This window comes from Ovis canadensis, chromosome X (genome assembly GCF_042477335.2).
Source record: "Ovis canadensis isolate MfBH-ARS-UI-01 breed Bighorn chromosome X, ARS-UI_OviCan_v2, whole genome shotgun sequence".
NCBI lineage: Eukaryota > Metazoa > Chordata > Mammalia > Artiodactyla > Bovidae > Ovis > Ovis canadensis.
In genome coordinates, this window is record NC_091727.1 from 72,298,008 (window position 1) to 72,370,096 (window position 72,089).

The window sequence follows — 72,089 nt, forward strand, 5'->3', positions numbered from 1 at the left end:
CTTTTAAAGGTGTTACTCTGCTTTATGACCTTACTTGAAAGGATGTGTTGTATATCTTGGGACAAACACTGACTCCTAACTCAAAAACTCAAGTTTTGAGGAAAGCGGTTACTTATGGAGATGAATGGCTTGGTGATGAATCAGTTGAGAAGAGAGAGGATGAGATAGCCACCCTACCCACTGGGAATCAGGCAGTCCCGACCATAGAACCAGACTGGGACTATAACACTGCTAAAGGAAGATGGGGTCAGAGTCATTTTGTCAGATGTATTCTTGAAGGACTCAGGCAAGCACGTGCTAAGACTTTAAACTATGCTAAATTGGCAGACATAGAACAGGAGGAGAAGGAAGCTCCTGGTAAATTCCTAGATAGACTGAGACAAGCCCTTCACAGATGCACTGAGATTGATCCCGAAAGTGAAGAGGGAAGAGTGATCTTAAAAGATAGATTTCTCACTCAGTCAGCTCTAGATATCCACCATAAGCTATTAAAACAGGCATATGGACCAAATCAGTTTTTAGATAATCTGTTGCAACTGGCTCAAACGGTCTATTATGGTAGGGAATATGAGGAAAAGAAAGAAAGGCAGGAAAAGACAAAGGAACACCCTTGTAATGGTTGTCAGAACCATTCTTAAACAGCCTGAGAAAAATGCCCAGAGGGAACGAGGTGAAAAGGGATGAGTTTGCTATTACTGTGGAAAGGAGGGGCACCTCAAGCAGGATTGCCCTCAGGCATCTAAGCTGCCCCCGGATCCATGTCTGGTCTACAGTGGACCACACTGGAGGAGAGAGTGCCCTCAGAAGTGTAGGTTTCAGGGGTTGGACCCTCAAGACAATCAGGACTGAAGGTGCCTGGGGGTCCCTACACAAGCTCCCATCTTAATTACACCTGAGGGACCCCGGTAACTGTGGCAGGCCAATCTGTCGATTTCCTTTTAGACACTGGGGAGACTTTCCTTGTGCTTACTGAAGCCCCTGGCCCACTTTCTTCCTGATCCACTTCCATAGTGGGACTGTCTGGACGAGTCAAAAGGTATTATTTCAGTTGTTCTTTAAGTTGTAACTGGGACACTGATATTCTCACATGAGTTTTTGATCATGCCAGAGTCTCCCTCACCCCTTTTGGGGAGGGATATACTGAGCAAGGTCCATGCCTCTGTTCTCATGAATATGGAGCCCTCCCTTTTTCTCCCTTTAATTGAACAAAATGTAAATCCTAGAGTGTGGGCTGATGGAAAATCTGTGGGTCGAGCACAAAATGCTATTCCTGTAGTTGTCAAGATTAAAAACCTGCACTTATTTCCACATAAGAAGCAGTATCCACTGAAACCTGAGGTTAAGGATGAGTTAAAACCCATAATTGAGAATTTAAAGGAGCAGGGGCTATTAATTCCATGTAACAGTAAATGCAACAGTCCAATTTTGGATATAAAGAAATCAAATGGTAAATGGAGACTTAACCGCTATATATTGTACTAAAGAAGTAGCTGTTATGCACTGTAAAGGGCACAGCAGGGATGGGAGTAAAGTAGCCAAAGGTAATCAGCTGGCTGACTGTAAAGCCAGGAAAGCAGCACTTAATGAAACCCCTTCACTGCAGACACCTTTGATCTGGACAGGTCCTGTGGAACAGGAAAAACCACAATATACTGAGGAAAGATATGAGAAAAGAGCAGTAAAGACTACTGATAAAGGATGGTTACAGTCCACAGATGGATGATTAATAATTCTTGAAAATGCCCAATGGAAAGTTTTCCTAAAGCCTTAGAATTAACTAATTATGTAGTTCAGCTCTCAGCTTTTCAACAGGCTTTAATGGAACTCCAGGAGCTGACTCCTGACCAAGCCTCTGAGTCAAGCAAGCCTCTATTTGAGCCAGGAACAGAAGTTCTGGTAAAAACGTTGGGATCTGGGAGCCAATCCCTGAAGCTCCTGTGGGAAGGCCCTTACCAGGTTATTCTTTCTTCTCCCACATCTGTCAAAGTGCCAGGAATTGATTCGTGTGTGCATCACACTTAAGTTAAGAGGTGGCACCGTCACCAGAACTAAGTGATGTCATTTTATGTTTTTACTTTATATGCTCTGACTTTGTTCTTTCCAGATGAGCCTGATAATCTATGTGAGCCTACTTCTGCTGACTTCAAAAGTCCTGAGTCTGCCATTTGAACATCAATACAATGCCTTCCTGTCCTGCACTCATGCCTATGCCACATTCCACAATTGGTCTGCAGAGCACTCCCCTCCTCATCAGTTGAAGACTTCCCATGGTGGGTTTCTCTACATCAAGGAAAGGACTCTTTTCAACTCTGTGATGACATCTAACAATCCTCAGATGGACTGATGTAACTATGGACACAATGTAACTTTTAATTTTGATTTTAACTTGGTTTGGTGAGTATTTTGCCTTACATCTGTAACTGTATAATGAGGTTTGTTTCTAGCCATCTGAAAGCTTTTAAGTTACAAATGGTTGTCCAAGCTCCTACGAGTGCCACAGCCTCATCCAACTATTACTTACCAGGGCCTCTGGATCAGAGATCCTCAATATGAGGGTTAGGAGGATATGTTGCCTCACCAATTTAGGGACAATGCCCCTTATCAGCTCAGAAGCAGTTATGGAATGAAAATGACTCCCCTTTTCCTTGACAACATAATTCTCCTAAAAGAAAAGGGGGGAATGAGAGAGTCAATTCCTAGGCAGTTTAATAAGAAGTCTGGGGGTCCCCAAGGAAAAAGGAGTCTGGAATTCTCAAGGAGGAGGAAAGGACAATTTTTCCCCTCTATATTCCTTAAGGTTATATAACAATAATGTATCCTGCTTGAGGACCGTTTCTAGAGAAAAAAACAAAAACAAAAACAAAAACAACCTTCTGGCTAATCCTGTTACCTTAAAATGTAAATTATGGAATTGGGTCTAGTAAGGTCTTTACAACCTCCAGACATTTTTTTTTTTGATTCACTGTAATAACTAATTAAAAGGCATATAACTCCATTGCTAACACTAGCAAGGGGGTCCTTTTCTGCCCCTTTCTGATGTCTATGTCATAAGCTTTCTTTATCCTTTTTATACTTTAATAAAACTTTATTATGCAAAAACTCTGAGTGACCAAGCCTCATCTCGGGCCCCAGATTGAATTCTTCTCCTCTAGAGGCCAAGAATCCTAGTGTCCTTCGTAGTTCAGGAACAACCTTTCAATGTCAGCATGTTCTACTTATATTTGTGTTTTAGTACTTTGAATTTCACTTATTTATGCAAGGTTTTATTTTCTTGAAAAGCAGGCTTATTGAAGTGTATTTGATATAATTTTTAAAACTGTACATGTTTAATATATGCAACTTGATGAGTTTGGATATAAGCATACACCTGTTAAACCATCTTCACAATCAATGCAATAAGATATATTTATTACATTCAGAAGTTTACTTGTGTCCAGTGTGTGTGTGTGTGTGTGTGTGTGTGTGTGTGTGTTTATAGTGAGAATACTTAACATGAGGTCAACACTTTTAATGAAATGTTATGTGCATACACAATATTATTGACTGTATCACTAAATTATACAGCAGATCCCTAGAACAAATTCATCTTACATAAGTGAAGCTTGATCAGGTACCTCATGTTGCTTCCCTAGTGGCTTAGATGGTAAAGAATCTGCCTGCAATGCAGGAGACTCGGGTTCAATCCCTGGGTTGGGAAGATCCCTTGGAGAAGGGAATGGCAACCCACTCTGGTATTCTTGCCTGGAAAATTTCATGGAGAGAGGAGCCTGACCATCTACAGTTCATGGGTTCACAAAGAATCAGACATGACTGAGAAACTCACACACAAACACACCCCTCATGTTAGTGAAGTCATGCTGTATTTATTCTATGACTGACATTTATTTTTGCATAAAACCATCCAGATTCATCCACATTGTTGCAAATGGCAGAATTTCATGTTTTTGGGTTTACTAAAATGTTATTGAACATTTTTTGTAGATTATACTTTATTTACAGTTATTATAAAATGTCAGCTATTTCCCCTGTGCAGTACAATACTTCTTTTTATCTTATATATTTTACATTTAGTAGACTATGCCTCTTAACCCCTTTCACCTGTCTTGCCCATCCCCTCACTGCTCTCCCTATGCGTAGCCACTAGTTTCTTCTCTGCATCTGTGAGTCTGTTTCTTTTTGTTGTATTCATTTTTTAAATTCCTCATACAAGTAACAGTAAATACTATTTGTCTTTCTTTCATTGACTAATTCACTAAGCATAATACACTATAGATCCATCCATTTTGTCACAAATGACAAAATTTCACCTGTCTTATGGCTATTAAATATTACATCATGTGCATATACACACACACTACAGCTTCTATATCATCTGTTGATGGACATTTAGGTTGAATTCATCTCTTGGTTGTAATGGCAAAAAGTGAAAAGAAATTAAAGAGCCTCTCAATGAAGGTAAAAGAAGAGAGCAAAAAAGCTGGCTTAAAACTCAACATTCAAAAAACTAAGTTCATGCTATCCAGTCCCATCACTTCATGGTAAATAGATGGGGAAAATAAGGAAACAGTGACAGGCTTTATTTTCTTGGGCTACAAAATCAATGTGGGTGGTGACTGCAGCCATGAAATTAAAACATGTTTTCTCCTTGGAAGAAAAGCTCTGACAAGTCTGGACAGTGTGTTAAAAAGTAGAGATGTCACTTTGCCGACAAAGGTCTATCTTAGTCAAAGCCATGGGTTTTCCAGTAGCCATGTATGGATGTGAGAGTTGGACCATAAAGAAGGCTGAATGCCTAAAAAATGATGCCTTTGAGCTATGGTTCTAGAGAAGACTCTTGAGATTTCCTTGGACAACAAGAAGATAAATAGTCAATCCTAAAGAAAATTAACACTAAGCAGTCATTGAAAAGACTAAGGCTGAAGGGGAAGCTCCAAATTTTTGGCCACCTGATGCAAAGAGCCGACTCATTGGAAAAGACTTTGAAGCTGGGAAACATTAAGGGTGGGAGGATAAGCGGATGACAGAGGATGAGATGATTAGATGGTGTCATTGACTCAATGGATATGAGTTTAAGCAAATTCCAAGAGATAGTGAAGGACAGGGAATCCTGGCGTACTGCAGTCCATGGGGGTCCCCCCCCATGGGGACATGACTAAGTGACTGAACAACAAAATATATATGTATGAATGCATGTGTGCTCAGTCGTGTCCAACTCTTTATGACCCTGTGGACTGTAGCCCACTAGGCTCCTCTATCCATTGGATTTTCCAGGTAGGAGTGGGTTGCAATTTCCTCCTCCAAAGCAATTTCCCAACCCAGAGATCGAACCCGTGTCTCCTGTGCTTCCTGCATTAGCAGGTGGGTTTTTTTTTTTTTTTTAGCCACCCAGGAAACAGTGGTATGAAGCTAAAAATCAATTGTTGTTTTTCAGTCACTCAGTCGTGTCCAACTCTTTCCAAACCCATGGACTGCATCATTCTAAGTTTCCCTGTCCTTCACCTTCTCCTAGAGTTTGCTGAAACTCATGTTCGTTGAGTCGATGATGCCATCCATCCATTCTATCCTGTGTCAACCCCCTTCTCCTCCTGCCCTCAATCTTTCCCAGCATCAGTATCTTTTCCAATGAGTCAGCTCTTCCCATTAGGTGGCCAAAATAATGGAGCTTCAGCTTCAGCATCAGTCCTTCCAATGAATATTCAGGATTTATTTCCTTTAGGATTGACTGGTTTGATCTCCTTGCTGTTCAAGGAAATCTCAACAGTCTTCTCCAGCACAACAGTTTGAAGGCACTTTTTGTGGTTCAATTCTCACATCCATACATGACTACTGGAAAACCCATAGCTTTGACTAGACAGACATTTGTAGGCAAATGATGTCTCTGCTTTTCAATATGTCGTCTAAGTTTGTTATAGATTTTCTTCCAAGGAGCAAGCGTCTTTTCATTTCAAGGCTACAGTCGACATCCACAGTGATTTTGGAGCCCCCTTCCAAAAAAAACCTGTCACTGGTTCCATTTTTCCCTATCAATCTGCCATGGTGGAATGGGATCAGATGGCATGATCTTCATTGTTTTGAATGTTGAGTTTTAAGCCAGCTTTTTCACTCTCCTCTTTCACCTTCATCAAGAGGCTCTTTTAGTTCTTCTTTGCTTTCTGCCATTAGGGTGGTGTCGCCTGTATATCTGAGGTCATTGATATTTCTCTGGGGAATCTTGATTCCAGCTTCTGCTTCATGATTCTTGATTCCATCCTGGCAGTTCACATTATGTCCTCTACATATAGGTTAAATAAGCAGGTTGACAATATACAACCTTGACATATTCCTTTCATAATGTGGAACCAGTTTGTTGTTCCATATCCAGTTCTGACTGTTGCTTCTTGGCCTGCATACAGGTTTCTCAGGAGGCAAGTAAGGTGGTCTGATATTCCCATCTCTTTAAGAATTTTTCACAGTTTGTGTGTTCCAGAGAGTCAAAGGCTTTAGCATAGTCAATGAAGCAGAAATATTTTTTTTTTCTGGAACTTCCTTGCATTTTCTATGATCCCACAGATGTTGGCAATTTGATCTCTAGTTCCTCTGTCCTTTCTAAATCCACCTTTTACAACTGGAAGTTCTTGGTTCACGTTCTGATGAAGCTTAGCTTGAACAATTTTGAGCATTACCTTGCTAGCATTTGTGGTTAGAAAAGACGTAATTTCTAATGTTTTAAATTTGTTGAGACTGCCTTCTGTTCTGTTAATATCATGTGATCTATTATGGAGAATGTCTCATGTTCACTTGAAAAAAACAGTGTATTCTGACTGGTATTAAATAGAATCTCCTGTAGATATCTGTTAAGTCTAACTGGTCCAATGTATCATTTAAGGCCATTGTTTCCTTACTGATGTTCTGTCTGGACGACGCATCCATTAATTTAAGTGGGATACTAAAGTTCCCTACTATTAGTATATTTTTGTCAATTTCTCTTTTTGTGTCTGTTAATATCTGCTTTATTTACTTAATATTTCCTTATTTTTCTATACATATGGGTACCTCCATAGGACTATAAGAAGCTTTTTCAGTAGAATCTTTGCAGGCCAGAAGGGAATGGCATGATTTATTCAAATTATGAAAGAAAAAAAATTCAAACAATAATACTTTGTCTACCAAAGTTATTGTTTAAAAATTGAATGAAAGATAAAGAGTTTTCTAGACAAACAAAAGCTAAAGGAGTTTACCAACACTAATTGGCCTTAAAAAAATGTTAAAGGGACTTATTTAAGCTGAAAATTAAAGGTGTGACTAGTAATAAGAAAATATTTGAAAGAATAAATCTCACTGAAAAAGTAATTAATATAATAGAGGTATTGGATTAATCATACATAAAGGATATGTAAAGGATCTGGAGAAGATGGTGGAGGAGTAAGATAGGGAGATCACCTTTCTTCCCACATATACATCAAAAATAATTCTGCATGTGGAATAACTCCTGCAGAACACTTGCTGAATGCAGACAGAAAACTCCAGTTTTCCAAAAACACAAGTCAATCTGCTCAGAATGAGGTAGGCCAAAAGAAAAAGATAAAAAAGAGACAGAGATTTCAAGATGGGGGCCTGTGCCCTGGGGAGGGAGTCCTGAAGGAGGAAAACTTTCCACATTTTGGCAATCACTTCACAGTCAGGGATGGGGATAGGGGAGTAGGGAACTGCAGAAACTCAGAGGGGAACTCAGCAACAGGTGCCAGGAAGGGAAAACAGAGAGAATTCATGACAGAGATCTTTAAGGAAAAGCACTTCCCAGCCAAAAAGCGGTTAACGTTGCCCACAACAAGAGGGGCCTGGGTGCTGAAGTTCATGTTGTGGGGGTCATACCCCAGGGAGAGGTCCAGTGTTGGTTGCCATGAAAATATGCTGAGGGAGCTAGAACATAGCTGAGGGAATCCAGAGAAAAGGCTGGGCTTGTCAGAGAGGCAAGAGATTGTTGGCACAGTTCAGTTCAGTTCAGTTGCTCGGTCGTGTCCTACTCTTTGCAACCCCATGAATCACAGCACACCAGGCCTCCCTGTCCATCACCAACTCCCAGAGTTCACTCAGATTCATATCCATCGAGTCAGTGAGGCCATCTAGCCATCTCATCCTCTGTTGTCCCCTTCTCCTCCTGCCCCCAATTCCTCCCAGCATCAGGGTCTCTTCCAATGAGTCAACTTCGCATAAGGGGGCCAAAGAACTGGAGTTTCAGCTTTAGCATCATTCCTTCCAAAGAAATCTCAGGGCTGATCTCCTTCAGAATGCATTGGTTGGATTTCCTTGCAGTCCAAGGGACTCTCAAGAATCTTCTCCAACAACACAGTTCAAAAGCATCAATTCTTCGGTGCTCAGCCTTCTTCACAGTCCAACTCTCACATCCATACATGACCACAGGAAAAACCATAGCCTTGACTAGATGGACCTCAGTCGGCAAAGTAATGTCTCTGCTTTTGAATATGCTATCTAGGTTGGTCATAACTTTCCTTCCAAGGAGTAAGCGTCTTTTAATTTCATGGCTGCTCTCACTATCTGCAGTGATTTTGGAGCCCAAAAAAATAGTCTGATGCTGTTTCCACTGTTTCCCCATCTATTTCCCATGAAGTGATGGGACCGGATGCCATGATCTTTGTTTTCTGAATGTTGAGCTTTAAGCCAAATTTTTCACTCTCCAGTTTCACTTTCATCAAGAGGCTTTTTATCTACTCTTCACTTTCTGCCATAAGGGTGATGTCATCTGCATATCTGAGGTTATTGATATTTCTCCCAGCAATCTTGATTCCAGCTTGTGTTTCTTCCAGTCCAGTATTTCTCATGATGTACTCTGCATATAAGTTAAATAAGCAGGGTGACAATATACAGCCTTGATGTACTCCTATTCCTATTTGGAACCAGTCTGTAGTTCCATGTCCAGTTCTAACTGTTGCTTCCTGACCTGCATACAGATTTCTCAATAAGCAGGTCAGGTGGTCTGGTATTCCCATCTCTCTCAGAATTTTCCACAGTTTATTGTGATCCACACAGTCAAAGGCTTTGGCATAGTCAATAAAGCAGAAATAGATGTTTTTCTGGAACTCTCTTGCTTTTTCCATGATGCAGCAGATGTTGGCAATTTGGTCTCTGGTTCCTCTGCCTTTTCTAAAACCAGCTTGAACATCTGGAAGTTCACGGTTCACATATTGCTGAAGCCTGGCTTGGAGAATTTTGAGCATTACTTTACTAGTGTGTGAGATGTGTGCAATTGTGTGGTAGTTTGAGCATTCTTTGGCATTGCCTTTCTTTGGGATTGAAATGGAAACTGACCTTTTCCAGTCCTGTGGCCACTGCGGAGTTTTCCAAATTTGCTGCCATATTGAGTACAGTACTTTCACAACATCAGCTTTCAGTATTTGAAATAGCTCAACTGGAATGCCACACCTCCACTAGCTTTGTTCGTAGTGATGCTTTCTAAGGCCCACTTGACTTCACATTCCAGGATGTCTGGCTCTAGATGAGTGTTCACACAATCGTGATTATCTGGGTCATGTAGATATTTTTGTTCAGTTCTTCTGTGTATTCTTGCCACCTCTTCTTAATATCTTCTGCTTCTGTTAGGTCCATACCATTTCTGTCCTTTATCAGGCACATCTTTGCATGAAATGTTCCCATGGTATCTCTAATTTTCTTGAAGAGATCTCTAGTCTTTACCATTCTGTTCTTGTCCTCTATTTCTTTGCATTGATCGCTGAAGAAGCCTTTCTTACCTCTTCTTGCTCTTCTTTGGAACTCTGCATTCAGATGCTTATATCTTTCCTATTCTCCTTTGCTAGTCATTTCTCTTCTTTTCACAGTTATTTGTAAGGCCTCCCCAGACAGTCATTTTGCTTTTTTGCATTCCTTTTCCTTGGGGATGTTCTTGATCCCTGCCTCCTGTACAATGTCACGAACATCTTTCCATAGTTTATCAGGCACTCTATCTATCAAATCTAGGCCCTTAAATCTATTTCTCACTTCCACTGTATAATCATAAGGGATTTGATTTAGGTCATACCTGAATGATCTAGGGGTTTTCCCTGCTTTCTTCAATTTAAGTCTGAATTTGGTAATAAGGAATTCATGATCTGAGCCACAGTCAGCTCCTGGTCTTGTTTTTGTTGACTTTATAGAGCTTCTCCATCTTTGGCTGCAAAGAATAGAATCAATCTGATTTTGGTGTTGACCATCTGCTGATGTCCATATGTAGAGTCTTCTCTTGTGTTGTTAGAAGAGGGTGTTTGCTATGACCAGTGCATTTTCTTGGCAAAACTCTGTTAGTCTTTCCCCTGCTTCATTCCACATTCCAAGGCCAAATTTGCCTGTTACTGCAGATGTTTCTTGACCTTCTACTTTTTCATTCCAGTCCCTTATAATGAAAAGGACATCTTTTTTGGGTGTTAGTTCTAAAAGTTCTTATAGGTCTTCATAGAACCGTTCAACTTCAGTTTCTTCAGCATTACTGGTTGGGGCATAGACTTGGATAACTGTGATATTGAATGGTTTGCCTTGAAAACGAACAGAGATCATTCTGTCATTTTTGAGATTGCATCCAAGTACTGCATTTCAGACTCTTTTGTTGCCCATGATGGCTACTCCATTTCTTCTGAGGGATTCCTGCCTGCAGTAGTAGATATAATGGTCATCTGAGTTAAATTCACCCATTCCAGTCCATTTTATTTGGTGATTCCTAGAATGTTGATGTTCACCCTTGCCATCTCTTGTTTGACCACTTCCAGTTTGCCTTGATTCATGGACCTGACATTCCAGGTTCTTATGCAATATTGCTTTTTACAGTATCGGACCTTGCTTCTATCACCAGTCACATCCACAACTGGGTATTGTTTTTGCTTTGGCTCCATCCCTTCATTCTTTCTGGAGTTATTTCTCCACTGATCTCCAGTAGCGTGTTGGGCACCTACTGACCTGGGGAGTTCCTCTTTCAGTATCCTATCATTTTGCCTTTTCATACTGTTCATGGGGTTCTCAAGGCAAGAATACTGAAGTGGTTTGCCATTCGCTTCTCCAGTGGACCACATTCTGTCAGACCTCTCCATCATGACCCACCCATCTTAGGTTGCCCCATGGGCAGGGACCCTTTAATTCCTCACAGATCTCAGGAATTCCTCTAATTTCTTGCAGATATCAGGAACCTGCCTTCATAAAGTCCATAAGTTGTAAGAACAACAGTTATGAATTTACCATAGAGAACATACAGTTGTTCAGAAAAGCTGGCAGGAAAGCCAGAGGTGAAACTAGATGCAACTTCAGTTTACAGTCCCAGAGTGAGGAACTCAAACCGAGTGGCTACTACCAAAGCCAGGGAGAATGCCTGCAACAGTGGACAAAATAGTACTGCTGTGGTTCCAGCCCTGGAAGTAGCAGCAACCATCAAGCCATGAGCAGGCACAAGCTATAGTCCACACATTCCTGGGAGCCAAAGCAGCTTGGCTCTTTCTGTGGACCCATGACCTGGGAGCAATTTCTCTGGGAGATCTCATGACCTGCCTCAGACTATAATAACATCAATCAGGTCTCTGCCACCACAGGCATTCCCTGGTACATTACAATTGTGGCTGCCATACCCCACCCTCTCCCCAGCCCAACTGAGCTAGTGAGCTTTAATAAACCTCAGCCTTCATCACCTTTTGTCTGGGCAGGGAACAGACACCGGAGCGTGGCCTACAAGCAGAGGCAGTCCCAAAACTAAAGCAGACCACCATGGGCTGCGTGACAAAGCAAGAGGTATGGAATTAGCACTTGAAGCCACAGGTTCAGCAGATTAAATCCCCACAATTAACTCGAGAGTGTGGACTATGGAGGTAAATGTCGACTTTGCAAGCAAGTACAAGCTGGCTAAGGGCAGATCTGAGTCTGAGAAGAACCCATAGTGCCCTCAGCATGTCCAGACACCTTCCTAGAATTATTGGAGAACTTCATGAGTAGGCAGATTGGCTGGTGCACACTACATGAAGAGGTCAATGGAGGAGTAAGAAGGACATTCTTCTGCAAAACAGTTGAGCCTCCCGGTCACGCCCAACTCTCTGTGACGCTGGGCCTCCCTGTCCGTCACCAACTCCCAGAATTCACCCAAAGCCATGTTCGTCGAGTCAGTGATGCCATCCAACCATTTCATACTCTGTCATCCCCATCTGCTCCTGCCATCAATCTTTCCCAGCATCAGGGTCTTTTCTAATGAGTCAGCTCTTAGCATCAGGTGGCCAAAGTATTGGAGTTTCAGCTTCAACATGAGTCCTTCCAATGAACACCCAAGACTGATCTCCATTAGGATGGACTGGTTGGATAACCTTGCAGGCCAAGGGACTCTCAAGAGTCTTCTCCAACACTACACTTCAAAAGTATCAATTCTCTGGCACTCAGCTTTCTTCCCAGTCCAACTCTCACATCCATATATGACCATTGGAAAAACTATAGCCTGACTAGACGGACCTTTGTTGGCAAAGTAATGTCTCTGCTTTTGAATATGCTATCTGGGTTGGTCATACCTTTCCTTCCAAGGAGTAAGCATCTTTTAATTTAATGGCTGCAATCACCATCTGCAGTGATTTTGGAGCCCAGAAAAATAAAGTAGGCCACTGTTTCTACTGTTTCCCCATTTATTTTCCATGAAGTGATGGGACCAGATGCAGCGATCTTAATTTTCTGAATGTTGAACCTTCAACCAACATTTTTACTCTCGTCTTTGACTTGCATCAAAAAGCTTTTTAGTTTCTCTTCACTTTCTGCCATAAGGGTGGTGTCATCTGCATATCTGAGGTTATTGATATTTCTCCTGGCAATCTTGATTCCAGCTTGTGCTTCTTCCAGCCAAGCACTTCTCATGATGTACTCTGCATAGAAGTTAAATAAGCAGGGTGACAATATATAGCCTTGATGTACCCCTTTTCCTATTTGGAACCAGTCTGTTATTCCATGTCCAGTTCTAACCGTTGCTTCCTGACCTGCATATAGGTTTCTCAAAAGGCAGGTCAGGTGATCTGGTATTCCCATCTCTTTCAGAATTTTCCAGTTTATTTTGGTCCACGTGTTGCTGAGAGCTACCGCACGTCCGAAGTCAGGGACAGCGGCCCAGAGTGCCAGGCTGCTATGGCGCAGGAACGGCTGGGAGGAGCCACCCCACGTCCGAGGTCAGGGCAGTGGCTTGGAGGAGCTACCGAGCATCCGAGGCCAGTGGCAGCCAGGAGGAAACACCCCGTGTCCGAGGTCAGGGGCGGCCGGGACAAGCCACCTCGCGCAGGAGGCCAGGGGCAGTGACCCTGGGGAGCCACGCCGAGCTTGAGGCCAGGGGAGGCAGCTGGGAGGAGCCAGCCATGCCTGAGGCCAGGGCCAGCGGCTGGGAGGAGCAACCCAAAGAGCAGTGGCTGAGCAGACACAGGAGGGCCTAGAGGAGATATCCCAAGTTGAAGGTCAGGAACGGTGGCGGTAAGGAGATACCCCTCATCCAAGGTAAGGAGCAGTGGCTGCACTTTGCTGGAGCAGCCATGAAGATATACCCCACGCCCAAGGTAAGAGAAATGCAAGTAAGATGGTAAGTGTTGCAAGAGGGCATCAGAGGGCAGATACACTGAAACCATACTCACAGAAGACTAGTCAATCTAATCACACTAGGACCACAGCCCTGTCTAACTCAATGAAACCAAGACATGCCTGCGGGGCAACCCAAGATGGGTGGGTCATGGTGGAGAGGTCTGACAGAATGTGGTCCACTGGAGAAGGGAATGGCAAGCCACTTCAGTATTCTTGCCTTGAGAACCCCATGAACAGCATGAAAAGGCAAAATGATAGGATACTGAAAGAGGAACTCCCCAGGTCATTAGGTGCCCACTATGCTACTGGAGATCAGTGGAGAAATAACTGCAGAAAGAATGAAAGGTTGGAGCCAAAGCAAAAACAATACCCAATTGTGGATGTGACTGGTGATAGAAGCAAGATCCGATGCTGTAAAGAGCAATATTGCATAAGAACCTGGAATGTCAGGTCCATGAATCAAGGCAAATTGGAAGTGGTCAAACAAGAGATGGCAAGGGTGAACATCAACATTCTAGGAATCACCAAATAAAATGGACTGGAATGGGTGAATTTAACTCAGATGACCATTATATCTACTACTGCAGGCAGGAATCCCTCAGAAGAAATGGAGTAGCCATTATGGTCAACAAAAGAGTCCAAAATGCAGTACTTGGATGCAATCTCAAAAACGACAGAATTATCTCTGTTCGTCTCCAAGGCAAACCATTCAATATCACAGTTATCCAAGTCTATGCCCCAACCAGTAATGCTGAAGAAACTGAAGTTGAATGGTTTTATGAAGACCAGAACCCCGGGAGATGGTGATGGACAGGGAGGCCTGGCATGCTGTGATTCATGGGGTCGCAAAAAGTCAGACATGACTGAGCAACTGAAATGAACTGAACAAGACCTTTTAGAACTAATACCCCCAAAAGATGTCCTTTTCATTATAGGGGACTGGAATGCAAAAGTAGGAAGTCAGGAAACACCTGGACTAACAGGCAAATTTGGCCTTGGAATGCAGAATGAAGCAGGGCAAAGACTAATAGAGTTTTGCAAGAAAATGCACTAGTCATAGCAAACACCCTCTTCCAACAACACAAGAGAAGACTCTACACATGAACATCACCAGATGATCAACACCAAAATCAGATTGATTCTATTCTAAACAGTGGAAAATTCTGAAAGAGACAGGAATACCAGACCACTTCACCTGCCTCTTGAGAAATCTGTATGCAGGTCAGGAAGCAACAGTTAGAACTGGATATGGAACAACAGACTGCTTCCAAATAGGAAAGGGATTACGTCAAGGCTGTATATTGTCACCCTGCTTATTTAACTTATATGCAGAGTACATCATGAGAAACACTGGGCTGGAAGAAGCACAAGCTGGAATCAAGATTGCTGGGAGAAATATCAATAACCTTAGATATGCAGATGACACCACCCTTATGGCAGAAAGTGAAGTGGAGCTAAAAATCCTCTTGATGAAAGTGAAAGAGGAGAGGGAAAAAGTTGGCTTAAAGCTCAACATTCAGAAAACGAAGATCATGGCATCCGGTCCCATCACTTCATGGGAAATAGATGAGGAAACAGTGGAAACAGTGTCAGACTTTATGTTTTTGGGCTCCAAAATCACTGCAGATGGTGATAGCAGCCATGAAATTAAAAGACGCTTACTCTTTGGAAGAAAAGTTATGACCAACCTAGATAGCATATTCAAAAGCAGAGACATTACTTTGCCGACTAAGGTCCATCTAGTCAACGCTATGGTTTTTCCTGTGGTCATGTATGGATGTGAGAGTTAGACTGTGAAGAAGACTGAGCACTGAAGAATTGATGCTTTTGAACTGTGGTGTTGGAGAAGACTCTTAAGAGTCCCTTGGACTGCAAGAAGATCGAACCAGTTCATTCTGAAGGAGATGAACCCTGGGATTTCTTTGGAAGGAATGATGCTAAAGCTGAAACTCCAGTCCTTTGGCCACCTCACGAGAAGAGTTGACTCATTGGAAAAGACTCTGATGCTGGGAGGGATTGGGGCAGGAGGAGAAGGGGACGACAGAGGATGAGACGGCTGGATGGCATCACGGACTCGATGGTCGTGAGTCTGGGTGAACTCTGTGTGATTAACAGGTAGGCCAGGCATGCTGCAATTCATGGGGTCACAAAGGGTCAGACTCGACTGAGCGAATAAACTGAACTGAACACAGTGAAAGGCTTTGGCATAGTCAATAAAGCAGAAATAGATCTTTTTCTGGAACTCTCTCTTTTATTTTTTTTTTCCCATGATCCAGTGGATGTTGGCAATTTGCCCTCTGGTTTCTCTGCCTTTTCTAAAACCAGCTTGAACATCTGGAATTTCACTTTTCACTTATTGCAGAAGCCTAGGTTGGATAATTTTGAGCATTACTTCACTAGCGTGTCGGATGAGTGCAATTGTGCGGTAGTTTGAGCACTCTTTGGAATTACCTTTCTTTGGGATTGGAATGAAAACTGACCTTTTCCCATCCTGTGGCTCCTGCTGAGTTTTCCAAATTTGCTGGCATATTGAGTGCAGCACTTTCACAGCGTCATGTTTCAGGGTTTGAAATAGCTCAACTGGAATTCCATCACCTCCACTAGCTTTGTTCACAGTGATGCTTCCTAAGGCCCACTTGACTTCACATTCCAGGATATCTGGCTCTAGGTGAGTGATCACACCATCTTACAACCACTCTAATATAACTTTTTTTTAATATCTTCTTTTTCATACTATTCCAATATTTTTTATTATTCCTTTAATTTTTACCTTACATTTTTCTTTCTTAAAAAATCTACACCAGTGGCGGATCCATGTTTATGTATGGAAAAACCAATAAAATACTGTGAAGTAATTAGCCCTCAATTCAAATAAATTTTTAAAAATCTAATTTTTAAATAAACTTATTTTAGTTTATGTTTTTCCCATTTTTACCATACTATTCAGTTATATTGTATTTTATCCATATTTCTTATTTTGTATTTTTGCTAATCTAGTGTTTAGTGTTTTTACTTACGAGTTTATTGGCTTGATTTCTCTCTTCTCTTTTTATTCTTGTTTATGCCCCTTTTTCTTTTTGTAAGTTTGTGAATTGCTTTGGGTGTTCTTTGCTGATGAATGTTGCTTTCACTATTAATCTTGGCATTTGTCTTATCACCTACCTCTTGAGTCTCTCTCCCCTTTCAATTATTCCAACAATTATTGGATAAAACATCCTATAAGTATTAATTAGGTCCAACTGGTCCAATGTATCATTTAAGGCTTGTGTTTCTTTATTAATTTTCTATCTGGATGATACTGACTATAAGGTTATTTGTAGGCTGTAATTAAATATACATTAAATCTTTACTAAATAAATACTAACAAAATGATGTAGTTCTTTTTATGATATGCCATGGATCGTAAAATATTTCTTTCACTTTTTAAAAATGCTTTTTTTTTTCTTTTTTCTCTTTGTAACTTAAAAATATCTTCGGTCTCACATATTCTTTCATCTGTTTGGTCTGTTCTATTCTTGATGCTTTCCCTTGCATTTTTTTTCTTATTTCAATCATTGGATTCTTTAAAGTCAAAATTTTCTGTTTGTGTATTTCTCTATTTATTTAAATATATATATTTATTTATTGTAGTTGGAGGCTAATTACTTTACAATATTGTATTGGTTTTGCCATACATCAACAAGAATCTGCCACGGTTGTACATGTGTTCCCCATCCTGAACCCCCCTCCCACCTCCCACCCCATATCATCCCTCTGGGTAGTCCCAGTACACCAGCCCCAAGCATCCTCTATCATGTATCAAAACTGGGCGGGTGATTCATTTCATATATGATATTAAACATGTTTCAATTCCATTCTCCCAAATCATCCTATCCTCGCCCTCTCCCACAGAGTCCAAAAGACTTTTCTATACATCTGTGTCTCTTTTGCTGTCTCACATACAGGGTTATTGCTACCATCTTTCTAAATTCCATATATATATATATATATATATATATATATATATATATATATATATGTTAGTATACTGTATTGGTGTTTTTCTTTCTGGCTTACTTCACTCTGTATAATTGGCTCCAGTTTCATCCACATAATTAGAACTGATTCAAATGTATTCTTTTTAATGGCTGTGTATTGTGTATGTCTACGACAGCTTTCTTATCCATTCATCTGCTGATGGACATCTAGGTTGTTTCAAAGCCTTGGCTATTATAAACAGTGCTGCAATGAACATTGGGGTATATGTGTCTCTTTCAATTCTGGTTTCCTCAGTGTGTATGCCCAGCAGTGGGATTGCTGGATCGTATGGCAGTTTTATTCCCAGCTTTTAAGGACTCTCTACACTGTTCTTCATAGTGGCTATACTAGTTTGCATTCCCACCAACAGTGTAAGAGGGTTCCCTTTTCTCTACATCCTCTCCAGCATTTATTGCTTGTAGACTTTTGGATCACAGCCATTCTGACTGGCGTGAAATGGCACCTCTTTGTGGTTTTGATTGGCATTTCTCTGATAATGAGTGATGTTGAGCATCTTTTCATGTGTTTGTTAGCCATCTGTATGTCTTCTTTGGAGAAATGACTAGTTATTTGGTCCATTTTTTGATTGGGTCGTTTATTTTTCTGGAATTGAACTGCAGGAGTTGCTTGTATATATTTGGATTAATTCTTTGTCAGTTGCTTCATTTGCTATTATTTTCTCCCAATCTGAAGGCTGTCTTTTCACCTTGCTTACAGTTTCCTTTGTTGTGCAGAAGCTTTTAAGTTTAATTAGGTCCCATTTGTTTATTTTTGCTTTTATTTCCAATATTCTGGGAGGTGGGTCATAGAGGATCCTGCTGTGATTTATGTCCGAGAGTGTTTTGCCTATGTTCTCCTCTAGGAGTTTTATACTTTCTGATCTTACATTTAGATTGTTAATCCATTTTGAGTTTATTTTTGTGTATGATGTTAGAAAGTGCTCTAGTTTCATTCTTTTACAAGTGGTTGACCAGTTTTCCAGCACTACTTGTTAAAGAGATTTTCTTTTCTCCATTGTATATTATGCCTCCTTTGTCAAAGATAAGGTGTCCATTGGTGGATTTATCTCTGGGCTTTCTATTTTGTTCCATTGATCTATATTTCTGTCTTTGTGCCAGTACCATGCCATCTTGAAGACTGTGGCTTTGTAGTAGAGCCTGAAATCAGGCAGGTTGATTCTTCCAGTTACATTTTTCTTTCTCAAGATTGCTTTGGCTATTCGAGGTTTTTTTGGATTTCCCTAAAAATTGTGAAATTATTTGTTCTAGCTCTGGGAAAAAATGCCATCGGTAGTTTGATAAGGATTGCATTGAATATATAGATTGCTTTGGGTAGTGTTCTCATTTTCACTATATTGATTCTTCTCATCCATGAACCCAGTATATTTCTCCATCTATTAGTGTCCTTTTTGGTTTCATTCACCTGTGTTTTTTAGTTTTCTATATACACGTTTTCTGTTTCTTTAGGTACTGGAGTGGGTTGCCATTTCCTTCTCCAGGGGATCTTCCCGACCCAGGGATCGAGCCCAGGTCTCCCGCATTGCAGGCAGATGCTTTAACCTCTAAGCCACCAGGGAAGCCAGATATGTTCCAAAGTATTTTATTCTTTTCGTTGCAATGGTGAATGAAATTGTTTCTTTAATTTCTCTTTCTATTTTCTCATTATTTGTGTATAGGAATGCAAGGAATTTATGTGTGTTGATTTTATATCCTGCCACTTTACTATATTGATTAGCTCTAGTAATTTCCTGTGGAGTTTTTAGGGTTTTCTATGTAGAGGATCATGTCATCTGCAAACAGTGAGAGTTTTACTTCTTCTTTTCCAATTTGGATTCCTTTCACTTCTTTTTCTCCTCTGATTGCTGTGGCCAAAACTTCCAAAACTGTGTTGAATAGTAGTGGTGAAAGTTGACATCCTTCTCTTGTTCTTGACTTTAGGAGAAATGCTTTCAATTTTTCACCATTAGGGATAATGTTTTCTGTGGTTTTGTCATATATAGCTTTTATTATGTTGAGGTATGTTCCTTCTATTCTTGCTTTCTGGAGAGTTTTTTTTTTTTATCATAAATGGATGTTGAATTTCGTCAAAGGCATTCTCTGTATCTACTGACATAATCATATGGCTTTTACTTTTCAATTTGTTAATGTGGTGTATTACATTGATTGATTTCCAGATATTGAAGAATCCTTGCATCCCTGGGATAAAGCCCACTTGATCATGGTGTATGATCTTTTTAATGTGTTGTAGGATTCTGATTGCTAGAATTTTGTTAAGGATTTTTACATCTATGTTCATCAGTGATAATGGCCTGTAGTTTTCTTTTCTTTCTTTCTTTCTTTCTATCTTTTTTTTGTGGCATCTTTGTCAGGTTTTGGTATTAGGGTGATGGTGGCCTCATAGAATGAGTTTGGAAGTTTACCTTCCTCTGAAATTTTCTGGAAGAGTTTGAGTAGGATAGGTGTTAGCTCCTCTCTAAGTTTTGGTAGAATTCAGCTGTGAAGCTGTCTAGACCTGGGCTTTTGTTTGCTGGAAGATTTCTGATTACAGTTTCAATTTCCATGCTTGTGATGGGTCTGTTAAGATTTTCCATTTCTTCCTGGTTCAGTTTTGGCAAGTCGTACTTTTCTAAGAATTTGTCCATTTCTTCCACATTGTCCATTTAATTGGCATATAATTGCTGATAGTAGTCTCTTGTGACCCTTTGTATTTCTGTGTTGTCTGTTGTGATCTCTCCAATTTCATTTCTAATTTTATTGATTTGATTTTTTTTTCTTTTTTTTTTCTTTTTTTTATTTTTTTAATTTTTAGTTTTTTATTTTTTAAATTTTAAAATCTTTAATTCTTACATGCATTCCCAAACATGAACCCCCCTCCCACCTCCCTCCCCATAACATCTTTCTGGGTCATCCCCATGCACCAGCCCCAAGCATGCTGCATCCTGCGTCAGACATAGACTGGCGATTCAATTCACATGATAGTATACATGTTAGAATGTCATTCTCCCAAATCATCCCACCCTCTCCCTCTCCCTCTGAGTCCAAAAGTCCGTTATACACATCTGTGTCTCTTTCCCTGTCTTGCATACAGGGTCGTCATTGCCATCTTCCTAAATTCCATATATATGTGTTAGTATACTGTATTGGTGTTTTTCTTTCTGGCTTACTTCACTCTGTATAATCGGCTCCAGTTTCATCCATCTCATCAGAACTGATTAGGCAAAACACTCTCAGACATAAATCACAGCAGGATCCTCTATGATCCACCTCCCAGAATGCTGGAAATAAAAGCAAAAATAAACAAATGGGATCTAATTAAAATTAAAAGCTTCTGCACAACAAAGGAAAATATAAGCAAGGTGAAAAGACAGCCATCTGAATGGGAGAAAATAATAGCAAATGAAGCAACTGACAAACAACTAATCTCAAAAATATACAAGCAACTTATGCAGCTCAACTCCAGAAAAATAAACGACCCAATCAAAAAATGGGCCAAAGAACTAAATAGACATTTCTCCAAAGAAGACATACGGATGGCTAACAAACACATGAAAAGATGCTCAACATCACTCATTATCAGAGAAATGCAAATCAAAACCACAATGAGGTACCACTTCACACCAGTCAGAATGGCTGCGATCCAAAAATCTGCAAGCAATAAATGCTGGAGAGGGTGTGGAGAAAAGGGAACCCTCCTACACTGTTGGTGGGAATGCAAACTAGTACAGCCACTATGGAGAACAGTGTGGAGATTCCTTAAAAAATTGCAAATAGAACTACCTTATGACCCAGCAATCCCACTTCTGGGCATACACACCGAGGAAACCAGAATTGAAAGAGACACATGTACCCCAATGTTCATCGCAGCACTGTTTATAATAGCCAGGACATGGAAACAACCTAGATGTCCATCAGCAGATGAATGGATAAGAAAGCTGTGGTACATATACACAATGGAGTATTGATTTGATTTTTCTCCCTTTGTTTCTTGATGAGTCTGGCTAATGGTTTGTCAATTTTATTTATCCTTTCAAAGAACCAGCTTTTGGCTTTGTTCAATTTTGATATGGTCTCTTTTGTTTCTTTTGCATTTATTTCTCCCCTAAATTTAAGATTTCCTCCCTCTACTAACCCTGGGGTTCTTCCTTTCTTCCTTTTCTAGTTGCTTTAGGTGTGGCGTTAGGTTATTTATTTGACTTTTTTCTTGTTTCTTGAGGTATGCCTATAATGCTATGAACCTTCTCCTTAGAACTATTTTTCCAGTGTCCCACAGGTTTTGTGTTGTTTTGTTTTCATTTTCATTCGTTTCAATGCATATTTTGATTTCTTCTGTTATTTGTTGGTTATTCAGCAGCATGTTGTTCAGCCTCCATATGTTGGAATTTTTAATAGTTTTTTTTTTTTTTTCCTGTAATTGATATCTAATCTTACTGCATTGTGGTCAGAAAAGATGCTTGGAATGATTTCATTTTTTTTTTGAATTTACCAAGGCTAGATTTATGGCCCAGGATGTCATCTATTCTGGAGAAGGTTCCATGTGCACTTGAGAAAAGGTGAAATTTATTGTTTTAGGGTGAAATATCTTATAGATATCAATTAGGTTTAACTTGTCTATTTAAAGTTTGTGTTTCCTTGTTAATTTTTTGTTTATTTGACCTATCCATAGGTGTTAGTGGGGTATTAAAGTCTTCCACTATTATTGTGTTATTGTTAATTTCCCCTTTCAGACATGTTAGCATTTGTCTTACATATTGTGGTGCTCCTATGTTGGGTGCATATATATTTATAATTGTTATATCTTCTTCTTGGATTGATTCTTTGATCATATGTGATGTCCTTCTTTGTCTCTTTTCACAACCTTTATTTTAAAGTCTATTTTATCTGATATGAGTTTTGCAACCCCTGCTTTCTTTTGGTCTCTATTTGCATGGAATATTTTTTTCCAGCCCTTCACTTTCAGTCTGTATGTGTCCCTTGTTTTGAGGTGGGTCTCTTGTAGACAACATACATAGTGGTCTTGTTTTTTGTATCCATTCAGCCAGTCTTTGTCTTTTGGTTGGGGCATTCAACCCATTTACGTTTAAGATAATTATTAATAAGTATGTTCCCATTGCCATTCATTTTATTCTTTTGGGTTCGAGTTTATACACCCTTTTTGTGTTTCTTGTCTAGAGAAGATCCTTTAGTATTTATTGGAGAGCTGGTTTGGTGGTACTGAATTCTTTCAGCTTTTGCTTGTCTGTAAAGCTTTTGATTTCTCCTTCATATTTGATTGAGATCCTTGCTCGGTACAGTAATCTGGGCTATAGGTTATTTCCTTTCATCACTTTACGTATGCCTGCCATTCCCTCCTGGCCAGAAGAGTTTCTATTGAAAGACCAGCTGTTATCCTTATGGGAATCCCCTTGTGTGTTATTTGTTGTTTTTTCCCTTGCTGCTTTTAATATTTGTTATTTATGTTTGATCTTTGTTAATTTCATTTATATGTGCCTTGGGGTGTTTTACCTTGGGTTTATCCTGTTTGGGACTCTCTGTTTTTTTTGGACTTGGATGATTATTTCCTTCCTCATTTTAGGGAATTTTTCAACTATTATCTCCTCAAATATTTTTTCATGGTCTTTCTTTTGGTCTTCTTCTTCTGGGACTCTTATGATTCAAATGTTCGGTTGTTTAATATTGTCCCAGTGGCCTCTGAGATTGTCCTCATTTCTTTTAATTCTTTTTTTTTTCCTCTCTGATTCATTTATTTCTACCATTCTATATTCTACCTCACTAATCCTATTTTCTGCCTCCATTATTCTATTTGTTACCTCCAGAGTATTTTTTATCTCATTTATTGCATTGTTCATTATACATTGACTCTTTTTTATTTCTTCTAGGTCCTTGTTAACCCTTTCTTGCATCTTCTCAATCCTTGTCTCCAGGCTGTTTTTCTGTAATTCCATTTTGTTTTCAAGATATTTGATCATTTTCACTATCATTATTTGGAATTCTTTATCAGGTAGATTCCCTATCTCTTCCTCTTTAGATTGGTTTGGTGGGCATTTATCCTGTTCCTTTACCTGTTGGATATTCCTCTGTGTCTTCATCTTGTGTATATTGCTGCATTTGGGGTGGCCTTTCTGTATTCTGGCAGTTTGTGGAGTTCTCTTTATTGTGGAATTTCCTCATTGAGGGTGGGGTTATATCAGTGGCTTGTCAAGGTTTCTTGGTTAGGGAAGCTTGTGTCGGTGTTCTGATGGATGGAGCTGGATTTCTTCTCTCTGGAGTGCAATGAACTGTCCAGTAATGAATTATGAGATGTCAGTTGTTTTGGGGTAACTTTGGGCATCCTGTATATCGAAGCTCAGGGCTGTGTTCCTGTGTGGCTGGATAATTTGCCTGGTATGTCTTGCTCTGGAACTTGTTGGCCCTTGGGTGGTGCTTTGTTTCTGTGTAGGTATGGATGTGAGAGTTGGACTGTTGAGAAGGCTGAGCACCAAAGAATTGATGCTTTTGAACTGTGGTGTTGGAGAAGACTCTTGAGAATCCCTTGGACTGCAAGGAGATCCAACCAGTCCATTCTGAAGGAGATCAGCCCTGGGATTTCTTTGGAAGGAATGATGCTGAAGCTGAAACTCCAGTACTTTGGCCACCTCACGAGAAGAGTTGACTCATTGGAAAAGACTCTGATGCTGGGAGGGATTGGGGGCAGGAGAAGAAGGGGATGACAGAGGATGAGATTGCTGGATAGCATCCCTGACTCGATGGACGTGAGTCTGAGTGAACTCCGGGAGTTGGTGATGGACAGGGAGGCCTGGCGTGCTGCGATTCATGGGGTTACAGAGAGTCGGACACGGCTGAGTGACTGAACTGAACTGAACTGATGGAGGCATTAGATGAGTTCCTATCGATTAATGTTCCCTGGGGTCAGGATTTCTCTGTTGTTCTCAGGATTTGGACTTAAGCCTCCTGTTTCTGGTTTTCAATCTTATTCTTACAGTAGCCTCAAGACTTCTCCATCTATACAGTACAATTGATAAAACATCTAGGTTAAAGATGAAAAGTTTCTCCACAGTGAGGGACACCCAGAGAGGTTCACAGTGTTACATGGAGAAGAGAAGAGGCAGGAGGGAGATAGAGGTGACCAGGATGAGATGAGGTGGAGTCAAAAGAGGAGAGAGAAAACTAGCCAGTAATCACTTCCTTATGTGCGCTCCACAGTCTGGACTGCTCAGAGATGTTCACTGAGTTATACAGAGAAGGGTAGAGGGAGGAAGGAGACAGAGGTGGCCAGGAAGATAAAGGGGGGAATCAAAAGGAGAGAGACAGATTCAGCCAGTAATCAGTTCCCTAAGTGATCTCCACCGTCCAGAACACACAAAGAGATTCACATAGTTGGGTTGAGAAGAGAAGGGGGAGGGAGGAGATAGAGGCCTGGAGGAGAAAAAGGAGAGTTGAAAGGAGGAGAGAGCAGTCAAGCCAATAATCTCACTCCCTAGTAAAAATGGGTACTGAAGATTGGGTTCTTAAGGGTACAAAATTGATAACAAATACCAAAGAGCAAATATTAAAAATCTAAAAGAGAGGTTGAATTTTCAAAAATACAATATTAAGGAAAAGAAAAGAAAAGTCACAAAAATTATAAAATATATATGTATGAAGTTTGCTTTAAAAAATAGGGTCTCATTTTTTGGCAAGGTAATAGTAGGTTACAAAAATGAAAAATAAAGAAACAATAGAGGACTTAAAAACTAAAAAAAAAAAAATTAAGAATGATAGTAAAAAATATATCTAGGACTTCCTCTGGTGTTGTTGTGGGTAGTGTGGGGTGAGTTCATTTTTGGATAGTTTCTTGATCCAGCTTATATTTCTCAAGACCTACAGGCCCTTTCCTATGTAGTCAGTAGTAACTACAGGTTTTTAATCTATTGCACCTATCACTTCCAAGGCCGTTCCCTCTGTTTTAGCTTCTTCTGTTTGCTGGTCTCTTCAGTGTCTACTTTCCACCCTGACACAAGGGGGCGCTGAAGGACACTTTTTTTAGGCTCACTTGTTCAGTAGTGCTGTGGGGAGGGAGGAGTGCTGCAAACAAATAACACTGGAGTGTGCTCGCAGTGTCTAGGCCACACTGGGTTTGCCCTCACTCATGGTGTGTGTGCTTTCCCTGTCTACACTGATTAGGCTCTAGGTTGCTCTGCTGGGAACTGTCTGAGGCTGGCCCTGGGTTGTATGCACTTCCCAGGTCTAAGCTGCTCAGGTTCAGTTACTCAGGTAGTCCTCAGAGGTGCAGACTCGGTTGGGCTTGCATTTTGTGTCCTTCCCAGGTCCAAGCAGCTCAGGTGATCAGGTGTTTGGTGAGTGTGGTCACTGTGACTTATTGCCTCCCCCGTCCCTGCAACTCAGTTTTCTGGGTGTCCAACTGGTGTACCTTCTCAGGCAGATGTTGACCATCCAGAATCCTAAGAAGTCTGTTATCAATGAAGCCTGCTTGCAGTTTGTTAGATAATGCCTTTCTGGGGCTGCGATGGTCCCCTTCCGGCTCTGGCTGCCTGTCACTGGAGTGGGATGGTCTGCAGCCAGCTAGCTTTGCTCAGTCCTTTGTTCTGTGAGCCGGCCTGGTGGTGTTTAGGTTAGGGCTTTTCTCGTGGTAGCTATCCCACAGTCTGGTTTGCAAGCCCAAGTTAGTTCCCTCAGATTGCCCTTGGGGCATTCAGGCCTGGTCCATACTCTAAGCAATGCAGCCCACACCTCCTTGCCCAGCCCCCGCTTGCTAGTGGTGGATACAGGCATTTGTGCTGCTTCTCCGCTGGGGATGTGGGTTTGAATTATTTATTTATTTTTCCTCCTGGTTATGTTACCCTCTGTGGTTCCAAGGTTCGCCACAGACTCAGCAGTGAGAGTGCTTCCTGGTGTTTGGAAACTTCTCTCTTTTTTAAGACTCCCTTCCCAAGACAGAGCTCTGTTCCCACCTCTTTTGTATCTCTTTTTGTCTTTTATATTTTTTCCTACCTTCTTTCAAAGACAATGGGCTGCTCTTTTGGGTGCCTGATATCCTCTGCCAGCATTCAGAAGTTGTTTTGTGGAATTTACTCAGCCTTTAAATATCTCCCCATCCTATTCCTCTGCCATCTTAGGGCCACCTCTTATGTTTCTTTCTTACTTTGATAACTTCTATGTTAAATTTCTAATTTTATTCATATGTTATTTTACTAATTTCATTGAATTTTCTTTCTGTGTCTTTTTTTGTAGCTTATTGATTTTCCTCAAAATGGCTACTTTGAATACTTTCTATTGTAAATTATAAATCCCATGTATTGGGGTTCGTTTACTAAAGATTATTGTGAACCTTTGTTTATGTCATGTTTATTTTCTCATGTTTCTTGAAGATTTGTGTTACTGTCTTTGCATTTGAAAACCCGTCTGCTTTTGAAAAAGCTGCCACTTCCTCTTATCTTTACTAACTGCTTTCATAGGAGAAACAACTTTTGTCATTCTAGCTATACAGCCCATGGAATTATCCAGGCCATAATACTAGAGTGGGTAGCCATTCCTTTCTCCAGGGGATCTTCCCAACCCAGGGATTGAACCCAAGTCTGCCACATTGCAGGCGGATTCTTTACCAGGTTAGCCACCACAGAAGCCTAAGAATATAGGAGCGGGTAGCTTATCCCTTCTGCAGGAAATCTTCCTGACCCAAGAATTGAACCAGGGTCTCTTGCATTGCAGGTGGATTCTTTACCAGCTGAGCTACCAGGGAAGCCCAGAAATTCTTAGGCTTTCTCAGAACTTGTATGGATACATTTACTCCACACTACTTGTTCCTTCTTGTGACAGAATTCTTCAGCTTATATAATTTCTCTCAGACTTACAACACACCAGGCCAACTCCTGAGACCATCTCTATTCCTAAAAGTGGTACTACAGCTGCAATTTATGGTTTCTACTGGTCTGTGGACCCTAGTCTGGTTTTTGCATTTTCTTCTGAACTGTCTACTAAAACTTAGTCTTGCCACTACCTTCAGGAGTGTTCACAGGGGGCAGTTGAAGAGTGGATGTAAAGGAGTGAAGCACATGAGATATTGGGTTTTCCTAAGGCCAGTTGGAGAGATCTGAGGGTTAAGCTTTCCTTATATTTCATGGGCAGGCTTTCTGATAAGTTCCACAGGGCAGCAAGAAGAGACTGCATCCTTTTAATGCCTTCTGAAATATTATCTGCCTCTCTCTTGTCTGTCCCCAGTCAGGAAGCTTCTAATTTATTGTAGAGACTGACATAGAGTTTAGTCCTTTTGATAGTGTCTTGCCATCACTAGAAGCCACACTCACTATCCTGATCCCCCTTCTTCCTGTGGGAAACATCTTAGTCTTTGAAGATCTCATTTAGCCTTAACCTGTGCAATTTGGTGGAGGGGCGATGCTGCATAGTTATCTTACCCACCCCATTTAGTCCAAATTTGTATTTCTTGCTCTAGCTGTGGGCTGGAACTTCTTATCCTGATTTTCCACAGGGATCATTCATCCATGGGTGACTGCCAAAGTCAATGTTTTTCATGTGCACCCAGAAATGGTCAAGAGGGGCTGGAACAAACTCATAGTCTACTGCAAGGTCCACAATCAAATCCACCACAAAACAAGTATTTGTTATCCATTTACAAACAAACTGCCTCAGTGGGAGTTCTGAGATACAACACTATGCACAAAGGGACCGAAAGAGACTCTTGCCCACATATGCATCAGGGAATAGACAGACAGAAGTTACTGTTTGTAATTTTTTTTTTAATGATGGCCAATCTGACTGGTATGAGTTAGTAGCTCGTTGTAGATTTGATTTGCACTTCTCTAATAATGAGTGATGTTGAGCATCTTCTCATGTGTTTATTGGCCATCACTATGTCTTCTTTAGAGAAGTGTCTGTTTAGGTCTTCAGTTTAGTTCAGTTCAGTCACTCAGTCATATCTGACTCTTTGCAACCTCATGGACTGCAGCATGCCAGGCTTCCCTGTCCATCACCAACTCCCAGAACTTGCTCAAATTCATGTCCATCGAGTCAATGATGCCATCCAACCATCTCATCCTCTGTTGTCCCCTTCTCCTCTGGCTTTGAATCTTTCCCAGCATCCATGTCTTTTCCAATGAGTCAGTTCTTTGCATAACATGGCCAAATTATTGGAGCTTCAGCTTTAGCATCAGTCCTTTCAATAAATATTCAGGACTGATTTCCTTTAGGATTGATGGGTTGTATCTCCTTGCAGTCCAAGGGACTCTCAAGAGTCGTCTCCAGCACCACAGTTCAAAGCATCAATTCTTTAGTGCTCAGCTTTCTGTATAGTCCAACTCTCACATCCATACATGACTACTGGAAAAAAAATACCTTCTCCTGCCCATTTTCTTGATTGGGTTTTTGCTTTTTCTGATATTACTGCATGAACTACTTATGTACTTTGGAGATTAATCCTTTGTCATTTGTTTGGTTTTCAATTATTTTATCCTATTCTGAAGGTTGTCTTTCATCTTGTTTATAGTTTCCTTTGCTGTGTAAATACTTTTAAGTTTAATTAGACACCATTTATTTATTTTTTTTTTAAAAATTCTTGTTACTCTAGGAGATGGATAAGAGAGGATCATGCTGCAATTTGCATCAAAGAGTGTTCTGTCTATGTTCTCCTCTAAGAGTTTTCTAGTTGCTTACACATAATCTTACTTTTAGCATTTAAGTCTATAATCCAGGTCCTAATTTCATTCTTTTACATGTAAATCTCCAGTTTTCTCAGCACCATTTATTGAAGAGGCTATCTTTTCTACATTGTATTTTCGTGCCTCTTATGTCAAAGATAAGGTGTCCAGACAAGCATGGATTAATTACTGGGCTTTCAGTCTGGTTCCATTGATCTATATTTCTATTCTGTGCCAGTATCATGTTGTTTTGATGACTGTAGCTTTGTAGTACAGTCTGAAGTCAGAAATGTTAAATCCTCCAACTCCATTTTTCTGTCTTAAGGTTGCTTTGGCTAGTCAGGTTCATTTGTGTTTCCATACAACCTGTGAAATTATTGGTTCTGTGAAAAATGCTGTTGGTAATTTGCTAGGGATTGCACTGAATCTGTAGATTACTTTGGCTTGCATCGTTATTTTCACAATATTGAATCTTCCAATCCAATAACGTGGTATATCACTCTGTCAGTTTGTGCGATCTTTGATTTCTCTCATTGCTGTCTTATAGTTTTCTGCAGGCATGTCTGTTGTCTCTAGGTAGGTTTATTTCAAATTATTTTACTTTTTGTTGCTGTTGCAATGGTGAATGGGATTGCTTCCTTTTTTTCCTGATAATGCATTGTTTGTGTATAGGAATGCAAAAGATTACTCTGTATGACTTTTGTATCCTGCAACTTAATTGATTAGCTCTAGCAATTGTCTGGAGAAGGTAATGGCACCCCACTCCAGTACTCTTGCCTGGAAAATCCCAGGCAAAATCCCAGGATGGAGGAGCCTAGTAGGCTGTAGTCCATGTGGTTGCTAAGAGTCGGACACGACTGAGAGACTTCACTTTCACTTTTCACTTTCATGCATTGGAGAAGGAAATGGCAACCCACTCCAGTGTTCTTGCCTGGAGAATCTCAGGGACGGGGGAGCCTGGTGGGCTGCCATCTGTGGGGTTGCACAGAGTCATACATGACTGAAGTGACTTAAAAAAGCAATTGTCTGGTGTTATCTTCAGGGTTTTCTATGTATAGTATTCTGTCACCTGCAAGCAGTGAGAGATTTAGTTCTTTTTCAGTTTGAATTCCTTTTCTTTTTCTTCTCTGATTGCTTTGGCTAAGAATTACAAAATCATATTGAAAAATAGTGGTAAGAGTGGGCACACTTGCCTTGCTAATGATCTTAGAGGAAATGCCTTTCAGGTTTTCACTGTTGGGAATAATGCTTTGTGTGGCTTTGTTGTATGTGGACTTTATTATATTGAGGTAGTTTCCTTCTATGCTGATTTTCTGTTTTTTTTTTAATTATTATTTTTTAATCACAAATGGGTGTTGAATTTTGTTGAAAGCTTTCTTTGCATCTATTGAGATGATCATATTGTTTTATCTTTCCATTTGTTAATATGATGTATCTCATTGATTGATTTGCATATACTGAAGAATTCTTGTACCCTTGGGATAAACCCTACTTGATCATGGTGTATAATCCTTTTAATGCGTCATTGGATTTTATTTACTAGAATTTTGTTGAGGAATTTTACATCTATGCTCTTCAGTGATATTTGCATGTATTTTTTTAAATTGATATCTTTTTTATTTTAATTGGAAGCTAATTACTTTACAACATTGTAGTGGTTTTTGCCATATATTGACACGAATCAGCAATGGGTGTACATGTGTTCCCCATCCTGAACCCCCTCCCACCTCCCTTGCCATCGCATCTCTCAGGGTCATCCCAGTGCACGAGCCCTGAGCACCCTGGCTCATGCATCAAATCTGGACTGGCGAACTGTTTCACATATGATAATATGCATGTTTCAATGCTATTCTCTCAAATCATACCACCCTTTATTTCTCCCACAGAGTCCAAAAGAGTGTTCTATACATCTGGGTCTCTTTTGCTGTCTCATATATAGGGTCATCATCCCATCTTTCTAAATTCCAGATATATGCATTTGTATACTGTATTGGTGTTTTTCTTTCTGGCTTACATCAATCTGTATAATAGGCTCCAGTTTCATCCACCTCATTAGAACTGATTCAAATGTATTCTTTTTAATGGCTGAGTAGTACTCCATTGTGTATATGTACTACAGCTTTCTTATCCATTCATCTGCTGATGGACATCTAGGTTGTTTCCATGTCCTGGCTATTATAAACAGTGCTGCAATGAACACTGAGGAACACGTGTCTCTTTCAATTTGGGTTTCCTCAGTGTATATGCCTAGCAGGGGGTGGATTGTTGGGTCATATTGCAGTTCTATTTCCAGTTTTTTTAAGGAATCTCCACACTGTTCTCCAGAGTGGCTGTACTAGATTGCATTCCCACCAACAGTGTAAGAGGGTTCCCTTTTCTCCACACCCTCTCCAGCATTTATTGTTTATAGACTGTTGGATAGCAGCCATTCTGACCAGCGTGAGATGGTACCTCATTGTGGTTTTGATTTGCATTTCTCTGATAATGAGTGATGTTGAGCATCTTTTCAAGTGTTTGTTAGCTACCTGTATGTCTTCTTTGGAGAAACTCTGTTTAGTTCTTTGGCGGATTTTTTGATTGGGTTGTTTATTTTTCTGGAATTGAGCTGCATGAGTTGCTTGTATATTTTTGAGATTAATTCTTTGGCCATTGCTTCCTTTGCTATTATATTCTCCCATTTTGAAGGCTGTCTTTTCACCTTGCTTATAGCTTCCTTCGTTGTGCAAAGGCTTTTAAGTTTAATTAGGTCCCGTTTGTTTATTTTTGCTTTCATTTCCATTACTCTGGGAGGTGGGTCATAGAGGATCCTGCTGTGATTTATGTCCGAGAGTGTTTTGCCTATGTTTTCCTCTAGCAGTTTTATAGTTTCTGGTCTTAAAGTTAGATCTTTAATTCATTTTGAATTTATTATTGTGTATGGTGTTAGAAAGTGTTCTAGTTTCATTCTTTTACAAGTGGTTGACCAGTTTTTCCAGCACCATTTGTTAAAGAGATTGTCTTTTCTCCATTGTATATTCTTGCCTCCTTTGTCAAAGATAAGGGGTCCATAGGTTCGTGGGTTTGTCTCTGGGCTTTCTATTTTGTTCCATTGATCTATATTTCTGTCTTTGTGCCAGTACCATACTGTCTTGATGACTATGGCTTTGTAGTAGAGCCTGAAGTCAGGCAGGCTGATTTCACTAATTCCATTCCTCTTTCTCAAGATTGCTTTGGCTATTCGAGCTTTTTTGTACTTCCATATAAATTGTGAAATAATCTGTTCTAGTTCTCTGAAAAATACCATTGGTAGCTTGATAGGGATTGCATTGAATATAGATTGCTTTGGGTAGTACACATATTTTTATGCAACTGATTCTTACAATCCATGAACATGGTATTATATACATCTATTTGTGTCATCTTTCTTTCATCAGTGTTTTATATATATGAGTCTTTTGTTTCTTTAGGTAGGTTTATTCCTAAGTATTTTATTCTTTTCTTTACATTGGTGAATTGACTTGATTCCGTAATTTCTCTTTCTGTTTTCTCATTGACAGTGTATAGGAATGCAAGGGATTTCTGTGTGTTGATTTTATATTCTGTAACTTTACTATATTCACTGATTAGCTCTAGTAATTTTCTGGTGGAGTCTTTAGGGTTTTCTATGTAGAGGATCATGTCATCTGCAAATAGTGGGAGTTTTACTTCTTCTTTTCCAGTCCGGATTCCTTTTATTTCCTTCTCTGCTCTGATTGCTGTGGCCAAAATTTCCAAAACTATGTTGAACAGTAGTGATGATAGTGGTCACCCTTGTCTTGCTCCTGACTTTAAGGGAAATGCTTTCAATTATTCACCATTGAGGATAATGTTTGCTGTGGTTTTGTCATATATAGCTTATATTATGTTGAGGTATGTTTCTTCATAAATGCTTATTGAATTTTGTCAAAAGCTTTCTCTGCATCTATTGAGATAATCATATGGTTTTTTGTCTTTCAATTTGTTAATGTGGTGTATGACATTGATTGATTTGAGGATATTAAAAAATCCTTGCCTCCCTGGGATAAGCCCCACTTGGTCATGATGTGTGACCTTTTTAATATGTTGTTGGATTCCATTTGATAGGATTTTGTTAAGGATTGTTGTATCTATGTTCATCAGTGGTATTGGTTAGCAGTTTTCTTTTTTTGTGTCATCTATGTCTGGTTTTGGTGTTAGGGTGCTCTTGGCCTCACAGAATGAGTTTGGAAGATTACTTTCCTCTGCAAGTTTCTGGAAGAGTTTGAGTAGTATAGGTGTTAGCTCTTCTCTAAAGTTTTGGTGGAATTCAGCTTTGAAGCCGTCTGGACCTGGGCTTTTGTTTGTTGGAAGATTTCTGATTACAGTTTCGATTTCTGTGCTTGTGATGCGTCTGTTAAGATTTTCTATTTGTTCCATGTTCAGTTTTGGAAAGTTATACTTTTCTGAGAGTTTGTCCATTTCTTCCACATTGTCCATTTTATTGTAATATAGTTGCTAATAGTCTCATGATCTTTGTATTTCTGTGTTGTCTGTTCTGATTTCTCTATTTTCACTTCTAATTTTGTTGATTTGATTCTTCTCCCTTTGATTCTTGATGAGTCTGGCTAATGGTTTGTCAGTTTTATTTATCTTCTCAAAGAACCATCTTTTAGGTTTTTTGACTATGGTCTTTGACTTAGTTGTTGTTGTGTGTGTGTGTGTGTGTGTGTGTGTGTTTTACATTATGGTCTCTTTTGTTTCTTTTGCATTAATTTCTAATCAAATTTTTCATGATTTCTTTCCTTCTAGTAACCCTGGGGTTCTTCATTTCTTCCTTTTCTAGTTGCTTTAGGTGTAGAGTTAGGTTATTTATTGGACTGTTTTCTTGTTTCTTGAGGTAAGCCTGTATTGCTATGAACCTTCCCCTTAACACTGTTTTTACAGTGTCCCATAGGTTTTAGGTTGTTGTGTTTTCACTTTCATTTGTTACTATCCATATTTTATTTTTTTATTTCTTCTGCAATTTTTTTTAGTTATTCAGAAGCATGTTGTTTATCCTCCATATGTTAGAATTTTTAATAGTTTATTTTCCTGTAATTGACATCTAATCTTACTGCCTTGTGGTCAGAAAAAATGCTTGGAACGATTTCAATTTTTTTTTTAATTTATGAAGGCTAGATTTATGGCCCAGGATGTGATCTATCCAGGAGAAGGTTCAATGTACACTTGAGAAAAAGGTGAAATTCATTGTTTTCTGGTGAAATGTCCTATAGATATCATTTAAGTCTAAGTGATCCATTGTATCATTTAAAGTTTGTGTTTCCTTGCTAATTTTCTGTATTGTTGATCTATCCATAGGTGTGAGTGGGGTAGTCTCCCACTATTATTGTGTTATTGTTAATTTCCCCTTTCATACTTGTTAGAATTTGCCTTACATATTGTGGTGCTCCTAAGTTGGATGCATATATATTTATAATCGCTATATCTTCTTATTGGACTGATCCTTTGATTATTATGTAGTGGCCTTCTTTGTCTCTTTTCACAGCCTTTATTTCAAAGACTATTTTATCTGATATGAGTATTGCTACTCCTGCTTTCTTTTGTTTTCCATTTCTGTGAAATAACTTTTTACAGCCTTTCACTTTCAGACTGTATGTTTACCTTGTTTTGAGGTGGGTCTCTTGTAGACAGCATATATAGGGGTCTTGTTTTTGTATCCATTCAGCCAGTCTTTGTTTTTTGGTTGGGGCATTCAACCCATTTGCATTTAAGGTAATTATTGATAAGTATGATCCAGTTTCCATTTACTTTGTTGTTCTCGGTTCGAGTTTATACACCTTTTCTGTTTCCTGTCTAAGGAAGATCCTTTAAAATTTGCTGACGCTCTGGCTTGGTGGTGCTGAATTGTCTCTGCTTTTGCTTGTCTGTAAAGCTTTTGATTTCTCCTTCATATTTGAATGAGATCCTTTCTGGGTATAGCAATGTGAGTTTTAAGTTTTTCTCTTCAATCACTTTCTAAGCATGTCTCACCTTTCCTTTCTTGTCTGAAGAATTTCCATTGAGAGATCAGTGGTTATCCTTATGGGAATCCCCTTTTGTGTTTTTTGTTGTTTTTCCTTTGCTGCTTTTAATATATGTTCTTTGTGTTTGATCTTTATTAATTTAAGTAATATGTGTCTTGGGGTGTTTCAGCCTTTGGTTAATTTTGTTTGGGACTCTCTGTGTTTCTTGGACTTGGATGACTATTTCCCTCCCCATTTTAGGGAAGTTTTCAACTATTATCTCCTCAAGTATTTTCTCATGGCCTTTGTTTTTGTCTTCTTCTCCTGGGTCTCCTATGATTCGAATGTTAAGACGTTTGAAATTGTCCTAGAGGTCTCTGAGATTTTCCATATTTCTTTTAATAATTATTTTTTTCTTTTTTCCTCTCTGCTTCATTTATTTCTACCATTCTATCTTCTACCTCACTTATCTTATCTTCTGCCTTAATTATCCTACTGTTGGTTTCCTCCAGAGTGCTTTTTATCTCATTTATTGTATTTTACATTACTGACTTTGTCTTTTTATTTCTTTTAGGTCCTTGTTAAACATTTCTTGCATCTTCTCAATCCTTGTCTCCAGACTATTTATCTGTAACTCCATTTTGTTTTCAAGATTTTGGATCATTTTCACTATCATTGTTATGACTTCTTTTTTCAGGTAGACTCCCTATCTCCTCCTCTATTGTTTGGTTTGTGGGCATTTGTCATGTTCCTTTACCTGCTGAGTATTTATTTGCCTTTTCTTTTTGTTTATATTGCTGTGTTTGGGGTGGCCTTTCTTTATTCTGGCAGTTTTTGGTTCCTCTTTATTGTGGAGGTTTCTCCCTGTGGGTGGGGTTGGACAAGTGGCTTGTCAAGGTTTACTGGTTAGGGAAGCTTGTGTCGGTGTTCTGGTGGGTGGAGCTGGATTTTTTCTCTCTGGAGTGCAGTGACATGTCCAGTAGTGAGTTTTGAGATGTCAATGCGTTTGGCGTGCCTTTGGGCAGCCTGTATATTAAAGCTCCGGTTTATTTTCCTGTGTTGCTGGAGAATTTGTAAGGTATGTCTTGCTCTGGAACTTGTTGTTTCTAGGGTGCAACTTGGTTTCAGTGTAGGTTTGGAGACTTTTGAATGATCTCTTACTGATTAATGTTCCTGGAGTCAGGAGTTCTCGGGTGTGCTCAGGTTTTGGACAAAAGCTTCCTGCCTACAGTTTTCAGTCTTATTATTACAGTAGCCTCAAGAATTCTCCATCCATACAGCACCAATGATAAAACATTTAGGTTAATGAGAAAATATTCTCTGCAATGAGGGAAACTCAGAAAGGTTCTCTGAGTTACACAAGAAGAGAAGAGGGAGGCGGGAGACAGAAGTGACCAGGAGGAGAAGAGGAGGAATCAAAAGAGGAGAGAGCCATCTAACCATTAATCAAATCCTTATGTGCTCTCCACAGCCTAGAACACCCAGAGAGGGTCACAGAGTTACAGAGAGAAGAGAAGAGGGAGGAAGGAGATAGAGGTGACCAGGAGAAGAGGAGCAGTCAATAAGAAAGAGACAGATATAGCCAGTAATCAGTGTTTTCCACAGCCCAGAATACCCAGAGATTCAGAGTTGGGCAGAGAAGAGAAGGGGGAGGGAGGAGATAGAGGTAACCTAGGGGAGAAAAAGGGGAGTCAAAAGGGGGAAAGGGCAACCAAGCCAGTATTCATGCTCCTAAGTAAAAATGAGTACTGAAGAATGGATTCTTAAAGGTACAAAATTGACAGAAATTCCAAAAGGCAAAGATTAAAAATCTAGAGTAGAAGTTAGACTTTAAAAAATACAATATAAAAAAGATCACAAAAATTATAAATATATATATATATGTTGTTTGCTTTAAAAATAGGGTCTTTTTTTGCAAGTTAATAGTAGGTTATAAAAATGAAAGTTAAAGGAGTAATAGAGGACTTAAAAATAAAAATTAAAAATTATAATAGTAAAAATATAATACACCGAAGAACTGTACAGAAAAGATCTTCATGACACTGATAATCACGACAGTGTGGTCACTCACCTAGAGCCAGACATCCTGGAATGTGAAGTCAAGTGGGCCTTAGCAAGCATTACTACGAGCAAGGTTAGTGGAGGTGATGAAATTCCAGTTGAGTTTTTTTCAAATCCTGAAAGATGATGCTGTTGAAAGTGCTGCACTCAATATGCCAGCAAATTTGGAAAACTCAGTACTGGCCACATGACTGGGAAAGGTCAGTTTTTATTGCAGTCCCACAGAAAGGCAATGCCAAAGAATGTTCAAACTACTGCACAGTCACACTCATCTCACACGCTAGTAAAGTAATTCTTAAAATTTTCCAAGCCAGGCTTCAGCAATACATGAATTGTGAATTTCCAGATGTTTAAGCTGGTTTTAGAAAAGGCAGAGGAACCATAGATCAAATTGCCAACATCTGACGGATCATCAAAAAAGCAAGAGAGTTCCATAAAAACTTCTATTTCTGCTTTATTAACTATGCCAAAGCCTTTGACTGTGTGGATCACAATAAACTGTGGAAAATTTTTCAAGAGATGGGAATACAAGACCACCTGACCTGCTGTTTGAGAAACCTGTATGCAGGTCAGAATGCAACAGTTAGAACCGGACATGGAACAGCAGACTGGTTCCAAATAGGAAAAGGAGTACGTCAAGGCTGTATATTGTCACCCTGCTTATTGAACTTATATGCAGAGTACATCATGAGAAACACTGGGATGGAGGAAGCACAAGCTGGAATCAAGATTGTCAGGAGAAATATCGATAACCTCAGATATGCAGATGACACCACCCTTTTGGCAGAAAAATTGGCAGGAGGAGAAGGGGACGACAGAGGATAAGATGGCTGGATGGCATCACTGACTCGATGGACGTGAGTTTGAGTGAACTCTGGGAGTTGGTGATGGACAGGAAAGCCTGGCGTGCTGCAAACCATGGGTTCTCAAAGAGTCAGACATGACTGAATGACTGAACTGAACTGAACTATGGCAGAAAGTGAAGAAGAACTAAAGAGTCTCTTGATGAAAGTGAAAGAGGAGAGTGAAAAGATTGGCTTAAGGTTCAACATTCAGAAAACTAAGATCATGGCATCCAGTGCCATCAATGCATGGCAAATCGATGGGGAAACAGTGGAAACAGTGGCTGACTTTATTTTTCTGGGCTCCAAAATCACTGTAAATGGTGACTGCAGCCACAAAATTAAGACACTTACTCCTTGGAAGCAAAGTTATGACCAGCCTAGACAGCATATTAAAAAGCAGAGAGATTACTTTGTCAACAAAGGTCCATCTAGTCAAGGCTATGGTTTTTCCTGTGGTCATGTCTGTATGTGAGAGTTGCACTATAAGGAAAGCTGAGCAGCAAATAATCGATGCTTTTGAGCTGTGGTGTTGAAGAAGACTCTTGAGAGACCCTTGGACTGCAAGGAGATCCAAACGCCCCATCCTAAAGGAGGTCAGTCTTGGGTTTTCATTTGAAGGACTGATGTTGAAGCTGAAACCCCAATACTTTGGCCACCTGATGGGAAGAGCTGACTCATTTGAAAAGACCCTGGTGAAGGAAAGATTGAGGGCAGAAGGAGAGAGGGATGACAGAGGATGAGATGGTTGGATGATATCACAGACTCAATGACATGGGTTTGGGTGAACTCTGGGAGTTGGTGATGGACAGGGAGGCCTGACGTGCTGTAGTTCATGGGGTCGCAGAGTCGGACACGACTGAGCGACTGAACTGAACTGAAAAATATATCTAGGAATTTCTCTGGAGCTGTTGTGGGCAGTGTGGAGTCAGTTCAGTTTCAGATAGCTCCTTGTTCCAGCTTATATTTCTCAAGATCTATAGGCCCCTTCCTATGTAGTTGGTGCTAACTACAGGGTTTTAATGTGTTGTACCTGTTACTTCCAAAGAGGTTCCCTCTGTTTATTTTGGCCTATTCTTTTTGCATGTCTCTTCAGTGTCTAATTTCTGCCCTGACACAAGGGGGCGAAGGTGGTCACTTATTTAGGCTGACTTGTTCAGTTGTGCTGTGGGGAGGGAGCAACACTGCAAACAAATACAACTGGTGTGTGTGGGGAGCACACATAGTGTCTCAGCCACACTGGGTTTGCCCCCCACTTATGGTGTGTGTGCATTCCCAGTCTAAACTTCTCAGGCTCCAGGTTGCTCTGCAGGGAACTGTTTAAAGCAGGCCCTGGTTTGCGTGCACTTCCCAGGACTTAGCTGCTAAGGCTCAGGTTCTCAGGTACTCCACAAAGGCACAGATTCGGTTGAGCCTGTGTTTTATGTCCTTCCCAAGTCCGAGTAGCTCAGGCTACCAAGTGCTTGCCAAGCGCACACTCCCCAGGTGTGGTGCGTCTTATCGCCTCCCCAGTTCCAGCTGCTCAGTTTCCTGGGTGTGCAGTGGGTGTGCTGTCTCAGGTGTGCTATGTGTCTCTTCTGGAGAGCTGATCTCTGGCTGCAACCCTCCTGGCAGATGTGAACAGTCCAGGATCTCAGGAAGATTTGGTTAGCAGCTGGGAGCCTGCTCACAGTTTGGTAAAGAATGCCATCTCTGGGGCCGAGATTGCACCTTTCCAGTTCTGGCTGTTGCCCGCCTGCCTTTTTTCCTCCAGCAGAGGATGGGGCTGTCCACTGCCAGCTAACTCTCCTCTGGTATTCACTCAGTCCTTTGTTCTGTGAGCAGGTCTGGCCGTGCCTTAGGTTAGGGCTTTTCATGGGAAAGTTCTCTCTCTCTCTCTCTTTTTTCTCTCTCTTTCTGTCTATCCCACAGTTTAGCTTGCTATCTCACATTAGCTCCCTCAGATTGCCCTCAGGGCATTCAGGCCTGGTCCTTACCCTAAGCAGTGCAACCTGTGCCTCCCTGTTCAGCCTCAGCTTGCTGGTGGTGGATACTAGTGCCGGGAGTTGCCATTAGGCATGTAATCTGTGGGGTTTATTTATTCATTTATTTATTTTTCCTCCCAGTTATGTTGCCCTCTGAGATTCCAAAGCTCCCCACAGACCCGCCAGTGAAAGGGTTTCCTGGTGTTTGGAAACTTCTTCTGTTTTATGACTCCCTCCCGGGATGGGTCTCCATCCCTAACTCTTTTGTTTCTCTTTTTATCTTTTATAGTTTGTCCTACCTCATTTCAAAGACAATGGGCTGCCTTTCTGGGTGCCTGGTATCCTCTGCCAGAATTCAGTTGTTTTGTGGAATTTGCTCAGCTTTCAAATGTTCTTTCAGTGAATTTGCGGGGGAGAAAGTGGTCTCCCCGTCCTATTCCTCTGCCATCTTAGGACCGCCCCCAATGTGGTATATTTGTCTGGTTTTGATATCAGGGTGATGGTGGCCTTGAGAGAGTCAATTCCTAGGCAGGTTGATAAGAAGTCCGGGGTCCACATGGATGAGGAGAAAGGTCCGGGGCTCTTGAACAGGAAATAAGTGTTTGGAATTCTCAAGGAGGAGGAAAGGACAAAGTTTTTTTTTTTTTTTTTCCTACATGCCTTAGTCTTAGTAAAGATTATATAAAAACAATGTATCCTGCTTGAGGACAAGTTTCTCCTTGAGCACCTTCTGACTAATCCTGTTATCTTAAAATGTATATTATGGCAGTGGGTTTAGTAAGATCTTTACAACTTTGAGACATTCTTTTGATTTATTGTAATAACCAGTTTAAAAAGTATATCACTCCCTTGCTAAAACTAGTGAGGGGGGCACTCTCTATCTCCCTTCTGATGTCTATGCCAGACGCTTTCTCTGTCCCCTTTCACTTTAATAAAACTCTGGTATACAAAAGCTCTTGAACAATCAAGCCTGGTCCCTGGTTCCAAAGCTAAATCTTCTTCTTTGGAGATCACAAATCCAATATCGTTCACCATAAGTTATCATCTTGGGGGCTCATCCAGGATCTTCAGGACAAGGTAAGAACACTCAGAGCTCTAGCCTCTCTGCTTTCTCAGTATACACGTTTTCTGCTTTGCTTTACTAACTCTATAATATGTTTGTGTAAATGAACGACATGCCCTGCTCAAAGCAAGTGATGAGCCCTGCTCTGTGGTTTCATGGTGCCTTGTGATGACTGAAGGCAGTCCCAGAAAGGGGATCCTTGTTGGGGACTTTATACCGACCTGCCAATGCCAAGAGACACCCAATATCCCTGTGAAGGGAGAGGCCAGAAATGGGCAAAGTATGTGGACTGAATTTTCTTTTCTCAGTCTCCTTTTACTGGTCTCTTTGACCATTTCATAATTGTGTGGGGAATTAGAACTACTAACCTACTCTTTCGGTTCATAGACTCACTAGGGACTGGTGACCCATGCTGTTAATGTGTACTTTTACTGAGACCCCCTGTATGGAAGCACCTAGCCTTGCTGGGAGCCGAAAGTTGCAAGAGCGTGTTTGGGAGTGAAGTGGAGCTCTAGCTTTAGGAACCTCTCTTAGGCTAGAGATCACTCTCTTAGCTGTCTGCCTCAAGGGCCTCCAACCTGAAAGTGAATCTTTGTCTGATCTGTGTGGATACAAGCATTGCTGGTGACCATTAGGTGTTTAAGGACACAGATAGAGCATTGCAGGTGTTATGCCCAAGGCACGAAATCTCCCAATGACCACCAGGGAGCCGATATCTGATGCAAAAGCAAGAGAGTTTTTAATACCAACCTCGAGCTGGGGCTCCCACCGTTACCGACGCAGTGGCTAAGGAGAGGAGCCCTGAACTCTGGGTTACATTGCTTATATAGGGTATTCTCAAGCGAAAAATTCAAAAAACAGGAGTTTCCGAGTTGGGAGATGTCTAATTGGTTACCTTCTGTGGAAGGGTTAGGTGTTGGGTTCTGATTGGTTTTCATTTCCCGGGCTGGCCACGGGTTCTAATTGGTTTCCATTTCCCGGGCTTAATTCAAATTTCCCGGGCAGGTCATAAGTCTTGAACGTAAAGTCAGGAGATCCTAATCTGGGATCTGATTGGCTCGCAGGTGATGGGGTGAGGTCAGGGGATTTCCAAAGACTCTTTCCTCAGAACTCTAAAATGGCAAAATGGAGTGGCTTAGGCTCTTCATTCCCCCCTTCTCAAGGACCCAGGACAGACTCAATCATGGGTCTGTAACCAGCTCTATATTTTCTTTCACTAAGTGGGCGGCTGGAAGAGCTGTATATTGGGACCTGGTGGAAGTATAAGTCGGGCCACAATGTGTTTACAGGGTGTGTGGCAGTCGTCTGGTTCAGCACCTCGTATGTCTCTCCATTTCATAGTTTCTAGGTTACTTTAAAAGGTTGGTGTGAATTTTGGTCCTGGGCCACACCTAAAGCCTTCCAGCCCAGGAGGGAGACCACCAGGAGTAGCCGGGTAGCCATTTTACCTACTTTTGTTGTCTTCGCAGTTTCAGCTTGAGCGGGTTAGTTTTGTCCATTTCTGCCTTCCACTGGGGGAGGAACTCTTCTCGTAAGGCGAACAGGTCTGCAGGCCGTGTGTGGGTGTAGTGGACCCAAGCAGAGATGCTGTCAACTTTGAGAGCAGTTGGTGTCGCCAAGATGACAAGGAAGGGTCTCTTCCACCTAGGCTCTAGGGTCTCTTGGTGATGATGGTGTACGTACACCCAGTCTCCTGGCCAGTAGCGGTGAGGTTCAGGTGGAGGGCCTGATTCATATAGTGCTTTGAGCCTCTTCCATGTGTCCCTGTGGGAGTATTGTAAGGACCGGAGACAAAAAAGCAACTTCTGATCATCTATTTCTTTTAACACTTCTGCCTTTAGGTTAGGGATTAATGGGGGTTCAGTTCAGTTCAGTTCAGTTCAGTCGCTCAGTTGTGTTTGACTCTTTGCGACCCCATGAATCACAGCACACCAGACCTCCCTGTTCATCACCATCTCCCAGAGTTCACTCAAACTCATGTCCATCGAGTCCGTGATGCCATCCAGCCATCTCATCCTCTGTCGTCTCCTTCTCCTCCTGCCCCCAATCCCTCCCAGCATCAGAGTCTTTTCCAGTGAATCAACTCTTCACCTGAGGTGGCCAAAGGACTGGAGTTTCAGTTTTAGCATCATTCCTTCCAAAGAAATCCCAGGGTTGATCTCCTTCAGAATGGACTGGTTGGATCTCCTTGCAGTCCAAGGGACTCTCAAGAGTCTTCTCCAACACCACAGTTCAAAAGCATCAATTCTTTGGCCGGAGGTATCCCATACATGATTTCAAAAGGGGTGAGTCCCAGTTAGTAAGGTGAGTTCTGCACCCGATACAGGGCAAAGGGGAGGAGAGCCACCCAGTCCCCGCCAGTCTCAGCAACTAGTTTTGTTAATGTCTCTTTAAGCGTCCTATTCATCCTTTCCACTTGCCCTGACCTCTGGGGCCTATAGGCACAGTGCAGCTTCCATCTAGCCCCCAAAGCCCGGCTATACCCTGGCTTACCTGAGACACGAAGGCTGGCCCATTATCTGACCCCACCTGTGCCGGAAACCCGAACCGTGGCAAGATGTCTTCAATCAGCTTTTTGGCCGCCACCTGTGCTGTTTCTCTCTTGGTGGGGAAAGATTCTACCCACTCTGAGAAGGTATCTATGAACACCAACAGGTATTTGTATCCGTATTTACCCGGTTTTACCTCAGTGAAGTCCACCTCCTGGAAGTCCTTCACCTCAGTGAAGTAAGCTCCTGGTCTTGTCCCCTGTTCTCTAATTCCTTGGTTGGCCGGATGAGGGACAGCGTTCATGAGCTGGCATGCTTTGCAGTTTGATACGATGTCTCCTACTATCGTCCTGACATCTTTCATGGTAATCTTGGCATGTCTAATCAGGTCTTGCATCTTGCAGGTTCCCAGGTGAGTGGCACGATGCACTTTTAGTAATACTTGTTTTCCTAGTTCTTCTGGGAGGATTAGAGAGCTGTCTGCTGCTCTCCACCACCCGGCCAGCTGTTGGGCCATAGGCAGGCTTTTTATCCAGTCTAAGTCTCTTGTTGAGTAATTGGGCAAAGCTGGCAGAATAGGGCTCCCTGGGTCAGGCAGCTGAAGAGTGGCCTCTATCATGGTATTCTGGGCTGCATCCCTGGCTGCCCTGTCTGCCAAGTTGTTTCCCTTGGTGTGTCTGGCTTCTGGTGCCCCAGGCAGTGTATTATGGCTAGTTTTTTAGGAAGTCATAATGCTGAGAGGAGAGCTTTTATTTCTTCTTTGTTTCCAATCGTCTTACCCTCTGCCATGAGGAGTCCCCTCTCTCTGTAGATGGCCCCGTGTATGTGGGCAGTAGCAAAGGCGTATTGGCTATCAGCAATGATGTTAAGCTTTTTGTCCTTTCCCAACTGGAGGGCTTTTGTTAGGGCGATTAGTTCAGCCCTTTGAGCCGAAGTACCCGGAGGTAGTGCTTCTGCCCACACAATTTGGGTTTCCGTGGTTACAGCTGCCCCTGCATACCTGAGTCCATCTCTAACGAAACTGCTCGCGTCCGTATACCAGGTGACCTCAGCATCCGCCAGGAGGTGATCTTGCAAGTCCTCTCGAGTCCCATGCACCTGGGCTAGTATGTCTCTGCAGTCATGGATTGGGGCTTCCAAGTCTGGGTTAGGAAGCAACGTAGCCAGATTGAGAGCAGTAGGCAGTAGAAAGATGATTCTGGAGGGGTTTAGCAGTATTCCCTGGTAGTGGGTCAGCCGAGCGTTGCTGATCCATCTATTTGGGGGTTGTTCCAGTATGCCCTCAATGGCATGGGGGGCAGTAATATGTAACTCCTGCCCTAGTATCAGTTTGTTTGCATCTTTGACCATTAGGGCCACTGCCACAGTCATGCGGAGGCATGGGGGCCAGCCTGATGCTACCGGGTCTAGGCGTTTAGACAAGTAGGTCACTGGCTGTTTCCAAGGTTCCAAATATTGCATCAGCACCCCTTTTGCTACTCCCTATTTTTCATCCACATACAGGAGAAAGGGTTTTGTGACGTCAGGCAACCCTAGGGTGGGGGCTGACAGCAGAGCCGTTTTAATAGTTTTGAAGGCTGTCTCCATCTGTTCTGTCCAGCTGAAAGGGGTGGTTCTTTTCGGTGGCTTCATATAAGGGTTTAGCCAGTTCCGCATAGTTTGGAATCCAAAGACGGCAGAAGCCAGCAGACCCCAAGAATTCTCTCACCCTTCGAGGTGAGTCTGGGGTTGGTATTTTGAGTACCATCTCCTTTCATGCATCTGACAGCCACCTCTGCCCTTCTTTTAACACATACCCTAAGTAGGTTACCATCTCCTTTCATGCATCTGACAGCCACCTCTGCCCTTCTTTTAACACATACCCTAAGTAGGTGACCTCTGGTTGGCATATCTGAGCCTTTTTGGCTGAGGCTCGGTACCCTAATTTTCCAAGGGTCCGCAATAGTTCTCAGGTGCCCATGAGGCAAGTCTGTTGGTCTTTTGCTGCAACTAAGAGGTCATCTACGTATTGCAACAAGGTTAGTTGGAGGTGCTGTTGTCTAAACTCACCCAGGTCTTCATGGAGGGCCTCATCGAAGATGGTGGGAGAATTTTTAAATCCCTGTGGCAGTCGCGTCCAGGTCAGCTGTCTGTTGATCCCGTCTTCCAGGTCAGGCCTCTCAAAGGCGAAAAGCTCCTGGCTCTTGGGCACCAGGGATAGACTAAAGAAAGTGTCTTTTATATCTAGGACCGTATACCAGTGATGATCTGGTGGGAGTGAGCTCAAGAGTTTGTATGGGTTTGGCACCATAGGATGAATATCTAGAACTCAGCGGTTAACTTCCCACAGGTCCTGTACTGGCCAATAGTCATGAGAATTTGGTTTTATAACAGGGAGCAGGGGAGTGTTCCACACCAACTGACAGGGTCTCAAGATTTTCTGGGCTAGGAGCCTGCGGATATGGGGGGTGATTCCCTGTCAGGCCTCTAAGGTCATAGGACACTGTCTGATTCAGACAGGATTGGCCCCTGGCTTGAGATCTATATATATAGGAGGGCGGTGCCTAGCCAAGCCGGCTCCCCCTGTCTCAGGCCATGCTTCAGGGAATTCATCTAGCCACTTCTGGATGTCCGTTTGGGGAAGGGTCGGTTTTTGGTGCAGCCGATATTCATCCTCTAATTGAATTGTCAGTACTTGAATCGGCCTGCACGCCTGATCAAGTATTTTAGTTTCTCCTGAGAGGAAGTGAATTTGAGCTCCCATACTGATTAACAAGTCTCTTCCCAACAGTGGTACGGGGCATTCTGGGATGACCATAAAGGAGTGGGATACCCGGCCCATGCCCAAATCCACCGATCTTCGAGTAGTCCATTGATATTTTTTCATCCCAGTGGCCCCCTGCATCCATGAAGTCTTTCTGGCCAGTTTCCCTTGGGGCTCCAGCAAAATCGAATATTGAGCCCCTGTGTCGACAAGGAAGTCAATTGGGGTACCCTCCACTCTTAGGGTTACCCTGGGTTCGGGGAGGGGCGCCAAACCCTATCTCCCCTAGTCGCTCAGTTCATCGACGACCAGGATAGGGGTCTCTCGTGTTCTCTTCTTTTTCTTAGGGCATTCTTTGGCGCAGTGTCCTTCCTCCTTACAATAGGCACATTGGTTCTTTCCTAATGCTGGTCGCGTATGGGGGCGGCTTTTACCTTCAGCCGCTAGGCAGTGCAGCTGGTGTTGCCTTCCTCCCGAATCAGGAACTGTTGCCGCTAGCAGGATGCACGCCATATTGCGGGTCTGGCTGTCTGCTGCCTTAGCTTGTTTTTCCTCAGGGGTCTCTCGAGTATTGTAAACCCTTTCTGCCACTGTTATTAAATCCTGGATACTCTTTTCACCCAGGTGTTCTAGTTTTTGTAACTTTTTCCTGATGTCTGGAGCCGCCTGGTTGACAAAATGCATTATCAAAGCAGCCTGAGTGCCTTCTGCTTCTGGGTCCATGGGGGTGTATTGTCTAAAGGCCTCTATCAGCCTTTCCAGATAAGTGGCTGGACTCTCAGTGAGGCCTTGTTGGACATCTCCTACTCTAGCTAGGTTAGTGGGTTTCCGTGCAGCTGCCTTGAGCCCCCCCCAACAGTCTGGTGGTAGACCCGGAGCCTCTCCTTACCTTGTGCCATATTGTAATCCCAGTAAGGTCACGATAAAGGAAAAGAGGTGTTAATTTCATCTATACTAGTGGTGGGTTCTCCATTTGCCCCTGGGACCCTTTTACGGGCCTCATTCTGTATTTTCTCTCTCTCTTCTGTGGTGAAGAGAATCTGGAGCAGCTGTTGACAGTCGTCCCAGGTGGGCTGATGAGTAAAAAGCACAGTCTCTAGAAGGTTAGTTAGATCTCTAGGGTTATCTGATAACTTAGCATTCTGTGACCTCCAGTTATATAGGTCACTGGTAGAGAAGGGCCAGTATTGATGAGGTTGGTTCCCTTCCTCATTGGGGGGACCAGCCACTCGTAAAGGGAGGGCAACAGTTGAGTCTACCGGGCCCGCTGGAGACATGGCTCGCCTATGGCGAGTATTTTGTGCAGGCCCCCCTTCTGATGCGTCGGCCCTAGGTGGAGGGATAGCAGGGGCCCGCAGTGGCTTGAGGGGTTAGTAAGGGGGTGGGAAGAGAAGTTCTTCCTCTGTTCCCCCTTGTAAAATGGGGTACAGCGGCACCTTTGGTTCAGGTTCCTTGGGATATTTCAGGTTCTTTCCTATACGTGTCACCAGTACCTGCATGGTGGAGAATCCCTGTTGAGGCAAGAAGGTTTTACCCATGGAGGGGGGCACAATATGAGATCTTCCCACACTATGACATAGGGAACTTGGTCAGGGTGCCTGCTCCACAGTTGAAAGATGATGTCTCGAACTCAGTGCATGGTTTCCAAGTCAAAGGTGCCCTCTGGGGGCCATCCCTCGTGGAAGGTTGGCCATTCCGCACTGCAAAAAGTGATTAATTTATCTTTCTTAATTTCCACACTGAGGTCATGTGAGCGCATCTTGACCTCCTTAAAATGGTCAGTGATCAGGGATAAAGGGGTAGCGTTAGATTGACTTTGCCCCATCATTCCTAGATCAGTCAGATGTTGGTAAATTAACACAGACAGTACAGATAGCCACACAGACAGAGAGATAGAAGATACAGACCTCCGGGAGTCCGAAGGCAAAACTGAAAGTAAGACGACGGCCTCCGGCCGTTCAGTGGGAGCGACCCACTATCGTCTACAGAAAACAGGGGCACTCCGTTCCCTCCGAAGGAGCCAGGGACATCTCCCAACAACCCGCACTGGTGACCCATAGGTTTGTCCACCTGAGTCATGTACTGGTCTGTACTGGTCTCAGAAAATAGGCTTGTCAGAAACAAAGAGACAGAGAGGAGCTTACTGGCTGTGGATAACTCTCCGGATCGGTTTCCCTGCGGGGCCGGTGGGAGATCCCGGACGAGCCCCCAAATGTTATGTCCAAGTCACAAAATCTCCCAATGACCACCAGGGAGCCGATATCTGATGCAAAAACAAGAGAGTTTTTATTACCAAGCTCGAGCTGGGGCTCCCACCATTACGGACACAGTGGCTAAGGAGAGGAGCCCCGAACTCTGGGTTACATTGCTTATATAGGGTATTCTCACGGGAAAAATTCGAAAAACAGGAGTTTCCAAGTTGGGAGATGTTTAATTGGTTAACTTCTGTGGAAGGGTTAGGTGTTGGGTTCTGATTGGTTCTCATTTCCCGGGCTGGCCATGGGTTCTAATTGGTTCCCATTTCCCGGGCTTAATTCTAATTTCTCAGGCAGGTCATAAGTCCTGAACGTAAAGTCAGGAGATCCTAATCTGGGATCTGATTGGCTCGCAGGTGGTGGGGTGAGGTCAGGGGATTTCCAAAGACTCTTTCCTCAGAACTCTAAAATGGCAAAATGGAGTGGCTTAGGCTCTTCACAGGATCTGGTCAGATTGAAAGTGCAGCAGGCTTCTTCCTTGGTAGTGCTAGCTCTTAGCAGACCAGAGAAAGCTCTTGAATGGCTTCTGTCTCAACTCCTTAGGTATTTCTTTTGTGGAAGCTGTGAAAATGAACTGGAAGTATTGGTCCTAGTAGCTTGAGGGCAAAAATCACTTTTTGCTCACTGGCCAAGCTCTTTTGCTATCACATATACTGGTGTGGTGACACTCAGAAGGGACATCTTGGTTGTTGTTCATCCCTTTATGACTCACTGCTTCTACTGTGGTCAGGACTGTATTCAAGAATGTCCATAGGCATACAGAACATGGATGCTTCCCATAGTAGACCTAGCTTGGGAAACATTCCAGAAAGCTACTCTGCTCCACCCTGGGTGGCATCAGAGGAAAAGGGCAAATCAAAGGTCTTGGTGGTAAGAAACTGAAAATCAATCTGGGATACCATTAGGTCTACCTCTGATGCATCTCCACCCCACCTCGGTGGTAGAACCAGGAAGGACAAGTAAGGCACCTGCATCACTAAGGGACAGACTAAGTCCAATCAGGAAAGGAAAACTTAGGTGGAAAGTCTGTCTATGCCCCCATCTAGAGCAGGGAGGGATACTTCCAGTGGAAAGAAAATCACAGCTGTAGATGATGTTTTTTCTCTCTTACAGATGGGAGCTAATAGTTCCAGAACCACTCCTTTAAGATGTATTAAAAAAATGAAATAAAACTGGGACAAGTTTGATCCCCAAACTTTAAAAAAGGCACGCCTGATCTTCTGTGATACTTAATGACCACAGTATCCTTTGGAAGATGAGGAACACTGGCCAGTTGAAGGGTCTTTTAATTATAATACTGTTTTACAATTATACCAGTTCTGTAGAAAACAAGAAAAATAGGTGTAAGTGCCATATATGCTGCTCTTTATCTCTCTGCAAGATATGCCAGACTTGTGTCCTAAGGGTGCAGATTTGGGTGTGAAAACTAAAGCTGCCGCCTGTCCTCTTACTTGGCCCCAGTATCCAGGGCTCCCAACTGAACAGACTGAGAATCAGGGCACCCTTCCAGGAGAGGTTGCCTCAGTCTCATTAGAAATTCAAGCAGTCCCAATTGTGGTCAAGACTATTTAGAGGATCCAAAAAGTACATAGAAGCCTCTACAGGACTAACTTTACTTTATGACCTGACCTTACTTGGAGAGATGTAAAGTACATCTTGGGATAGGCGCTGCTGACTCCTGACTCGAGAGCTTGAGTTCCGGGGAAAGTTGCTACTTTTGGTGATGAAAGGCTTGACTGTGAGACAAGGGGAAAGAGGGAACACGGAATAGCCCTCCTTCCTACTGGGAGTCAAGCAGTTTCCATAACAGAGCCACTTTGTCAGATGTATTCTTAAAGGACTCAAGCGAGTGTACACTAAGACTTTAAAATTATGCTAAGTTGGCTGACATAGAACAGGGATAAACTCCTGCTGCTACTGCTGCTAAGTCGCTTCAGTCGTGTCCGCCTCTGGGCGACCCCATAGACGGCAGCCCACCAGGCTCCTCCATCCCTGGGATTCTCCAGGCAAGAGCACTGGAGTGGGTTGCCATTTCCTTCTCCAATGCATGAAAGTGAAAAGTCAAAGGGAAGACGCTCAGTCATGTCAGACTCTTCCTAGTAAATTCCAAATAGACTGGAGGATCTCCACAAGTTTATTGTCATTGATTCTGAAAATTCAGAGGGAGAAATAATCTTCAAAGATAGATTCATCACTCAGTTGGCTCCAGCTATCTGCTGTAAGCTACTACAACAGGCGTTTGGACTGAATTAGTCTTTAGAAAAACTGTTGCAGCTGGCTCAGACAGTATATTATGATAGAGAATATGAGGAGGAAAATAAAAGTCAAAAAAGAACCAGGCAAAGACTGAAGCTTCAACACGGCTGTTAGATCCACTCTGAAACAGCCTGAGGAAAAATGCGCAGAGGCACCCAGGTGAAAAGGGATTTACTTGTTATTACTGTGGAAAGGAGGGCTATCTAAGCTAACCCTGCTCCGTGTCTGGTCTGTAAAGGACCACATCTGAGGAGAGATTGCCCTCTGAGACATAGGCCCCAGGAGTTGGACTCTCAAGGCAATTGGGACTGAAGGTGCCCAGGGATCCCCACACAAGTTCCCATCCTAATTACACCTGAGGAACCCCAAGTATTAATAACTGTGGGGGCCAATCAGTTGATTTTACTTTGGACACTGGGGCAAATTTCTCTGTGGTCACTGAAGACCCTGGTCTGCTTTCCTCCTGATCAACTACCTTAATGGGACTGTCTGGATGAGCCAAATGTTATTGTTTCAGTTGTCCTTTAAGCTGCAACAAGGACTCTTGTGCTGTTTTCTCATGAGTTTCTAATTGTGCCAGAGTCTCCCTCACCCTTTTCAGGGAGGGATATACTGAGCAAGGTCCAAGCCGGGGGTGGCCTCTGTTTTCATGAATATGGAGACTACTCTTTCTCTCCCATTAATTGAACAGAATGTAAATCCTAAAGTGTGGGCTGATGGAAAAACTGTGGCTCGAGTACAGAATGCTGTTGCTGTCATTATCAAGCTCAAAGACTCCCACATATTTCCACATCAAAAGCAGTATCCATTAAAGCCTGAGGCCAAGGGTTAAAACTCATCATTGAAAATTTAAAGGAACAGAGGCTATTAACTTCCTGTAATAGTCCATACACCAGTCCTATTTTGGGTGTGAAAAAGTCAAATTATAAATAGAGACTAGTTCAAGATTTATGAATAATAAATGAGGCGGTGGTCCCTTTTACTCATATGCCAAAAACAAATGGATTTTCTTGCTTACAGGTCTGGGTGGACACTTTTGCTAGATGGATTGAGGCCTATCCCTGCTGTAGTGAACAGGCTAAAGAAGTTAAAAAAATTTTAATCCATGAAATTATTCCTGGGTTTGGGCTGCCACAGAGCCTCCAGAGCAACAATGGCTACACCTTTAAAGCTGCTGTAAGTCAAGGGGTGTCATAAGCTCTAGTAATAGAATATCACTTTCACTATTCCTGGAGACCCCAATCTTTAGGAAAGGTAGAAAAGGCTAATGACATTATTAAGAGACATCTGCATAGATTAACCCAAGAAACACAAGAAAGTTGGTTTAAAGTTATACCCATAGCTTTAATGAGGGCTTGAACTGCCCTTAAAAAGAAGGGACTGTCTTTATGACAGACTGTTTTTGCACACATATATTATCGTAAATCCTAAAGCCTTAGAATTAATTAACTATGTTACACAGCTTTCAGCTTTCAACAGACATTATGAGAACTCTGGGAGGTGAGCCCTGACCCAGCCTCCATAATCCGTCTAATGTCTGGGTCTGTGGACCGGTCCTCCTCCTCATCAATTGAAGGATTCCCATGGTGGGCTTCTCCATTTCAAGGAAAGGACTTACTTCAACTCTATGCATACCTTCACCAAGAGCAATCATATGTGACGCCTCTTCTTGATCTGATGACATCTAGCAATCTTAAGATGGACTGATGTAACTATGTACAAAATGTAACTTTTAATTCTGATTATGTTTTAACTTGGTTTAATGACTATTTTGCTGTACATAAGAAGGTGAATGGGTCTAGATCTGGTGGTTTTCTACCTGATGCTTATCAAATATGGTATGAGGCCATATGGCTAACTTCTGAAGAGGGACACCTACTATCTAATGCTCCCATATGCTGGGAACTAACAGAGCCATCCCTGGAAGTTAGATGACAACTTAATTATAATGACTGGAAACAATTGGGACTTTGGGGCCTCAAGAAATATGCAATGAAATCATTCCTGTGTTTTTCAATCCCAGTTCAGGTCGTCCTTTTGCCTGGTCAGCCACTGATTGGGACTGGATCCCACAGTCATGCTGGCTTGCCCCAAATGGGACCTACTGGATATGTGGCTCTTATCTATGGGTGTGGCTTCCCCCTTGCTGGATAGGCAGATGCACCCACAGTTCAGTTCAGTTCAGTCGCTCAGTTGTGTCTGACTCTATGCGACCCCAAGAATCGCAGCACGCCAGGCCTCCCTGTCCAACACCATCTCCCAGAGTTAACTCAGACTCATATCCATCGAGTCCATGATGCCATCCAGCCATCTCATCCTCTATCGTCCCTTCTCCTCCTGCCCCCAATCCCTCCCAGCATCAGAGTCTTTTCCAACAAGTCAACTTTTCGCATGAGGTGGCCAAAGTACTGGAGCTTCAGCTTTAGCATCATTCCTTCCAAAGTAATCCCAGGGTTGATCTCCTTCAGAATGGACTGGTTGGATCTCCTTGATGACCAAGGGACTCTCAAGAGTCTTCTCCAACACCACAGTTCAAACTCATCAATTCTTCGGCACTCAGCCTTCTTCACAGTCCAGCTCTCACATCCATACATGACCACAGGAAAAACCATAGCCTTGACTAGACGGACCTCAGTCGGCAAAGTAATGTCTCTGCTTTTGATATGCTATCTAGGTTAGTCATAACTCTTCTTCCAAGGAGTAAGCGTCTTTTAATTTCATGGCTGCAGTCACCATCTGCAGTGATTTTGGAGCCCAAAAAGATAAAGTCTGACAGTGTCTCCACTGTTTCCCCATCTATTTCCCATGAAGTGATGGGACCAGATGTCATGATCTTCGTTTTCTGAATGTTGAGCTTTAAGCCAACTTTTTCGCTCTCCTCTTTCACGTTCATCAAGAGGCTTTTTAGCTCCTGTTCACTTTCTACCATAAGGGTGGTGTCATCTGCATATCTGAGGTTATTGATATTTCTCCAGGCAATCTTGATTCCAGCTTGTGTTTCTTCCAACCCAGCGTTTCTCATGATGTACTCTGCATAGAAGTTAAATAAGCAGGATGACAATAAACACCCTTGACGTACTCCTTTTCCTATTTGGAACAAGTCTGTTGTTCCATGTACAGTTCTAACTGTTTCTTTCTTACCTGCATACAGATTTCTCAAGAGGCAGGTTACGTGGTCGGGTATTCCCATCTCTTTCAGAATCTTCCACAGTTTATTGTGATCCACACAGTCAAAGGCTTTGGCATAGTCAATAAAACAGAAATAGATGTTTTTTCTGGAACTCTCTTGCTTTTTCCATGATCCAGCAGATGTTGGCAATTTGATCTCTGGTTCCTCTGCCTTTTCTAAAACCAGCTTGAACATCAGGGAGACCATGGTTCACTTATTGCTGAAGCCTGGCTTGGAGAATTTTGAGCATTACTTCACTAGCATGTGAGATGAGTGCAATTGTGTGGTAGTTTGAGCATTCTTTGGCATTGCCTTTCTTTGGAGTTGGAATGAAAACTGACATTTTCCAGTCCTGTGGCCACTGCTGAGTTTTCCAAATTTGCTGCCATATTGAGTGCAGCACTTTCACAGCATCATCTTTCAGCATTTGAAACAGCTCCACGGGAATTCCATCACCTCCACTAGCTTTGTTCATAGTGATGCTTTCTAAGGCCCACTTGACTTCACATTCCAAGATGTCTGGCTCTAGATTAGTGATCACATCATCATGATTATCTGGGTAGTGAAGATCTTTTTTGTACAGTTCTTCCATGTATTCTTGCCACCACTTCTTAATATCTTCTGCTTCTGTTAGGTCCATACCATTCCTGTCCTTTATCAAGTCCATCTTTGCATGAAATATTCCTTTAGTATCTCTAATTTTCTTGAAGAGATCTCTAGTCTTTCCCATTCTGTTGTTTTCCTCTATTTCTTTGCATTCATCGCTGAAGAAGCCTTTCTTAACTCTGCATGGCTTCATATTTTCAGGGTTTCCAGGGAAGCCTGCTAATCTGCCATACCTTAGCCATACCTTAAAACTAATTGGGCAAGGTCTGTATTTCACTGGTATGATTATCTAGCTGCAATATTTTTTTCCCTCTCCAAGAATTACAGATGTTGTGCTATGATTTCATGCTCTAACTTTACTTAACAAGCTTAACAAGTTTCTCAAAAAGGTATTTCAGCCCTTAATACCAAACAAATACAAATTAGAAAGATGGTTTTACAAAACAGATTGGCCTGAGATATTCTATTGGCCACACAAGGAGAAACTTGTGCTATTATTCATACTCAATGCTGTACATATATACCAGATATGAATACTAATGTTACTCAGTTTACTAAACACATGGACAAGATGATTCAAGCTATGGATTCTCCTGAAGCCTCAGTCACCTAACTTTCGGAAACATTAACTAGCTCCCCATGGTGGAAAACTATCTTAATCATAATAATTTTAATTGTTCTGTTTTTACTGTTTGATCCCTGCATCTGCAAATGTGTAACTGGATCTGTTTCTAACCATCTAAAAGCTTTTAAGTTACAAATGGTTGCCCAGACTCCTACGAGTGCCACAGCCTCCTCCAACTATTACTTGGGACCCCTGAGTCAGAGGATTAGGAGAATATGTTGTCTCAACAATTTAGAGACGATGCCTCTCAGAGCAGGAAGTAGTTATGGAATGAAAATGATGCCCCTTTCCCTTGGCAACATAATTCTCCTAAAAGAAAAGGAGGGGCTGAGAGAGTCAATTCCTAGGTAGGTTGATAAGAAGTCTGGGTTCCACAAGGAGGAGGAGAAAGGAGTCTGGGGCTCTCAAGGAGGAGATAAGGGTCTGGAATTCTCAAGGAGGAGAAAAGGAAAAACTTTTTTTTTCTACATTCCTTAGTCTTAGTAAGGATTATATAACAACAATGTATCCTGCTTGAGGACAAGTTTTCTCCCTTTTGAGAACCTTCTGACTAATCCTGTTATCTTAAAATATATATTATGGGAGTGGGTCTGGTAAGATACTTACAACCTTGGGACATTCTTTTGATTTATTGTAATAACCAGTTTAAAAATGTATATAGCTCCCTTGCTTAGACAAGTGAGGGGGGCACTCTCTCTCCCCCTTCTGATGTATATGTCAGAAGCTTTCTCTATCCCTTTTCACTTTAATCAAACTCTGCTACACAAAAGTTCTTGAGTGATCAAGCCTGGTCCCTGGTCCTGAAGCTAAATCTTCAGAAATCATGAGTCCAACATCATTCATCTTAAGCTCTCAGCCTTACTGAATTAGTTGGTGTGTGTTCCTCCCTCTGCAATTTTTTTTTTAATCTGATCAGCAGCATTTTATTATAAAATCAACAGGGAATCATGACCTGGTGACTCATGCTGGAGTGTACAGTTGTTCTTAGCTTATCTAAAAAGGAAGAAGAGTTCATTAAAGTTCAAGTGTTGAGAATACACATCTGAAAACCTAGGGTTTTTTTTTATTATTTTACTTATTTATTTTAATTGGAGGCTAATTACTTTACCATATTATATTTGTTTTGCCATACATCAACATGAATCTGCCATGGGTGTACATTTGTTCCCTATCCTGAACCTCCTCCCACCTCCCTCCCCATACCATCCCTCTGGGTCATCCCAGTGCACCAGCCCCAAGCATCCTGTATCCTGCATCGAACCTGGACTGGCGATTCATTTCTTATATGATATTATACATGTTTCAATGACATTCTCCCAAATCATCCTACCCTCTCCCTCTCCCACCTCTGCAATTTTTTAAATGAGTTTGAGCTGGATTTGTGTTAACTTTCTTTAAAAGTTTGATAGAATTCAGCTGTGAAGTCATCAGGTCCTGGGGTTTTGTTTGTAGGAAGATTTTTTGTTACAGTTTTCATTGCATTGATTGTGATTGTTCTGTTCATATTTCCTATTTCTTCCTGGTTCAGTCTTGGAAGGTTATACTTTTCTAAATATTTTTTCATTTCTTCCAGGTTTTTCATTTTATTCTATATAGTTGCTCAAAGTAGTCTCTTATGATCCATTGTATTTCTGTGTTATTTGTTGTGACTTTTCATTTTTTATTTCTAACTTTATTGATTTAAATTTTCTCCCTTTTTCTCTTGATGACTCTGGCTAATGGTTTGTCAATATTATCTTTCAAAGGACCAGTTTTTAATTTATTGATCGTTGCTATTGTTTCCTTCATATTTTTTCATTTATTTTGGCTCTGATCTTTATGATTTCTTTCATTCTGATAACTCCAGGGTTTTTTTTTTTTTAATTGTTCTTCTTTTTTTTTTTTTTGCTTTAGTTGTAAGATTACATTTTATTATTTGATGTTTTTTCTTATTTCTTGAGGTAAACTTTTATTTTTATAAATTTCCACCTTATCACTGTTTTTGCTGCATGCCATAGATTTTGGCTTGTCATCTTTTCGTTTTCATTTCTTTCTAGATTTTTTTTTTATTTCCTAGTTGATTTCTTCTATGATCTCTTGATTATTTAGACATGTGCTGTTTAGCCTCCATGTGTTTTTACATTTTTTCCTGTAATTGATATCTAATCTTATAGTGTTGTGGTCAGAAAAAAAAAATGCTTGATACAATTTCAGTTTTCTTAAATTTACCAAGGCTTGATTTGTGACCCAAAAAGTGATCTATCCTGGAAAATGTTCCATGTGCACTTGAGAAAAAAATGCATTCTACTGTTTGGGATTGTAATGTCCTGTAGATATCAATTAGGTTCTCCTGTTACAAGCTATTATTTAAGATATGTTTCCTTATTAATTTTATGTTTGGATGATCTGTCATTTGGTTTGAGTAAGGTGTTAAGTCCTCCACTATTATTGTGTTACTGTCAATTAACTTTTTATATGGTTAGCATTTGTCTTATGTATTGTGTTCCCATGTTTGGTGCATATATATTTATAACTGTTATATCTTCTTCTTAGATTGATATCTTCATTATTATGTATTATCTTTCTTGGTCTCTTACAACAGTTTTTGATCTTAAAGTCTGTTTTATTTAATATGATTATTGCTACCCCAGCTTTCTTTTGATTTTCATTTCCATGGAATATCTTTTTCCAGCCCCTCACTTTCAGTCTGTATGTGTCCAGAGGTCTGAAGTAGGTCTCTTGTAAACAGCATATATACAGTTCTTGTTTTTCTATCCATTCAGCCAGTTTGTGTCTTTTGATTGGAACACTTAATTCATTTACATTTAAGGTAACTATTGTTATGCACAATCCTATTACCATTTACTTTTTTGTTTTGGGTTTGTTTTTGTAGGTCTTTTCTTTCCTTGTGTTCCCTGTCTAGGGAAGTTCCCTTACCATTGGTTTTAAAGCTGGTTAGATGGTTCTGAATTCTTCTAACTTTTGCTTATCTGTAAAGCTTTTGATGTCTCTGTTGAATCTGAATGAAATCCTTGCTGGATAGAGTAATCTTTGTTGTAGTTTTTTCCCTTTCATCACTTTTTAAAAAATATATATCCTGCCACTCCCCTCTGGCCTGAAGAGTTTCTGCTAAAAGATCAGCTGTTAACTTCTGGGGATACCTATATATGTTATATGGTGCTTTACCCTTGCCACCTTTAATAGCTTTTTTTCTTTTTGCTTAATTTTTGTTACTTTGATTAGTATGTGTCTTGGGGTGTTTCCCTTTGGGTTTATCCTGTATCAGACACTTTGGGCTCCTGAGACTTGGGTGGCTGTTTACTCTCTCATGTCAGGTAAGGTTTTTTACTATAATCTCCTCAAACATTTTCTCATACCCTAACTTTTCTAATCTTCTCTGAGACCCCCATAATTTGAATGTTGTGCTTAATGTTGTCCCAGAAGTCACTAGCCTGTCCTCATTTCTTTTAATTCTTATTTCTTTTCTTTTTTGTTTGTTTTGCTTCAATTATTTCCAACATTGTATTCTCCAGCTCACTTATAGACTCTTATTCCTTAGTTATTCTGCTATTGGTTCCCTGTAGTGTATTTTTTTAATGTGAGTTATTATGTTGTTCATTGATGATCGTCTGTTCTTTATCTCTTTTAGTTCTTTTTTAAGACTTTCTTGTGCCTTCTCAATTTGTGCCTCTGTTCTATTTATCTGTATTTCTACTATATTTCTGAGGTCTTGGATCATCTTTACTATCATTACTGTTAATTCTTTTTCAGTTAGATTGTCTATTTCCTCTTCATTTATTTGGTCTTGTGGGGTTTTAGCATATTCCTTCACTATGGCATATTTCTCTGCTCTTTCATTTTAATTTACTGTGTTGTGGGTCTCCTTTCCACAGGATTCCAGATTGTAGTTCTTACTTGTGGAGTCTGTTTCCAGTTGGTGGGGTTGGACCAGTGACTTATGATGGCTTCCTGATTTGGGAGGCTGGCACTTGTATTCTTGTGAGTGGAGTTGAATCTTGTCTCTCTGAAGGGCAGTACCACATCTAGTGGTATGTTTTGAGGTGTCTGTGGGTCTGTTATTGCTTTGGTCAGCCTGTCTGCTGGGCTTCCCTGATGACTCAGCAATAAAGAATCTGCCTGCAATGCAGGGCACCCAGGCTGGGTCAGGACCATCCCATGGCATGGCAACTGACTCCACTATTCTTTTCTGGAGAATCCCATGGTCAGAGGAGTCTGGCAGGCTCACAAAGAGTTGGACATGACTGAAGTGACTGAGCACACACACACTCAGCCTGTCTGCTAATGGGTAGGATCCAGTTCCTGTTTTGCTAGCTGTTTGACATGCATAATCTGTCACTGGAGCTTGTTGGCCTTTGGGAGGGACCATATCTTAGTTGTTGAGATGCAGACCTTTGGAAAATGTTAAACCAATTAATATTCTGTGGAGTTGGGAGTTCTCTAATGTTTCAGTCTCTTGAACTCGGTTCTACAACTTTAGATCTTCAGACCCACCTCCTGGGTAGTGCCCCAAGACTTCCTCTTCATTTTATTTTAACTTCATTATTGACCAAAATGGATTAAGATATATAATATGCCTCTAAGCTGATTTTTTTTATGACCCTTAAGTGGCTCCCCTACTATCTCTTTTCATTTCTGCCTACTGAAGCAGAAGACTCGGTGTTTAGAACAGGTCAGTACTTCTCAACATTGTTAAGGTTATAAAAAATGAGGAAAGTATGAGAAATTGTCATAGCCAAGAGGCACCAACGGAGACATAAAGACTGAATGTAACACTGTATCCCAGCTTATCACACTCCACTGTGGGGATGTGGAGCTTTTGTAGTTCAGAAAGTCTCCTTCACAACAGAAGCTGTCTTTTCATTTTGTTTATTGTTTTCTTTGTATGTAAAAGCTTTTAATTTTAATTAGGTCCCATTGGTTTATCATTGTGTTTATTTTTGTACTCTAAAAGGTAAATTTTAAAAGATCTCACAATGATTTATCTAGAAGGGTGTTCTGCCTAAGTTTTCCACTAAGATTTTCATAGTGTTTGGCCTTATATTTTTTTTTTTTTTTTTTTTTTTTTTTTTTTTTTTTATTTTTTTTTTTAGTTTTTTATTTTTTAAATTTTAAAATCTTTAATTCTTACATGCATTCCCATATCTTTAATCAATTTTCAATTTATTTTGTGCATTTTTTAAAATTTATTTTAATTGGAGGCAAATTACTTTACAATATTTTGGTGTTTTTTTTTTTTTTTTCCTACATTCAAATGAATCAGCCATGGGTGTACACGTGTTCCCCATCCTGACACTGCCTCCCACTTCCCTCCCCATCCCATCCCTCAGGGTCATCCCAGTGCAACAGTCATGAGTAACCGGTCTCATACAATGAACCTGGACTGGCGATCGATTTCACATATAATAATATACATGTTTCAATGCCATTGTCTCAAATCTTCCCAACCTCGACTTCTCCCACAGAGTCCAAAAGTCTGTTCTTTACATCTTTGTCTCTTTTGCTGTCTCACATATAGGGTCATCATCACCATCTTTCTAAAATCCATATATATGCATTAATACTGTATTGGTGGTTTTCTTTCTGACTTACTTGACGCTATATAATAGGCTCCAGTTTCATCCACCACATTAAAACGGATTCAAATGCATTGTTTTAAATAGCTGTGTAATATTCTGTTGTATATATGTACCACAGCTTTTTATTCATTAGTCTGTCGATGAGCATATAAGTAGCTTTGGCCATTGTAAACAGTGCTGAGATGAACATTGGGGTACACGTGTCTCTTTCAATTCTGGTTTCCTTGCTGTGTATGCCCAGCAGTGGGATTGCTGGGTCATATGGCAGTTCGGTTTCCAGTTTCTTAAGGAATCTCCACACTGTTCTCCATAGTGGCTGTACTAGTTTGCATTCCCACCAACAATGAAAGAGGGTTCCATTTTCTCTGCACTCTCTCCAGCATTTATTGCTTGTAGACTTTTGGATTGCAGCCATTCTGACTGGTGTGAAATGGTACTTCATTGTGGTTTCGATTTGCATTTCTCTGATAATGACTGATGTTGAGCATCTTTTCATGTGCTTGTTAGCCATTTGTATGTCTTCTTTGGAGAAATGTCTATTTAGTTCTTTGGTCCAGTTTTTTATTGGGTCACTTATTTTTCTGGAATTGAGCTGCAGGAGTTGCTTGTGTATTTGTGAGATTAATTATTTCTCCGTTGCTTCATTTGCTATTATTTTCTCCCATTCTGAAGGTTTTCACCTTGCTTGTAGTTTCCTTTGTTGTACAAGAGCTTTTAAGTTTAATTAGGTCCCTTTTTTTTTATTTTTCCTGTTGTTTCCATTACTCTGGGATGTGGGTCATAGAGGATCCTGCTATGATTTACATCAGAGAGTGTTTGGCCTATGTTTTCCTCTAGGAGCTTTATAGTTTCTGGTCTTACATTTAGATCTTTAATCCATTTTGAGTTAATTTTTGTGTATGGTGTTAAAAAGTGTTCTAGTTTCATTCTTTTACAAATGGTTGACCAGTTTTTCCAGCACCACTTGTTAAAGAGATTTTCTTTTCTCCATTGTATATTCTTGCCTCCTTTGTCAAAGATAAGGTATCCACAGGTAAGTGGACTTATCTCTGGGCTTTCTATTTTGTTCCACTGATCTATGTTTCTGTCTTTGTGCCAGCGCCATACTGTCTTGATGACTGTTGCTTTGTAGTATAGCCTGAAGTCAGGCAGGTTGATTTCTCCAGTTCCATCCTTTTTTCTCAAGATTCCTTTGGCTCTCCAAGGTTTTTTTTTATGTACATACAAATTGTGAAATTATTAATTCTAATTCTCTGAAAAATACCATTGTTAGCTTGATAGGGATTGCATTGAACAGTATAATTGTTTTGGGTAGTATACTCATTTTCACTCAATTGATTCTTCTGATCCATGAGCATGGTATATTTCTCCATCTATTTGTGTCCTCTTTGATTTCTTTCATCACTGTTTTATAGTTTTTTATATATAGGTCTTTTGTTTCTTTAGGTAGATTTATTCCTAAGTATTTTATTCTTTTTATTGCAGTGGTGAATGGAATTGTTTCCTTAATTTCTCTTTCTGTTTTCTCATTGTTAGTGTATAGGAGTGCAAGGGATTTTTCTGTGTTGATTTTATATCCTGCAACATTTCTATATTCATTGATTAGCTCTAATAATTTTCTGGTGGAATCTTTAGGATTTTTTATGTAGAGGATCATGTCATCTGCAAACTGAGAGTTTTATTCTTTTCCAATCTGTATTCCTTTTGTTTCATTTTCTTCTCTGATTGCTGTGGCTAAAACTTCCAAAACTGTGTTGAATAGTAGTGGTGAGAGTGGGCACCCTTGTCTTGTTCCTGACTTTGGGGAAATGCTTTCAATTTTTCACCTCACATTGAGGATAATGTTTGCTGTGTGTTTATCATATATGGCTTTTATGATGATGAGGTATGTTCCTTCTATGCCTGCTTTCTGGAGAGTTTTTATTTTTTTATCATAAGTGGATATTGAATTTTTTCAAAGCTTTCTCTGCATCTCTTGGGAAAATGATATGGTTTTTATTTTTCCAATTTGTTAATGTGATGTATCATATTGATTGATTTGCAAATATTGAAGAATCTTTGCATCCCTGGGATAAAGCCCACTTGGTCATCCTGTATGATCTTTTTAATACGTTGTTGGATTCTGTTTGCTAGAATTTTGTTAAGGATTTTTGCATCTATGTTCATCAGTGATATTGGCCTGTAGTTTTCAGTTTTCTTTTTTGTGTGGCATCTTTTTCTGATTTTGGTATTAGGGTCATGGTAGTCTCATAGAATGAGTTTGAAAGTTTACCTTCCTCTGCAATTTTCTGGAAGAGTTTGAGTAGGATAGGTGTTAGCTTTTCTCTAAATTTTTTTGTAGAATTCAGCTGTGAAGCATCTTGTCTTTGGATTTTGTTGGAAGATTTCTGAATACAGTTTCAATTTCCGTGCTTGTGATGGTTCTGTTAAGATTTTCTATTTCTTCCTGGTTCAGTTTTGCAAAGTTATACTTTTCTAAGAATTTATCCATTTCTTCCAAGTTGTCCATTTTATTGGCATATTGTTGCTGATCGTAGTTTCTTATGATCCTTTGTATTTTTGTGTTGTCTGCTGTGATGTCTCCATTTTCATTTTTAATTTTGTGCCTTGATTCTTCTCCCTTTGTTTCTTGATGTGTCTGGCTAATGGTTTGTCTAACCCTTTCTTATCTTCTCAAAAAAACAGCTTTTAGCGTTGTTGATTTGGCTATGGTCTCCTTTGTTTCTTTTGCATTTATTTATGCTGTAATTTTTATAATTTATTTCCTTCTGCTAACGCTGGGGTGCTTCATTTCTTCTTTTTCTAGTTGCTTTAGGTGTAGGATTAGGTTATTTATTTTATTTCTCTCCTGTTTCTTGAGTTAAGCTTGTATTGCTATGAACCTTCCCCCATAACACTGCTTTCACTGAATCCCGTAGTTTTGGGGTTGTTGTGTCTTTGTCATTCATTTCTATCCACATTTTAATTTATTTTTTTATTTCTTCTGTGATTTGTTGGTTATTTAGAAGTTTGTTATTTAGCCTCCATATGTTTGTTTTTTAATAGTTTTTTCCCTGTAGTTGACATCTAATCTTACCGCATTTTGGTCAGAAAAGTTGCTTGAAATGATTTCAATTTTTTTGAATTTACCAAGGCTAGATTTATGGCCCAGGATGTGATCTATACAGAAGAAGGTTCCGTGTGTACTTGAGAAAAATGTGGAATTAACTGTTTTATGGTGAAATGTCCTACAAATATCAATTAGGTCTAAGTGGTCCATTGTACCATTTAAAGTTTGTGTTTCCTTGTTAATTTTCTGTTTTGTTGATCTATCTATAGGAGTGAGTACAGTATTAAAGTCTCCCACTATTATTGTGTTACTGTTAATTTCCCTTTTCATACTTCTTAATATTTGCCTTATATATTGTGGTGCTCCTAGTTGGGTGCATATGTATTTATAATTGCTATATCTTCTTCTTGGATTGATCCTTTGATCATGATGTAGTGTCCTTCTTTGTCTCTTTTCATGGCCTTTATTTAAAAGTCTGTTTTATGTGATATGAGTATTGCTACTCCTGTTATCTTTTGGTCTCCATTTGTGGAAAATATATTTTTCCAGCCCTTCACATTCAGTTGGTATGTATCCCTAGGTTTGAGGTGTGTTTTTGTTCAGTTCAGTTCAGTTCAGCTGTTCAGTCATATCCAACTATTTGCGACCCCATGAACCGCAGCATGCCAGGCCTCCCTGTCCATCACCAACTCCCGGAGTCCACCCAAACCCATGTCCATTGTGTCGATAATGCCATCCAACTATCTCATCCTCTGTCATCCCCTTCTTCTCCTACCCTCAGTCTTTCCCAGCATCAGGGTCTTTTAAAATGAGTCAGCTTTCTGCATCAAGTGGCCAAAGTATTGGAGTTTTAGCTTCTATATCAGTCCCTCCAATGAACATCTAGGACCTTTAGGATGAACGGGTTGGATCTCCTTGCAGTCCAAGGGACACTCAAGAGTCTTCTCCAACACCACAGTTCAAAAGCATCAATTCCTCAGTGCTCAGCTTTCTTTATAGTCCAACTCTCACATGCATACATGACTACTGGAAAAACCATAGCCTTGATTAGACGGACCTTTGTTGGCAAAGTAATGTCTCTGGTCTCTTGCAGACAGCATATATAAGGGTCTTGTTTTTGTATCCATTCAGCCAGTCTTTGTCTTTTTTTGGGGGCATTCAACCCCTTTACATTTAATGAATCATTGATAAGTATGATCCTGTTGCCATTTACTTTATTGTTTTGGGTTTGACTTTATCAACCTTTTCTGTTTTTCCTGTCTAGAGAAGATCCATTAGCATTTGTTGAAGAGCTGGTTTGGTGGTGCTGAATTCTGTCAGCTTTTGCTTGTCTCTAAAGCTTTTGATTTCTCCTTCATATTTGAATGAGATCCTTGCTGGGTACAGTAATCTTGGTTGTAGGTTTTTCTCTTTCATCACTTTAAGGATGTCCTTCCATTCCTTTCTGGCCTGAAGAGTTTCTATTGAAAGGTTCACTGTTATCCTGATGGAAATCCCCTTCCAAGTTATTTGTTTTTCCCTTTCTGCTTTTAATATTTATTCTTTGTTTTTGATTATCAATAAATTGATTAATATGTGTCTTGGGGTGTTTCACCTTAGGTTTATCCTGTTTAGGTCTCTCTGGGTTTCTTGGACTTGGGTGGATATTTCCTTCCCCATTTTAGGGAAGTTTTCAACTATTAACTCCTCAAGTATTTTCTCATGGCCTTTCTTTTTGTCTTCTCCTAGGACTCCTATGATTCAAATGTTGGGGCCTTTAACATTGTCCCAGAGGTCTCTGAGGTTGTCCTTATTTCTTTTAGTTCTTTTTTTCTTTTTTCCTCTCTGTTTCATTTATTTCCACCATTTTGTCTTCCACCTCACTTATCCTATCTTCTGCCTCAGTTATTCTACTGTTGGTTCGCTCCAGAGTGCTTTTGATCTCAGTTATTGCATTATTAATTATTGACTGACTCTTTTTTATTTCTTCTTGGTCCTTGTTAAACTTTTCTTGCATCTTCCCAATCCTTATCTCTATTTATCTGTAACTCCATTTTGTTTTCAAGATTTTGGATCATTTTTACTGTCATTATTCTGAATCCTTTTCCAGTTAGACTCCTTATCTCCTCCTCTTTTGTTTGGTTTTGTGGGCTTTTGTCATGGTCCCTTACCTGCTGAATATGTCTCTGCCTTTTCATCTTGTTTTGGTTGCTGTGTTTGAAGTGGAAGTTTGTGGTTGCTCCTTATTGTAGAGGTTTCTCCCTGAGGGTGGTGTTGGATGAATGGCTTGTCAAAATTTCCTGGTTAGGAAAGCTTGTGTCTGTGTTCTGGTGCTGAACTGTGTTCTGGTGGGTGGAGCTGGATATCTTCTCTCTGGAGTACAATGAAGTGTCCAGTAGTGACTTTTGAGATGTTTTTGTCTGCCTGTATTTTGTGCTCAGGATTATGTTCCTGCTTTGTTGGAGTATTAGTTTAATATGCCTTACTCTGAAACTTGTTGGCTTTTGGGTGGAGCTTGGTTTCAGTGTAGGTATGGAGGCTTTTGGAGGAGCTCTTGTCGATTAAGGTTCCCTGGAGTCAGGAGTTTTCTCATGTTGTCAAGTTTTGGATTTAAGCCCCTGCCTCTGGCTTTCAGTCTTATTCCTACAGTATCCTCAAGACTTCTCCATCCATACAGCACTGATGATAAAACATCTAGTTTAATGGTAAAAGGATTCTCTGCAGTAAGGAACACACAGAGAGGTTCACAGTGTTACATGGAGAAGAGAAGAGGGAGGAGGGATATAGAGGTGGCCAGGAGGAGAAGAGTGGGAATCAAAAGGGGAGAGAGGAATCTAGCCAGTAATCAATTCCCTATTGTTCTCCACAGTCTGGAACACTCAGAGAGGTTCACAGAGTTCCATAGAGAAGAGAAGAGGGAGGAAGGAGATAGAGATGACTAGGAGGAGAGAAGGGGGAGTCCAAATGAGAGAGACCAATCTAGCCTGTGATCAGTTCCCTAAGTGTTCTTCACAGCCTGGAACACCCAAAGAGATTCACAGAGTTAAGTAGAGAAGAGAGGGGAGAGGGAGGAGATAGAGGTGACCTGGGGGAGAAGAAGGAGTGTCAAAAGGGAAGAGAGCAATAAAGCCAGTAATCACATTCCTAAGCAAAAATGGGTACTGAAGATTGGATTCTTAAAGGTTCAGAATTGATAACAAATATCAAAGAGCAAAGATTACAAATCTAGAGTAGAAGTTAGACTTTCAAAAATACAATATTAAAAAGACAAAACAAAACAACAAAACTTATTTAAAAAATATGAAATTTGCTTTAAAGATAGGGTCTTTTTTGCAAGATAATGAAAATTAAATAAGTAATAAAGAACTTAAATTTAAAGAAAAATTAAAAATGATAATAGTAAAATATATTTAGGATTTTCTCTGGAGCTGTTGAGGACAATGTAGGGTCAGTTCAGTTTCAGATAACTCCTTATTCCAGCTTATACTTCTCAAGGTCTATATATCTCTTCCAGTTTAGCAGTGCTAACTACAGGGTTTTAATCTGTTGCACCTGTCACTTCCAAAGAGGTTCTCTCTGCTTTGTTTATTTTGGCTTCCTCTGTTTGCAAGTCTCTTCTGTATCTAACTTCTGCCTTGATACAAGGGGCTGAAGGTGGTCATTTATTTAGGCTCACTTGTTCAATTGTGCTACAGGGAGGGAGGAACACTGCAAACCAATATCACTGGCATGCGTGGGGAGTGCTGGCAGTATCTGAGTCACAATGGGTTTGCCCCCGCTCATGGCATGTATTCTTTTCTGGTTTACACTGTTCAGGTACCAGGTTGTTTTGCAGGGGAACTGTCTAAGGCGGGCCCTGGGTTAAGTGTACTTCCCAGGTCTTAAGCCACTCAGGTTCAGGTTCTCGGGTACTCCATAAAGGTGCAGACTCAGTTGGGCCTGCAATTTGTGCCCTTCCCGGGTCCGAGAAGCTCAGGTGACCAGGTACTTGTGAACACACTCTCCCCAGGTGGAAGATGCGTCTTATCACCTCCCCCATCCCAGCTGCTCAGTTTCCCGGGTGCACAGATGGAGTTGCCGCCTCAGGTGTTCTGTGTCTCCTCTGGGGAGCTGATCTCTGGCTGCTACTGTCCTGGCAGATGTCACCCATCCAGGATCCTAGGAAAACTTGATTAGCAACTGGAAGCCTGCTCTCAGTTTGTTCAAGGATTCCATCTCTGGGGCTTAGTTTGCCCCTTGCCTTCCGCCTCTCACTGTCGGCCACGTGCCTCTGGCAGGCAGGGGATGGGCCAATCTGCAGCCAGATAGCTCTCCTCTGGTATTTACTCACTCCTTTGTTCTGTGAGTGGGCCTGCAGTGCCTTACATTAGAGTATTTAGTGGTAAATTTCTCTCTCTCCACTTTTTTTTTTTTTTTTCCCCTCTCTCTCTGGCTATCCCACAGTTTGGGTTGCTAGCTTATGTTAGCTCCCTCAGATTGTACTCAGGGCATTCAAGCCCCATCCTTACCCTAAGCAACGCAGCCCATGCCTCCCTGTTCAGCCTCTACTTGCTGGTGGCAGTCATGAGAGTCTGGGCTACTTTTCTGCTGGGAGTTGCAGTTAGGCACGTAATCTGTGGGTTTTATTTATTTATTTATTTTCCTTCCAGTTATGTTGCTCTTTGAGATCCAAAACTCCCCACAGACCCACCCATGAGAGGGTTTCCTGGTGTTTCTGAACTTCTCCTCTTTTAAGACTCCCTCCCCAGGACAGGTCTCTTTTGTCTCTCTTTTTATATTTTATATTTTGTCCTACCTCCTTTCCAAGACAATGCGCTGCCTTTCTGGGTGACTGTGTCCTCTGTCAGCATTCAGAAGTTGTTTTGTGGTATTTGCTCAGTGTTCAGATGATCTTTCCATGGGGGAGAAAGTGGTCTCCATGTCCTATTCCTCTGCCATGTTTGACCTTCTCCCCTGCATTGTTGTTTGATTGTTCTAATTTCATTCACTTAGTTGTAGTTGTCTAGTATTCCCATAACCACTTATTGATTAGATAGTCATTCCTCATTGCAGAGTCTTGCCTCCCTTGTCATCTATAAGGTGACCATAAGTGTGTGGGCTTATCTCTGGACATTCTATCATATTCCATTGATCTATATTTATTTTTGTGGGCCAATATCATGCTGTTTGGATGATTCAGGCTGAGATCATAAAGGCTGATTTATCCAGCTTTTATATGTGTGCATGTGTGTGTGTGTATATATATATATATATATTTTTTTTTTTTTTTTCCTTTCTCAAGAGTACTTTGGCTACTTGGGGTCTTTTGTCTTTCTATATAGTTTGTAAAATTTGTATATCCTATTTATATACCCTAATTCAATGAAAAATGCCACAGGTAATTTGATAGGGAACACATTGAATCTGTAGATTGCTTTAGGTAACATAGTCATTTTGAAAATATTGACCCTTCCAATCCAAAGACATGGTATATCTCTCCATATGTTTGTCTTATTTTTGAATTATTTCATCAATGTTTAATAATTTTCTAAATATAGGTCTTTTGGCACCTTATGTAGGTTTATTCTTTAGTATTTTATTCTTTAAGATATAACAGCAAGTGAGATTGTTTTGTTAATTTTTTCTTTCCAAATTTTAATTGTTAGTTTATAGGAATAAAGTGATTTCTGTTCACTAATTGTGTATCCTGCAAATTTACAAAATAGCTTAATGAGCTCTAGTAGTTTTCTTGTAGCACATTTAAGATTTTCCATGTGTAGTATCATGTCATCTGCAAATAATGACAGTTTTATTTTTTTTTTCTTTTACACTTTGGATTACTTTTAGTTCTTTTTCTACTGATTGCCATAGCTAGAACTTCCAAAATTATGTTGAATAAGAATACAAAGAGTGTACATTCTTGACTTCTTTTTGATCTTAGAAGAAATGTTTTCAATTTTTCACCTTTGAGAATGTTTGTTGTTAATTTGTTATATACAGCATTTATTATGTTCAGGTAGGTTCTCTCTGTGCCCACTTTCTGGAGAGTTTTTATTATAAATAGGTATTAAATTTTGTCAAAAGTATTTTCTTCATCTATTGAGAAGATCACATGGTTTTTATTCTTCAGTTTGTGTGGTGTATCACATTAATTGATTTGTTTATATCAAAGAAATTTTATATCCCTGGAATAAATGTCATGTGAGCAAGGTTTATGACCCTTTTAGTATGCTGTTATATTTGGATTGCAGGTACTTTCTTGAGAATTTTTGTATTTATGTTCATCAGTGATATTGGCCTGTGATTTTCTTTTTTGTGTGTGGTATCTTTGTCTGCTTTTGGTATCAGGGTGATGGTGGCCTAATAGTTTCAAAAGGATAGGTGTTAACTACTCTCTAAATGCTTGGTAAAATTCATCTGTTAAGCCATCTGGTCCTGGACTTTTGTTTGCTGGATCATTTTAGTCACAGTTTCAATTTCATTCTTTTTTTTTTTCTTTTTTAGTTCTACCAGTTTATTGCTACCAATCCATCTCCCTCCACCCTCATGCACACACGCTCAGTCATGTGACCCCATGGGCTGCAGCCCATCAGGCTCTTCTGTCCATGGGATTCTCCAGGCAAGAATACTGGAGTGGGTCAATTTCATTCTTATGATTGGTATGTTCATATTTTCTTTCTTTTTGGTTCAATCTTGGAAGGTTTTACCTTTCTAAGAATTTGTCTGATTGTCCTAGGTTGTCCTTTTTATTGGCATATAGTTGCTTGTAGTAGTCTTGATTCTTTGTATTTCTTCGGTGTATGTTGTAACTTCTTTTTCATTTCTAATTTTAGTGATTTAAGTCCTCTCCTTTTTTTTCTTGATTTCAATTTTGTCTGCTTGCTCAAAGAAATAGGTTTGTATTTCATTTATATTTTTCATTATTTTCTTTGTCTCTATTTCATCTTTTTTCCTATTTCATTTTATCTGCTTGATCTTTAGGATTTCTTTTCTTCTACTACCTTTGAGTTTTGTTTGTTCTTCTCTCTCTAGTTGCTTTAGGTGAAAATTTAGGTTGCATGAGGTTTTTTCTTATTCCCTGAAGTAATATCCAACTCCCGGAGTTCACTCAGACTCACGTCCATCGAGTCAGTGATGGCATCCAGCCATCTCATCCTCTGTCGTCCCCTTCTCCTCCTGCCCTCAATCCCTCCCAGCATCAGAGTCTTTTCCAATGAGTCAGCTCTTCTCATTAGGTGGCCAAAGTACTGGAGTTTCAGCTTTAGCATCATTCCTTCCAGGACTGATCTTCAGAATCGACTGGTTGGATCTCCTTGCAGTCCAAGGAACTCTCAAGAGTCTCCTCCAACACCACAGTTCAAAATTATCAATTCTTCGGTGCGCAGATTTCTTCACAGTCCAACTCTCACATCCATACACAACCACTGGAAAGACCATAGCCTTGACTAGACGGACCATCACTGACTGGATGGACGTGAGTCTCAGTGAACTCTGGGAGTTGGTGATGGACAGGGAGGCCTGACATGCTGCGATTCATGGGTTCGCAAAGAGTCTGACACGACTGAGTGACTGAACTGAACTGAACTGAATATTACATTGCTAAAAACTTCCCTATTTGACTTGCTGTTTCCCCCCGCCCCCCATAAGTTTTGGATCATCATGCTTTCATTTTCATTTGCCCCTAGGCAGTTTTTATTTTCCTGTTTGATTTTATCAGTGACTTATTGGTTGTAACATAGATTTCAGTCTCCATGTGCCTGTGTTTTTAACGTTTTTCTCCTATAACAGATTTCTAATCTCACATTGTGGTGTTAGGAAAAGATGCTTGATATGAGTTTACTTTTCTTAACATTACCAAGGCTTGATTTGTGACCCAAAGTGTGATCTGTTATGGAAAATGTTCCACGTGGGTTTTAAAAGAAAATCTATTCTACTGCTTTTTGTTGGAACATCCTATAGATATAAATTAAGTCTATCTGGTATAATGTATCATTTAAGGTTTTTGTTTCCTTATTAATTTTCTGTCTGGATGATCTGTCTGTTGATGAATGTGGGGTGTTAAAGTCCACCCATAATTATTTTGTTACTGTCATTTGCCTTAAAAATTGAGGTACTGCTATGTTGGGTTCATATATATTTACAATTTTTGCATATTTTCTTGGAATGATCCCTTGATCATTATATAGTATCCTTTATCTCTTGTAGCAGTATTTATTTTAAAGTCTTTT

General features: G+C 40.8%; 1 pseudogene; it reads left to right on the forward strand.

Annotated features, from left to right (window-relative positions):
* Nucleotides 1-2,104: 2,104 nt before the first annotated feature.
* Nucleotides 2,105-59,212, forward strand: LOC138930748 (endogenous retrovirus group PABLB member 1 Env polyprotein-like; annotated as a pseudogene).
* Nucleotides 59,213-72,089: the final 12,877 nt, after the last annotated feature.